This window comes from Mus musculus, chromosome 6 (assembly GCF_000001635.26).
Source record: "Mus musculus strain C57BL/6J chromosome 6, GRCm38.p6 C57BL/6J".
NCBI lineage: Eukaryota > Metazoa > Chordata > Mammalia > Rodentia > Muridae > Mus > Mus musculus.
In genome coordinates this window covers 129,662,116-129,734,204 of record NC_000072.6, presented here as the reverse complement: position 1 = coordinate 129,734,204, position 72,089 = coordinate 129,662,116, and the positions used below count along the sequence as shown (strand labels likewise).

At 38.1% G+C, this 72,089-nt stretch overlaps 3 protein-coding genes, 1 non-coding gene and 1 pseudogene across 10 annotated transcripts in view; 4 read left to right on the top strand and 1 right to left on the bottom strand.

Annotated features, from left to right (window-relative positions):
* Positions 1-5,164, top strand: part of Klri2 (killer cell lectin-like receptor family I member 2) — an 11,444-nt gene extending 6,280 nt beyond the window's left edge. The window contains exons 4-6 of the mRNA NM_177155.4: positions 427-581; positions 1,101-1,204; positions 1,953-5,164. Of these exons, the coding sequence (NP_796129.2) occupies positions 427-581; positions 1,101-1,204; positions 1,953-2,064 (371 nt within the window). The 3' untranslated portion in view covers positions 2,065-5,164. The remainder of the gene's footprint in view (positions 1-426; positions 582-1,100; positions 1,205-1,952) is intronic.
* Positions 5,165-13,594: 8,430 nt separating this feature from the next.
* On the top strand, positions 13,595-38,087 carry Klri1 (killer cell lectin-like receptor family I member 1). Of its 2 annotated transcripts, XM_006506363.2 has the most exons (7): positions 13,595-13,750; positions 17,028-17,299; positions 30,605-30,697; positions 30,825-30,890; positions 35,276-35,430; positions 35,941-36,044; positions 36,795-38,087. In XM_006506363.2, the coding sequence occupies exons 1-7, from the start codon at positions 13,722-13,724 to the stop codon at positions 36,904-36,906; spliced, it is 831 nt and encodes a 276-aa protein (XP_006506426.1). In that variant the 5' UTR covers positions 13,595-13,721; the 3' UTR covers positions 36,907-38,087. The 2 variants fall into 2 exon arrangements, with proteins under 2 accessions (XP_006506426.1, NP_001012538.2); NM_001012520.2 differs by lacking the exon at positions 13,595-13,750 and having other exon boundaries at positions 17,073-17,299; positions 36,795-36,987.
* A 4,474-nt stretch (positions 38,088-42,561) lies between these two features.
* On the bottom strand, positions 42,562-42,670 carry Mir680-1 (microRNA 680-1). Its single transcript, NR_030447.1, has one exon. It is a non-coding gene; the product is annotated as a microRNA 680-1 (primary transcript).
* Gm7309 (predicted gene 7309) lies at positions 43,951-44,590 on the top strand (annotated as a pseudogene).
* Positions 51,353-68,190, top strand: Klrc1 (killer cell lectin-like receptor subfamily C, member 1). 6 transcript variants are annotated; one of them, XM_011241236.1, is made up of 8 exons: positions 51,353-51,400; positions 55,256-55,481; positions 55,808-55,909; positions 56,390-56,440; positions 56,883-57,058; positions 58,805-58,905; positions 59,229-59,371; positions 67,030-68,190. In XM_011241236.1, the coding sequence occupies exons 2-7, from the start codon at positions 55,295-55,297 to the stop codon at positions 59,344-59,346; spliced, it is 735 nt and encodes a 244-aa protein (XP_011239538.1). In that variant the 5' UTR covers positions 51,353-51,400; positions 55,256-55,294; the 3' UTR covers positions 59,347-59,371; positions 67,030-68,190. The 6 variants fall into 6 exon arrangements, with proteins under 6 accessions (XP_011239538.1, XP_017176907.1, XP_011239539.1 ...); XM_017321418.1 differs by lacking the exon at positions 55,808-55,909; XM_011241237.1 differs by lacking the exon at positions 56,390-56,440.
* The last annotated feature ends 3,899 nt before the right edge of the window (positions 68,191-72,089 follow it).

Genomic DNA, 72,089 nt, shown 5'->3' with positions numbered 1-72,089 from the left:
GTACTGGTTAGTTTATATTGTTGTTTTATACATTTTTTGTTTTGTTTTGTTTTGTTTGTTTTGTTTTGTTTTGCTTTTTGAGACAGGGTTTCTCAGTATAGCCCTGGCTGTCCTGGAACTCACTTTGTAGACCAGGCTGACCTCGAACTCAGAAATCTGCCTGCCTCTGCCTCCTAAGTGCTGGGATTAAAGGCATGAGCCACTACCACCTGGCTGTTTTGTACCTTCTTAAGACTAGAGAATAGGTCATGGGCAGGAGACTGGTTGAGAATCCTTGCACCTTTCATCAACCTGGGCACCAGCAAAGGCACTTATGAAACTTTGCTCTCTATGTAGGAGTCATGAGTTTCACAAAAGCCTAGTAACCATGCTAATAAATAGTCATTACAGTGATGAGCACTCATTTCACACATATTCATTTTCTAGACTCCTCCTGTGATTTTTGTTCCAGTGACTGGATTGCTTTTGGAAACAATTTCTATTGTGTTTTTCGAGAAAACTCAAAAACCTGGGTAGAGAGTCAGTCTGCGTGTGAGGAGCTGAATTCTCATCTTGTGATCATAGACTCCAAAGCAGAGGTGGTAAGTCACACACTTATGCCTTTCTGTCTCTTTGTAACTGTTGGCACTGGGAACAAAGGCCATGAAGATCAGAATTTGACAGACTGAATGCTCTGGAGGTCATGTGACACTTGCTCATGTCCATTTACTATTATCCTTAGTGAGAACATAGGGAGGGCTCCCCAGCATTCCAAGGCTTGATGCTATAAGAACCCCAAAGCAGGAAATGACCTCCAGCTGGCATATTCTATGCAGGAGGACCCAGAGCTGCTCTTCAGTAAAGAAGAGACATTTCACCCAGCACAGTCACTACTCCCTGTAGCCCTAGCACTTGAGAGGCTGAAACAGGAGGACCACCATGAGCTTGAAGCCAGTTTGGATTACATAGTGAGACTCCAGCCAATTGTGGGGCAAAATTCTGTCTTAAATGTTAACGATATATATATCCAAAAAATTCAAATTTTGGGTAAGCAAAAGGAAAAGAAAAAGAATTAGGATTTGTGCCCTCTCTTATGGGTTGTGATTTTCTGTACTCAACAGGAAAATTTGTTATTGTTTGAAATGGATGGGTGGATTCTTCACAGAATGGATGGAACCAACAGTTCCAGGTTGTGGGGAAATGACATTAAAATACGGAACACCCTGTAAGTACAATGTTTGGATAAAATGGGCTTTGCTGAAGGTAGTGGGATTGCTGAACTTGTGTGCCCTGTCTCTATGCAACACAGGGGAAGCATTGAGAAGAAAGGGAAGCACTCTGTTATGGAAGGAGTACTCTGAGGGCCATGACAGAGAAAATGTTAGCCCTAAGGAATCTTACCATTAGAACATTTGTGTTTTTATTCTACTGGATTCCCAGGAGACATTTATGTATCATTTTAGGAAATTTGTAAGTCAAAAGCAGTGATTCTCCATCTGTGGGTTATGACCCCATTAAGTGTTGAATGATATTTTCACAGGGGTTCCATAGAAGATATTCTGCATATCAGATATGTACATCATAGTTCACAACAGTAGCAAATTTACAGTGATGAAGGTGCAACAAAGTAATTTTATGGGGTCACCACATCCTGAGGAACTGAACTAAAGGTTCCCAGCACTAAAGAGATAGAGAACCACTGCTCAAGCCTTGTACCATTTCCTAATCATTTGAATCCCAGTCTCACTTTTGCAGACAGTGTAGGATTAGATTGTGTGTGATGTTGTCTAGTAACTGTACTGTTTGGCTATTAAAGCTTATCGTCCACTCATAACTCTGTTTTCTTCCTGTAACAATATATTTTCATCTCTTTGAACTGTGCTAGTTTTAGCTAATTCTAACTCTAAAATTAAAAATGTGATCTCTAATTACTACCTTTTGATTTCTAATTTTTTTAAATTGTTTTTACACAGAATGAATGATTCAGAAAAGAAGAATCATAGCTGCCATTATCTGCGTGGAAACATATTCATGCCTGATGAATGTTCAGCTAAGAAAACATACATCTGTGAATTTAATATATGATGACACCAATTACACTAGTATAATTTTATTTAATTATGAAAATCAAAATGTCTGTAATTTGTTGAGTTTATAATTGTTACTCTGAATCTTAGTCAAAAGGCCAACAATGATGTTATTTTTTAAGTTTTAAAGATTTTTTTTTACTGAACTGAGAAGATGCTGTTTATTAGTTTTACCTTCCATATTGTATTGAGATTTATTAATATTCTTACCAGAGACCATCACTCTTAAATATTCAATACCATGTATGTCCAGTAACTGTACAAAACTCTTAAGGTAATGAAAGAATCCCATATCAATTAAGTGGTGTTTTCAAAACTTATCAAGGTCTGTGTACTTTTCATGTATAAGAAACAGGGACTCTACAGAGCATGTGGAGGTCAAAGGGCAACTTGGTGGAATTGGTTCTCTTCTACTCTTATGTGGATTTCAGGGAACAACCTCAGGTCTCCAGACTTGTATAAGGTTTGCTACCCACTGATCTGTGCTACTGGCCTGGATTTTTATTTTGGAGTATGCGTAGACTATGTCACTCAGCCTGGTCTGTATTCCCAGAGCTCAAACTAGTTTTGCATCTCAGCAGATCTAGTAGGTAGACCAGAGATACAGCCTCACCCAGTGTAATATTCCTACTGGGCAGCTATCTCTGGAGATTGTTCAAAAGACATATTGATGATTCTGCTTGAAATAGCAAGAACGGGTTTAGTGGAAAAACAATAAATAACAAATGCAGCTTAGGTTGAAATAGTTAAGAAGCTTAGAGCCTGGAGCTCAGTCCCAGCGAGGGCTTTGAGGTATAGAGTGCACTCGGCTCTGCAGAGGCTAGGGGTTCAATTCCCAGCACCCATTTGCCATCTCAAAAAGCAGCCTGTAACTCTAGTTCCTATAGATCTGACATCCTCTTCTCATCTTCCTGGGCTCCTACATGCACATGGTACACACAAAAACTCACAACTGCACTCACAGATCTATTGAAGTGACCACCACCATACAATATTCATACCATATTCTCCTGACTCTATTTTGTCCTTGCTTACCTTTCTACCCACCTACACCACCTACCCTAGAAACACAATTAAATTCCCATGTTCCAGATGTTTTAACCAGAATAACAAATATTTATACCAATTTAACATAACCTAAATAACTGGAGAAGGTATGACTCAAAAATTGTCATGCTGTGTCTAAAATTATTAGAATGTTCTGCCAAAAATTATTTTTTCAAGGTTACTTTGATCCCTGTCTAACCTTGATATAAATTATGGTCGTTGTAGATTTTGCCTTTAAAAATACTGTGCCCTTGAGTTTCAGCATCACAAATTGTTGAGATATGAACTGCTCTTGGTCAACAGCTAATAAAGGACTCATATATTTCCACTTAGCTTTTTTTTTACAGAAGGTTTATATTTTTCTTGTATGGATTATTACAATAAAAAATACCAAGTAAATCAACTTTTGAAAAAGAAACTCAGTCTGGCCACAATTGTAAGGCATTGCCTTTTCTGGAAAGCAGCTAATACTGTACTTTCAGCCATTTGAAGGTGACATGGTGATGAGAGAACAGATGAGAGAGCCAAGAAAGGAACAAAAACCATCATGGGAAAACACAATTCTTGTGCTAAAAAGTCCCAAACTGAACATTTAAAATTCTAATATTTCAAATCTTTGAAGAAGCAATGGTGAGCAGTTCTCCAAATGCGGTTCTAAAAATTATTATTTGGATTAAAATACAATAATCTATAAAACTATGAAGAGAAACTTCAGAGAGGAAAACCACAGCTATGAGCACCATTGTCATACTGCTGACATTTAGAGATGATGACTGTGGGGTTGGAGCAAATGCTCCATGACTGAGAGCACTGGCTGCTCTTCTAGAGGACTCAGATTTACTTTCCAGTGCATCAGAGTAGCTCATAATCATTTGTAACTCCAGTTCCACCGAATCCAATGTTCTCTATGTTTTCAGAGGGCACACACATGGTAAAGACACAGCCAACGGCCCATACACATAAAATAACAATGGTGATGCTGGTGATGACTATACAAGGGAAAACTAATAATGAAAATAAAGATGATGACTCTACATGTAATACATCCAAACATAACTGTTATGGTCAATAGAACAATATTATAGATATTTTATCAGAATTAGTAAATTTAAAAACCTCTTCAGACTTTTGATTTGAGCCAACAAACACTGGGTGCTTTGAAGCAAAGTAATATAGCAAACAAACAAAAGAGTCCATGACCATAATGGAGGACTGAAGTTCTTACACAGTGTCTTCTGGACATTGCATGGCTGTGGAACTCCTGAACTCACTGAAGCTGTGGTTATAAAGGCTCACTCCTGGTTTAATGTGTTTGTATATATGTGAAACACATGAATTTGGTTTTTCCTACTTATATAAGCAAGCATGGGATTATTTACTGGAATATAGGCAACTTCCCCATAGCCACACCACTGAAGAAACTGATACATCATACCCTAGCACACATTTATTACCCTAGTTTTTCAGTAAGATGTGAGGCTTCATGAGGGCATTGCCATTCAAGATGACAGGTCTAAGGAAGTCTCTCACCAGGGCTAACTAGAGATTCCAGCTGCTCTTAGGATTGGACCATGAGAATTATATTTTTTTCATTTGTCTTTACAAAGCATCCAGATTACAGTGTTCTGTTACACCATGTACTGGCTGGTTTGGAGTGTCAACTTGACACAGGCTGGAGTTATCACAGAGAAGGGAGCTTCATTTGGGGAGATGCCTCCACGAGATCCAGCTGTAAGGCATTTTCTCAATTAGTGACCAAGGGGGAAAGGCCATTGTGGCTGAAACTGAACTAAAGGTTCCCAGCATTAGGTAGATGGAGAACCAGGGCTCAAGCCTTGTACCATTTCCTCTTTATCTGAATCCCAGTCCCACTTGTGCAGACAGTGTAGGATTACATTGTGCCTGATGTTGTCCAGTGAGCTTACTGTTTTGCAATTAAATCCCGTTTCTGTTCATGGCTCTTTGTTTTCTTCCTGTAACAATATATTTTCTTCTCTTCAGCCTATGCTGGTTTTAGCTAATTCTACTTCTAAAATTAAAAATGTGATCTCTAATGACTACCTTATCATTTCTGATTTTTTTAAATTGTCTTTGCACAGAATTAATGATTCAGAAATGAAGACTCATAACTGACATTATCTGCATGGAAACCTATTCATTCCTGGTGACTGTTCATCTAAGAAAACATACACCTGTGAATTTAATGTACAACACCTATTTCACGAGCATAAATTTATTTAATGATGAAAATTAAAATTCCTGTTATTTGTTGAGTTTATAACTTTTACACTTTATCTTATTTAAAGGGGCAATAATGATGGTTTTTAAATTTTGAAGATTTTTTTTGATTGAACTGAGAAGATGCTGTTTATTTTTTGTCCTCCATATTGTATTGAGAGTTATTGATATTCTTACCAACAATCATCACTCTTGTCATAATTTATGTAGTTATTGATAAATTAAGTATTCAATACCATTTACATTCAGTAACTATTCAAAACTCTTAAAATAATAAAAAGATCCCATAAAAAGTTATTTCATGTAAAAGGAACAGGGATTCCACAGAGCATGTGGAGTTCACAGGACACCTTGATGGAATGGGTGCTCTTCTTCTAATTTTATGTGGATTCCAGGGATCAACCTCAGGTCCCCAGGCTTACATGAAGTTTGCTACCTCCTGAGCTGTGTTACTGGCCTGGTTTTTGGTTTTGGAGCACGCTTACACTATGTTGTTCAGCCTGGTCTGTATTCCCAGAGCTCAAACTAGTTTTGATTCTCAGCAGACCTAGTAGATAGACTAGAGATGCAGCCTAGCTCACCCAGTGTAATATTCCAAATGATCAGATATCTTTGGAGATTGTTCAAAAGACATATTAATGACTCTGCTTGAAACAGTGAGAACAGGTTTAACGGAAAAAGAATAAATAACAAGTGCAACTTCAGTTGAAATAGTTAAGAAGCTTAGAGTCTGAAGCTCAGTGTCAGTGAAGGCCCGGAGGTTAAGAATGCATACTGCTAGACCTGAGCACTTGCTCAGTGGTTAAGAATGCATACTGTTCCTGCAGAAGTTACAGGTTCAATTCCCAGTACCCACTTGGCATCTCAAAGCAGCCTGTAACTCTAGTTCTAGTAGATCTGATATGTTCCTCTTATCTTCCTTGGCTCCCACATTCACATGATATACATAAAATTCACATATGCACTCACAGATATACTGAAGTGACTACCATCACACCATCTTCTCCTTACTCCATTTTGTGCTTGCTTTCATTTCTACCCACCTACACCATCTACCCTAAAAAACACAATTGCATTCCCATGGTCCAGATGTATTAACCAGAATAATTAATGTTCATATCAATTGTCTTAGGGTTTTAGTGCCATGAACAGACACCATGGCCAAAGCAACACTTTTAATTGAGAATGGCTTACAGGTTCAGAAGTTGTGAACCCATTAAGGACTGAATGACACTTTCAGAGGGGTCCCATTGAAGATATCCTGCATATCAGATATTTACATTATAATTCACAACAGTAGCAAATTTACAGCTCTGAAGTAGCAACAAAATAATTTTATGGAGTCCCACTTCCTGAGGAACTGCACTAAAAGTCCCCAGCACTAGGTAGATGGAGAACCCCTGCTGAAGCCTTGTACCATTTCCTGGTTATTTGAATCCCAGTTCTGCTTTCACAGTGTGGGATTAGCTTGTGCCTGATGTCATCTATTAACATTACTATTTGTCAGTTAAAGCTTATCATCCACTTATTGCTCTTTGTTTTCTTCCTATAACAATACATGTTCATCTCTTTACCATGTGCGAGTTTTAGATAATTCTAACTCTAAAATTAAAAATGTGAACTCTAATGACTGCCTATGATTTCTGAATTTGTAAAACTGTTTTTACACACAATTAATGATTTACAAAATGAGAGACAAAGCTGTGATTATCTCCTTGGAAACCAATTCATTCTTGGTGAATGTTAATCTAAGCGACAATACACCTGGGAATTTAATACATGATGACACCTATTTCACTAATATAATTTTATTTAGTTATGAAAATCAAAATGTTATTTGTTGAGTTTTTGCACTCAATCTTAGTCAAAAGGCCAAGTAATGATGGTTTTTAAATTTTGAAGATTTTTAAAATTTTCTTTATTAGGTTTTTTTTTCATTTACATTTCCAGTGCTATCTGAAAAGACCCCCATACCCTCCCCGACCCCAACTCCCCTACCCACCCACTCCCACTTCTTGGCCCTGGCATTCCCCTATACTGAGGCATATAAAGTTTGCAAGACCAATGGGCCTCTCTTTCCACTGATGGCCGATTAGGCCATCTTCTGATACATATGCAGCTAGAGGCACGAGCTCGGGGGAGCGGGGGGGGGGGGGGGGGCGGGGTACTGGTTAGTTCATATTGTTGTTCCACCTATAGGGTTGCAGATCCCTTTAGCTCCTTGGGTACTTTCTCTAGCTCCTCCATAGGGCCTGTGATCCATCCAATAGCTGACTGTGAGCATCCACTTCTGTGTTTGCTAGGCCCCTGCATAGCCTTACAAGAGACCAGGATCTTTTCAGCAAAATTGTGCTGGTGTATGCAATGGTGTCAGCTTTTGAAGGCTGATTATGGGATGGATCCCTGTATATGGCAGTCTCTAAATGGTCCATCCTTTCGTCTCAGCTCCAAACTTTGTCTCTGTAACTCCTTCCATGGGTGTTTTATTCCCAATTCTAAGAAGGGGCAAAGTGTCCACACTTTGGTCTTTGTTCTTCTTGAATTTCATGAGTTTCACATTTTGACTGAACTGAGAAGATACAGATTTTTTTTTAACCTTCTACTTTGTTTTCTTACAGGTGATCATTACTCTATTATAATTTATGTTGTCAATGATAAATTAAATATAACATGCCTTTTTTATTCAGTAACTTTACAAAACTCTTAAATTAATATAAGGATTTCACACAATTGAGTGAGGTTTTTAAAGGTTATGTGTGTACTTTTCATGTATAAGGAACAGGGACTCCACAGAGCATGTGAAGGTCACAGGGCAACTTGATGGAATTGGTTCTCTTCTTCCACTTTTATGTGGATTCCAAGGCTGAACCTCAGGTCCCCAGGCTTATATGAAGTTTGCTACCCACTGAGCTGTGTTACTGGCCTGGTTTTTGGTTTTGGAGCACGCTTACACTATGTCTCTCAGCCTGGTCTGTATTCCCAGAGCTCAAACTAGTTTTGAGTCTCAGTAGATCTAGTAGGTAGACCAGAGATGCAGCCTACCTCACCCAGTTTAATATCCCAAATGATCAGATATCTTTGGAGATTGTTCAAGAGACATATTGATAATTCTACTTAAAACAGTGAGAACATATTTAATGGAAAAATAATAAACAACCTCTTTAATTGAAATATTTAAGAAACTTAGAGTCTGGAACTCATCCCCAGTAGTTTCTCTGAGGTGAAGTGTGCTTTTAGACTTTATAATTACTGTCCACCTGAGCTTCAGCATTGAGATGTTGAGGCATGAACTGGATCTTTGTCACCAGCTAATAAAGAACACACACACACACACACACACACACATATATATATAACTTCTGCTCCAATGAGTAGCCCCAATAAATTCCTTGGTTCATCAAATTGGAATTTGGTGATATCTGTACTTTGGTCTTTTATCACCGTCCTGTCTTGAGTTATTATATGCTTGTTCACATCTCCATGATGATTACACAACACCTGCATATTACAGGATTCCTGCACATGTCCAGATATGTTTAGGAACTCTTTATGAATATTAAAACCCCAGCTAGACAAAATAAACACAAAAAAAGAAAAACCAATCCCTAATATATTCAACTCCAGCAAACAATAAACACACCATAAATTCTCAATATGCACAGAGAAAGATGTTACACTCCATGTTTTACATCACTATGGGCTGTATTATGTAGGTGCTGTTCTTGAATAGGCTGTCTGCAGGAATCTTCCCTTAACCCATAGTGACTGGCCTCAAAAGCTTTCCTTTCAAATTTAGGTGGAAATCCCCACGATCCCACGGCTCTTTTATTCCTGCAGGCCTGCAAAACTAGCATCATATGTATGAATCCAAAGGCTGCTGCCAGCTCAAGCAATAGCCAGACACTGTTCTAAGTGTCCACATGTGCAGATACAAGGAAATAGAGCCTGGGTTAACCACTTGTAGACCCTGCATATGATCTGGGCATCCTGAAGATGCTGTTTCAATAAATTTGGTGTACTACTTGCAATATCCAAAATCTTAAAGAAGAAAGAGGGACTCTTAATAAATACCCTTAATTATAGAGGGATACACAGTCTTGTCTGTTTCTAAAACATGTTTATTTTTATTTTATGTGTATGGAGTGTTTTCTTTCTGCCCTCTCTGTGTGTATCTGTATTTCTCTGTCTGTGTACTTCATCAGTTCCTGATATTTAGAGAAGACAAAAAATGCTGTCTGATCTTTTGGAACTGAAGTTATTTATAGTTGAAAATTATCAGGTGGGTGTTGGGGACTGACTCCAGGTCCCCTGTAAGAGCAGCAGCCAGTGCTCTTATCCACTGAGCCATCTTCTCTACCCAACAGTGGACACAGTTCTCTTTTAAAAGAATGCAAGTATGGAATCATCCACACTGAAAGTTCTCTTTCTTCCCTACAAAAATCTCAAGCCTCCTGCACCTGGGCTTCTAGCATTCATTCACATGGAGAGATTGCTGCCTTCATTGTACCAGGAGAATTTGGTTCCATAAAAAGTAAATGCAAGATCAGTGGGGTAAACCCTTAAAGTGTTGAAAGGACAAATATCCATCAGACGGAAAAATCTCTATTCAATTAAATTATCATTCAAAGATAAAAGAGAATGAAAACCTTTCTTAGAAAACCATAAAAAGGAAAAATGCTAAAGACAGCTTCAACAGGTCAGGAACACTGAGGAGGGCTGAGTAGTCACAGATTATTCTCTTAGAAGATTTTTCACCAAGGGTATAAAACTTAAATCTCTGGACCAGCGAAAAAGGGAAGAATCAGACACACACATGCACACCCACATGCACAGGCATACACACAGGCATGCAGGCACTTGGTAGATGAAGCAAGGCTTCAACAACCTCCAACCAACTTTACTTTTCTCCCATAGCTTATACTACCTAGAAAACTCTCTCAAGCAGTACAAAAATTACAATGTGGTTACATTCAATTTTTCTTTAAATGAATAATTACAATGAGTAAAAAAATATATTGCTTAATACCTTTACATGATTAAACATTTTATATAATACAAGTAAAAGACAAATTATTCCCAAGAACCCACATTCAATTGTATCTAAGCAAGTTGTTATAGATTAACAAAGTATTAGCAAGCAAGATATTTTTTTCTCACCAAGTTTTTTTTACTGGCAGTCTGCAATTTGCAGTTACAAAGAGAGATCAATGGTAGAGAGCATAACAGATAGATATTATAAGAGATAATAATTAAATAAATGTCTATGGTTCCTGATAGAGAGCACAACAGATACATTGTATAACAGGATGGATGCTCTAAGCAGAGAGATTAACAATTAAAAACTATCTACTTCCTTTAGGCAGATATTAGTGGAAGTTTGAATTAATTGCTTTAAAGAGGAATAAAGATATATTTCTCTAATAATGCTTACAGGGTACTCATATTCTGTCTAACGTGGGCTCCACGGAAATTTTGGGTTTAAATTCTGGTTTGACAAGCTGTTTTTTATAAGCAGAAAGAAAAGGAAAGGAAAGGAAAGGAAAGGAAAGGAAAGGAAAGGAAAGGAAAGGAAAGGAAAGGAAAGGGAAGGGGAAGGGGAAGGGGAAGGGGAAGGGGAAGGGGAAGGGGAAGGGGAAGGGGAAGGGGAAGGGGAAGGGGAAGGGGAAGGGGAAGGGGAAGGGGAAGGGGAAGGGGAAGGAAAGGAAAGAGTTATATGGATCAGATTTGATAGAAGAAGACCTCCTGAAGAACTAGATTCCAGATAATCAAACAAAATGGTATCTTGACAATACTAAAATTGTGTTTTGAGATTTATATATTACAGAATATACAGACTTGATAAACTTCATCATCAGACATGCTGAACTGACCTGCCTGAACTCCTGATGTCTTGGTTTTTCATCCGGATCCAATCAGGACACAGACATCAGAGATGAATACAATCATTGGTGTGGCCTTCTTAAGGCCAACAAACTCCCCCATTTTCCCTACCCTTCCTCTTCCCTTCAAAATATCTCAACATTCATATTCAGCTTGAAGAAGTTATAAAGGTCGTTGTTCCAGTTCCCTAGGCTTTGGGACTGGGGGTGGTTATTATAGGTTGTCTTTGACATTAAAAATTTTGAAGTACAAGGCTTAGACCCAGTCCTTTTATTGCTGTTATTAGAAACAGATCTGAGATGTTTAAGCCTGAGAGTTAAAGGTCAAAATAGGAAATTCATGGTTCTGAGTTTATTGTAAGGGTGTTTTCAGTTATTTTTTTATCAGAAATGGCTAAGAGTAGGTAACAGAGAACAGTCCTGATTACTTCATGCAGATAATTGGTTTAAAAAAAAATGTCAGGAGTCCACATAATGTGATGTTAAATGTTATTTATTCACTTGTTGTTGAGACCAGTCTGCTCCTGTCAGATTTCCCTGTCTTGGATTCAGAGAAGATACTGAGCATCTTTGAGTTACTCCAGTTGTGGAGAAACAGCCATTAGGCAAGAATTGCCTCATTTCATCTACAGACATAATCCTGTCCAAAGAAAGGACACAATTACAGGTTAGGACAGCTTGATTCTGCCGAGACAGAGTAGGCTAGACCTTAATATTCCTGTTTACTTAGGTCTGTCAGATGACCCGGGCCAGTAGGCTAAAGACTGATGTTCCCAAGTGATGCAGATGAGGGGCAATGAGAGCTCACTAGCTCTCATGACCCCAGGTACAGCCTTTCAAACTGCTGGAAGAGGGAAAGGGCAAAGAGGGAAAAGGCATCACCCTGTTCCCATGCTACCTCATGACAGAGGAGTGGCAAGGCTCACCCATTCCCCTCCCACCTCCACCAGGGCCAGCTCTGCTGTGTTGCCCAGTCAAGGTGCAGAGTCTGCTCTCCTGAGTGCTACAGAGAGTGAGGGCCATCTCTCCATCTCTCATTCCTTCAGGGCCATTTCTCCCTATTACCACATGTAGTAAGGGGCAAAGGTTAGAGGGCATCCCCTCTAAACCCATGCCACTTTACAGCAAATGAGTGACAAGGTTAGCTCTTCCTTGGTCATACGCTCAGGGCTGACTCACCATGCCCTCATCACCAGTAACCAGGGCCAGCTCTGCTGTACTTACTGCTCTGGCTAGGTGCAGAGCCTGCTCTCCAGAGTGCTGCAGATGGAATCCTCACTCATGACCCTGGAACCAGTTCTCTTGACTGCCTGAGGTATCAAGGAGTAAGGGTCAAGGGGAGGACATCACTTCCCCAAAAGCTCCCTTCTTGTTTGGAGGGGTGGGGTTAGATCTTCCACACTCATACCCTTGAGGTCAGCTCGCCTGTGTCCCCACCACCAGGGCCAGTTCCACTGTGTTGCCCAGGCAAAGTGCAGGACCTACTCTCCTGAGTGCTGCTACAGGTGAGAGGTGGGGCCAGATCTCCATTTTGATGGCTGGAAAGTGCAACCATCATATCTGGCAAGAGTCTCTGTGCCTGTGTCACAATGTGAGTGAAGAAGCAGAGGGAGAAGAGGCAGGCAGTTGTATGTGTCTATCCATAAATATAGAACAATGACACTTTATATTTGAGCTAATATGATCTGAAAGCAAGGGCCTACCTCATGAAAAACAAACATAGATGAACTTCATCCCCAGCTCTCTTTCCTATTTAAAAAATTTGAGCTGTCTCAGTGAATTGCTCAGTCTGGTCTTGCATTCACTCAGTAACCCAGGCAAGCTTTGAACTTGCCATCCACGGGAACATAGCTTCCCAGATATGTGGGTTTTCGAGGCTTGTGACATTGAGCTTGGATTTATATACATTTTTATTTGCTCAAAGTCTTTACATTATGTTAAATTTTAAAATTATTGTATTATATCAGATCATAATACCATCACATTTTAATATAAAGCACAAAAGTCACAATGTAGTTTTCCACTGAAAAGTGGACATTGTTGCTTATTTAAAAGGGAATAAAAGTAATGTTCACTGTAATAACTACACATTATTTAATCTGTGGAACTTAATGTCCATGTAACCCCAACTTATGATTTTTTTCTTTGATATTCCTACTCAAGAGCTTTTACAGGTAACACTTCCTCAGACATTTTTAAAAGCAGTGAACTACAATGCATGAAACGTTTTTCAAAGTAAACTCAGTAGCGTGCTAAAGGCATGCATTCTCTTCCTGGGAGGTATCTGGTGGGGGCAGTGCTATAATAATAAATCAGCAGTGAAAGAACACTTCCTTTCTTCCTTCCCACGGGCTAATTCACAAATTAGCATTTAAAAGGAGTTGCAACTTAGAATTCTCCTGGATGCTTGGGACCACATCCCTTGTCCAATTTTATTCAGTGAATCAGTGAGGCATTGTTTAATTCTTAGATTCTTTGATAAAGTTATCAGATGGACTCCTCAAGGATGAATTATTCTGGGTGAGTACATTGCCTTAACTCATGCATTTCTTTCAAGTTGTGAGCATGTGCCAGTCTTGGATGGTAATTTACATTTCAACAAAACTACTGAAATATTAGCTCAGTATCAAAAGACAGTGTGTCTCCATTTTATAAGCAATAGTGTAGGGTGAATCTAGCTATCCTTTCTGTACGATTTTTTAGTTATAATTTTAATTTTTCCAGCTGCCTAGCCTCTCTCAAAGTGAATTAATATGTCTCTGTTTTTTCACTACCTTCAGGTGTTTGCTGAGCAGGTGGGCATGTCGTTTTGTCTTTTATGCTTACTGACAAATTCCTTTCCTGACAAGTAGATAAAATAGTTTATCGTCTGTGTGTGTCTGTGAGTGTGTGTGTGTGTGTGTGTGTGTGTGTGTGTGTGTGTGTGTGTGTGTGCGTCTGCGTGTTAGTCTGTGCCCATTGGTCTGACTTGTAACTTTGAATTTAGTTTTTAAGTATTTACTGGTTTGATAAAGGAAATGACATGTCATTGATTATTTGTTTGTATATCTATGACTAATGGTGAAAATCTTTCCATGTGAGTCTATGTAGTTACAGCTCCATCTACTTATCAAATATTTTCCTCATTTGTGTGTGTCTAAAAGCAACATTTTTTTGCTAGAATTAGTTTAGCATTTTTACTGTTCTTATTATATTCATTTACTGAGTTACATGTACAGTTCCCAGACATTCAATCATCTGATCTGAATGATAATATTCTTTTTTGTTTCTTTTATTGAAAGTAACTTTTTTCTAACATAATATCTTCAAATTACAGTTTCCCATCTCCTAACTACCTCCACTCCCATCTGAATCCACCCCCTTTCTGTTTCTCGAGGGGTGGGTTGGGAAAAAGGCTTCTTCACACTGTTCCTAAGCTTTCGCTATGGGAGTGTTTTGTCTATGTATCTAGTGGGACTGTGCACTTTAATTGGCTGTGAACCAGCGTCCTTAATACTCTACCATGTCTTTAAAATGACTGTTATATGTGTTGGTGGATACATGAACACAACCAATTTTTAGGAAAAAATAAAAACATGTAAAAATTCTCCATCTTAAAAATGTTTGCTTCAGTTTTTTTCTTTTTATAAAATGATTCCTAGGGAAAATCATCAATATCAAAAGTGCTTACACCTCAAGACATTTTCCACTATCCTAGAATATTCAAACTCCATCTTTAAGCAACTTTTTAAAGATGTGCTTTAATTCAAGTGAGGTAGAAACCTTTCGAAATTCCCACACAAACCTGCAGCCACAGCATACTGCAAGTACATGAGTTTTTATGCTTGGCAAGAATATCTGTAAGCATCAGTAAGCCACCTGGTAGGCTAGTGTCTCCGATACTGTAACTTACTCAACTCCTTACTCAGGATCTTTTATTTTATTTGTTTGTTTATTTATTCATTGTAAGTCCTGATTGCTGCTCCTCCTCCCAGTCCCCCCCCATATACTATCTCTCCTCCCATCCTCAATCCCCTTCCCCGCTGAGAGGTTGGGGGCCCCTAGGTATCATGGCACATTAAGTCTCTGCAGGGATAGGCACATTCTCTTCCCACTGAGGCCAAATAAGGCAGTTCAGTATAACCCAGCTTTAGGGACAGACCCCGTTCTAGTTTTGGGAGGATTCATATGAAGTCTGAGCTGTACATCTGCTACATATGTGCCCAGACCTCAGTCCAGCCCATGTATGCTCATTGATTGGTGGATCGGTCTGTGAGAGCCCCCAAAGTTCACATATATGACTAGCTGTGTTCCCCTGCTAGAACCTCTAAATAAACTCTCAATGTCCTTTTTTTATTACACTCACTATATTCTCATTCAGCTTCCCTCTATATTTATTAAGTAAAATGCAATGACAACAAAACCTTGTTTATATAACTTAAACTCATGTTTAACATTTCTGTAAGCTAAAATATTCTAATTGAAATTCAACAGTTGGCAGTTTGTTTAAGTAATATATGGATAAGCAACTTTATACAATTTTTATCACTTACTGGTTTAAAAATCATCAGTTGAACTGGGTATAGTGGCACACTGTTTCAATTCCAGCACTTGAGCAGAGGTATGGGGTTTGCTGTGAGTTAAGAGTTTAGCCTGGTTTGCTTAGTGACTACTGCAGTAGCCAGGGCTAAGTGAAGACTCCCTGTCTGCAGTTTACATAGTAAATGCTACGATAGATAGCCAAGGCTAAGTACAGAGACTGCATCTGCTGGTTCACATAAGTACCAGGATAGCCAGCCAGGGCAAGGCCGAGTGACCCTGTCTGCTGGTTTATATAGAAGGAACTAGAATAGATAGCCAAGGCTAAATAAAGAGCCCCTGTCCACTGGTTTATATAGTATGTACAGGATAGATAGCCAAGGCTAAATACAGAGACCCCATATGCTGGTTCACATAAGTACCAGGATAGTCAGGGCTAAGTAGAGAGATTCTATCTAAGAAAGAAACTATCATTTGATTAAAATATTTATTGTTCTAAGGGGTGTCCACTATTCCTTTAATTTTCATGAATTCATTTCTATTTGAAATTCTGGGTTTCTATTGGATTTTGTGAATGTGTCTTTATTTCTCTTTCTTGTTTGTGCTTCATGGGTCCTGTTTCATTAATTTAATGACCCAAATGTTTGGAAATTCTCTCTCTCTCTCTCTCTGTCTCTCTCTCTCTGTCTCTCTGTCTCTCTCTCTCCCCCTTTCTCTCTCTCGTGTGTGTGTGTGTGTGTGTGTGTGTGTAGGTGTGTAGTTGTGTATGTATGTATACGTCTGTGTAAATTATTGAAATAATTGTTAACTGCTCAGATAGAAGCTGATCTTATGAAAGGAGACTGACATGCTTCTACCCTAATGCAGAATTTGTTAAGTTTCTGGGCTAAATATACTTAACCAATATGAATATTTTACTCCACTAAGTAGTACTTTATTTCATTAATACATTTTATAGATACCTGATTTTAAATTGGCTTCAGTTCAAATTTCAAATTGTTCTTTAATAGAGTTATACATAGAATGCTGAGAAGCAATGTTGTATGAAATTACAGGTCCAAACCTTTAAAAATGGACACAGAGAGAAAAAGTAGGTTTGAGCTTTTTGAGGGATGATAGAATCACTCTTCTGAATCCGTAAATGTATCGAACTCAGAGAGGGATTTGTACTTTCATTTCCTCCATTTTCCCCAACAACTTCATAAGCAAACATTTCTAACAAGGGCTAAGGCTTAGAGATGGCTCAGCAATGAAATGTGCATGTGATTCTATGTGGCAGGAGGACTTCAGACCAAGAGCAGCAAGCTACCAAGACTGAAGTGAAACAGAACAAAATGCTTCACAGTAAACGCCGGGAATATACAGCAAACAATCAGGATGTTACATACACAGAGTTGAAGACATGTAAGTCTCCATGGAAGCACAGAATACCTACAGTCAAGCAGAGCCCTGTAGTGCTATGTGAAGAGCAGCTAAAATATGGAGAGCTGACATTCCACAGAACACCTCAGCCCCAGCCCAGAAAACAAGCTATGGGAAGAAAAAGACAAGGTACAGTATTGTGTCCTTTCTGCAACTGATCAATCTTGACAAGAGGATTAAGATTATGGCTCTCAATACCTGTCACAACTATTTTAGTTGTCACTATGACACAACACAGAATCCTCTGGGAAGACTCTTGCTAAGGGACTATTTAATCAGTTTGGCCTGTGAGCATGTCTGTGGAAGGTATCTCCATGCTCCAAAAGATGTGGCAAGATTGCCTGCAAATGGGAGGCACCATTCTGGGATTTTGGGCTCTGGGCTGTAGAAGAGCAGTAGAAGCTAAGTGAGCACTAAACATGAGGGTGTTCATTTCTCTCTGTTCTTGACTGTGCAAGTGATCAGCTATTTCTAGCTCCTGCTGTTGTCTCTGCTCTGATGAACTGGCAAAGGCAATTGTAAATTGAACAAACCCCTTTGATGCCTAAAGTGTCCTTTCAGGGTATTTTATCACAGCAATAGAAACAGAATGAATGGAAGAAAAATATAACTACTCTAAATTGATCACAATATGTTAATTATGTCTTAAGACACCGTCTCCATTTAGCTAGTCACAACCACAACACTGTAGTAGAATAAATTATCTTTTAATACATTTCTTTCAAGTGTCATAGAAGCAGTTTCTAACCGAACTGTATTGTGTTTAAGAACTACCTACACATTTGGATGCTGTTTTTAAAAATCCCAATTTATTTCTTTTTTCCCTTTGTTCTCATTTCTATGAAACATTGTTTTATAATATAGCCCAGATGGGTCTTGAACACAAAGCTTTCTTTAGTCTCTTGCTTTAGCCTTCTAAAATGGTTGTATTACAGGTGTGAGCCACCATGGCTAACTTAATTCCTTGCTGTTTTGAAAATAACTCAACTTTATTGAGTTCAATCTATTTTAGCCATAGTGGAAGTACTCCAAACATGCAGTGGACCAAAGAAATAGAGGAAAATAGCCACTGTGTTGAAAGAAATGTCATACCTCAGTGTCGTGGGAATGACAGGTTGTAGAAAAATAATTTTTATAATAGTTTAGAGGTAAAATCTTTGTCATATTTAACCAGATAGTAGAGTAAAATTAAGAAGTTAAATATAATTTAAAAATTATTTTATTTCTCTTTTTATTTTTATAGACATGTGACAGTGGAAAGGAAGAGAGAGAAAAAGACACTCACACACAGAGACCAAGAGAGACAGGGAGAGAGTGAGAGAGGGAGAAAGGGAGAGAGAAGGAGAGAGAGAGAGAATATATGCATACCGCTCAAGTCTGTTCTCTTCCACTTCACTTTGAAGCAGTTTCTTTTTAGTTTTTGCAGCCTTCCCACAGCTATCTTGACTGTGAAATTCCAGCTGCCAATCCTGTCTCTACTTGAGGGATAACAGGGACAGATGCATGTGAACATCACTGGGATAACAGGTATTGATGCAGGTATCAATACATATGCATAACACAGGCTTTATCCGTGGGTGCTGAGAATGGAACTCAGGTTATCAGGCTTGCACTGAAGGACATCCCCTGGATCCATTACAAAGTATTTTGATGTTCTACCAAGGGATTAGTCATTATTAACTGCTCTCACCTTTAGAAAGACATTCGTCACAGATGATTTACCCAGTAAAAGCTAGATGACACATACTATTTGAATGTGTCTTAGTAGTAGACAAGGAGGATCTGTCCTCAAAGAAACTGGAGTTAATAAACTGATGATTCCAAAGATGAGAGGTGAAAGAACACCAACCCAAATCATCATGGCCAAGTTAATTAAAGCATCTTCTTTTTTGTTAATGTACACAGGCTGCTGTACTCTAAGGTGGGGTTAAAGATGTCAACATTGGATGAGGAAAAAAAAAAACCAAGGTTTTTATAGCTCAGAGGTGGAGGAAATCCAAATGGAGGAGGATTTGGCATTCAAAATAAGCAGGGTAACAAGAGCAGAACCTAAGTCTACAAGTTATTCCTAATGTAATTCTCAAAGATAAACATGAATGCAAGGTGGACATAACAAACTAATCATAACAGCAGGGACTCAAAACAAAGTCATCGTATGTGGTCATATAACCTTTTGAAATACAGCTAGGGCTGCAGGATGTTTATAAACAAATCTTTAAAACAGATATATGATTGCCATTCCTAAAATAGACAATATAGAACCACTTGTAGTTAAGGTTACAGGTAGGGCATAGTGCAATCCTTGAAAAACAGAGGTTTAATCATAAACAGGAACAAATCTAGTTTGTCTTTACTGTAAAATAGCTTTTAAGACTAAGATGGAGGCAGGCCGGTTCTCCACTGCCCTCTTTCTGGTCTTATGTGCCCCTGTGAAATCTGTGACAAGGCCTTAGCAATCTTTATTTGGAGAAAAGTAAATTTTACAATGCAAAAGCTGTATTACTCATCTATAAATTATGCTTGTTTGGCTAGGATACATAGAACAAATATTTTAAATCAATATAATCTTGGAATGTCTATGGGTATTTTCAATACGGTTTCCTTGGACCTAATATTCCAGCCCTTTGTTGAGGATAAGAGCTGACAAATTTTCCTCTGCAAGTACTTCCTGATCAAATTAGAATTCTTTTGTGAGGACCCAGAAAGACTTGAATATTAGCCAAAAGCCAGGAGAGGATTACAGTAAATGGAGTCTTCGTAAGAAGCAATTGGTTTGCTAACCCAGCTGAAGAGACAGGGAGCAGTCACATCAACTGGACCAGTTTACCTCAACTTTAACAAGTCCAGGGATTTCCAGTTCTGTAGGACTGCTGGAGCTGGAACTGTGCAGATCACCTTTGGGACACTTTGTAGTCTGTAACTGATTTCTGCATAGTGTCTACCAGCTGAATGGAATTCTGCCAAAACAGATACAGACTAGGGTCAGAAGTTCTGGTTTCCAGCCTGGGCAGGTTTCAGAACCTGAAGGAGTATGTGTGGAAAAGGCAAAGGAAGACTTTGACCAAAGTCACACAATCTGGAAGAAACAAATCAGGCCACTTTTATTGATACATCTGCTTTTTCTCAGCTGGAGTGGTTTTACATTCATTTTCTCATTTACAACCTCTTTTAAGAACTTCCTACATTTAAAAATAACGTGCCCACTGTACTTTTCTCTTCCTTCTTCTGCTCCATCCCTGTGGTTTCCTGTTAACCCAAGAAGTGTAGCAAAAAAGAGGAAACATAGCTTAAGGAAGCAGTTAATATCTAATCCAGCACATTGATACATAACCAAGTGGCCATGGTTGGTAGCAATGCAGTTACAGTACAGACAAAAGGATAGACTACACATCCAGGCAATTCTGATTTCATTATTGGCACCTAGCATCTCCCCTTATCTTAATCAGGAGATGTAATTCCTTCAATGTCCAGAGCTCTCAGCAAATTAGTATCCTGAGTCAGTTCCACATCCTTGCTTGGCTCCCCTCTGAATATTCCCATTAAATCTTGGATCCAATGATCCAGCAATATCTTTATAACTTTATGATAACCAATGAACTGCTGTTTGGAACAGCTTGGTGGACAAATTGTTGTTGGAACTAAGTTCCCATAGGAAGAGAACGTCAGATGTTAGCTGATGCACCCAGACCAGGGCCTTGTGTTGACTCAACCTCATCACTATTATTAACAAGCAGAGGAGTTGTGGTCTATTATTCTGTTCCCATGATCCCCAGGGACAAACAGGAATGGATCATAGTCTGAGCTTTCTTTGACTGGTTCTGGAGAAACTTCTCTCATGGACAAAGTGAAGGTAAAAATTTCCACTAGCAAAGCCATGAATGCAAATGCATTCTCTCATGAAAGGCCAGGGGATTCTGCATGTGTATCCCCACAGGTCCTTGCTATGTGGGGATCCAACTCCTCAGACCTGGACATAAGGAAAGCAGAGTAAGTTACACTTATGCACCTTTCCCAGAAGAAGTTTGGTCACCACCACAGAAGTTAAAGTAAAAGAACTTAAATGAATCTTTTATATTTGGAACTTCCCCTTTCGAAATAAGCAGTAGGCAGGGAAGCTTGGTCTATTGATTGAAAGGAGTACTAATCTGGAGTCCATTTGACCTGTGAGAGGTTGATCTAAGTCCTACGGTATTTTTGACTCCATGAAGCTTACATTAACATTGTTTTTAAATCTATATTGAAGAAAAAACTGCCCTCGAGGTGTCTGTAAAACAGTTCAGGTAGACTCATGCCTTTGAGTCATAGCAAAAGCTATGGCTTTGGGTCCAAAGGTATGGAAAAATTTTCTTTGTCCAAAGGGCCGGACATATAGATGAAACAGTGATATTTTAGCATGCTTAGAAATATCTTTAAGTTTACATTTAGAAGACAGAGGAAATTTAAAATCTTGAGCTTGTAACTAAAAATAAGAGTTGGTGAATTATCAACTTATCTGAACTTCATTGATTAGTATTAAAACTTTGAATTTTGAAATTTTAGAATAGCAATGGCATAGGCTAATTGGTTTTTTTAGACTTAAAGTCATTTTCTGAGATTCTCACAAATTACTTAGACTTTTTATATGTTTCCATATTTATAATTAGGGGTTGGGGATTTAGCTCAGTGGTAGAGTGCTTGCCTAGTAAACACAAGGCCCTGGGTTCAGTCCTCAGTTCTGAAAATAAACAAAACAAACAAACAAAAAAACAAGGTAACAGATGTTTATAATTTAAACTAATTTTAGACCTTTGTAAATTATATAAACCTTAAACTCTTTTATTCAACTTCTTATCATTGGATATATGTAGGGGGTTGATTACTAAGAACAGTCTTTACAAAGCAAGTTCCTTATCCTTTAATGATGCCTGTTAGTAAGGTAAAGCTGTCTGTGAGTTTACTTTTTTTCATCAGGTAACCTAATATCTCTAGAAAATAAGGCCTGGTTTTTATATGTGAAACACATTGACTTGGCATCTGATGCTAAACTGATAAAGCCACTGACCTTATTTTCATGGAGCAGAATAGAACAATCAACCCAACAGTGTCCACTATCTGACAGCAGGCAAGCCATGAGCAGTTTAGCCCAGTAGTTAGTATTAACACAACTGGAGTCATTAAATTTCAACTTTCTGCTTTGAAAATCTCATGCTTGACTCTAGGGAGTGGTGATCTCTGTCTGTCTTAGAAAGCTTTTTTCATTAAATATTTTTAATGCCATATTTAGCAGATCTCAGAAATGTTTTGAGTGCTGTCCATTAATTATACTTGATTTCAAATAAAATTCCCTGTTTTTTTGTTACTTGTTCTAGGTTCTTGAAATATACAGGAGGCTAAGTAAAGCTAGCCCTTGTAAAGAAATTACATTTGTAAGGAATATGATAAGATGATATTTATAAGATGACTGTTCATCTGTATGCCTTCATTATCTTTAACAGCTTACAAGTTATGCAGATTAGTAGCTTTTACACGATTCATGTTCTATAGTTTTATTCTTATTAAGTTTAGCTTTTAAAATTATGGTTCTTGAATTGAAGCATTTTTGGTATCGAAATAAAACTTTAAATCATAAACACAGTCCATATGGATATAAAAAACTTTACTTTCCTAGACCTTTCATAGTGCACCATTACAGAATATCATATTTTCTTTCTTTACTTGTTGTTTTCTATTAACCTCTTTTTTATTTGATTTTATTTCTTACTTACTCATCTATTCTGCTCACTGTCCCCCACTCCAGGTCAGCCCCTCCCACCATATTTTCTCCATCATCCCTCCCCTTCTCCTATGAGCAAATCAGGAGCACCCTGGATATCTCCCCTCCAAGGCATTAAAGTTTTTACACGGCCAAGCACTTCCTGTCCCACTGAAGCTAGACAAGTCAGGCCAGCTAGAAGAATATATCCACATACAGGCAATAGGTTTGGGGACAACCCACACCCCCATTGTTCTGGACCCACATGAAGAGAAAGCTGATACATAGCTTTGGAGAGACCTCGGTCCAGCCTGTGTATGTTCTTTGGTTGGTGGCTCATTCTCTGAGAGTCCAAAAGGCTTCAAGGTTAGTTGATTCTGTTGGTCTTCCTGTGGTGTTCCTATCCCTTTAGGGGCTGCAATTCTTCCTTCTGTTCTTCCACAATAGTTTCCAAGCTCCACCCACTGTTTGGCTGTGGGTGTCTGAATCTGTCTACGTCAGCTGGTGAGTGGAGACTCTCAGAGGACAGCCATGCTATACTTCTGTCTACAGGCATAACAGAGTACCATTAATAGTGTCAGGGATTGGTGCCTTTTCATGGGATGTGTCTTAAGTTGAGTCCATTATTGGTTGGCTGTTCACTCAGTCTTTGCTCCATCCCATGTCTCTGCATTTTTTTTTTTTTGTAGACAGGAAAGATTGTGGCTTGAAAGTTTTGTGGATGGGTTGGTACCCCTATCGCTCCTCCCAGGGATCCTACTTATCCACCCTAGGTTCCATATCTCCAGGGCTGTGAGTTACAGCTAAGGTCTCCCCCGTTGATTCTTGGGTGCCTCTCCTTATCCCAGATCTCTGCCTCTTTCTGGAGATGCCTTCTACCTCTACCCACTTATCAGTTTCATATTTCCATTCATTCACATGGCCATTGGGTCACCTGCTTTGTCCTTTCTGAACACTGAACCCACCACTCCCCTCCCAATCCCCCCTCTCTCACCCAGTTTCCTCCCTCCATCTGACTTCCATGACCATTCCATTCCCCCTTCCAAGTGAGACTCCTTCCTGTTCTGTGGAATATAGTACAGACATCCTCTATTTTATGACTAATATCCACTTATAAGTGAATACATACTGTGCATGTCCTTGTGAGACTCAGTTACCTCACTCAAGATGAGATCCTCAAGTTGCATTCATTTGCCCGCAAAATTCATTATACCTTTGTTTATAATAGCTGAATAGTATTCCATTGTGTAGATTTACCACATTTTTATCCATTCTTCAGTTGAGAGGCATCTACGTTATTTCCAGTTTCTGACTATTACAAATACAGCTACTAGGAACATAGATGAGTAGGTGTCTTTGTGGGATGATAAAGCATCTTTTAGGTACATGCCCTGAAGTAATATAATTGGGTCTTGAGATAGAACTATTCCCAGTTTTCTGAAAAATGACCAAATTGATCTCCAAAGTGGTTGTACAGGGTTTTTTTTTTTTTCTTTTTTCTTTTTCCATTTTTTATTGGGTATTTAGCTCATTTACATTTCCAATGCTATACCAAAAGTCCCCCATACCCACCCACCCCCACTCCCCTTCCCACCCACTCCCCCTTTTTGGCCCTGGCGTTCCCCTGTACTGGGGCATATAAAGTTTGCAAGTCCAATGGGCCTCTCTTTGCAGTGATGGCCGACAGGGTTTTACTCCCACCAGCAGTGGTAGTGTTCCCTTTGCTGCCAGTCTTCTCTAGCACAACTATCACTCAAGTTCTTGATCTTAGAAATCCTGACAGATCTAAGAAGGAACCTCAGGGCTGTTTTGATTTCCATTTTACTGATGACTAAGGACTTTGAACATTTATTTAAGTGCTTCTCAGACATTCCATATTCCTCTGTTGGGAATTTTCTGCTTAGCTCTGTGCCCCACTTTTTAACTGGGTTGTCTGTGTTGTTGGTGTTTAACTTCTAGAGTTCTTTATAAATTTTGGATATCAGCCCTCTGTCAGATATAGAGTAGGTAAAGATCCTTTCCCAATCTGTATGCTGCCATTTTTTCTTACTGGCAGCATCCTTTGCCTTACAGAAGTGTTACAATTTCAGGAGGTCCTATTTACCAACTGTTGATCTTAGAGCCTGAACCATTTGTGTTCTGTTCAGAAAATTTCTACTACACCAATGTGTTCAAGGATATTTCCCACTTTCTTTTTTTAATTAGGTATTTTCTTCCTTTACATTTCCAATGGTATCCCAAAAGTCCCCCATACCCTCCAGCCGCTACTCCACCCACCCACCCACCCACTCCCACTTCTTGGCCCTGGCATTCCCCTGTACTGAGGCATATAAAGTTTGCAAGACCAATGGGCCTCTCTTTCCAATGATGGCCAACTAGGCCATCTACTGATACATATGCAGCTAGAGACATGAGCTCTGGGGGTACTGGTTAGTTCATATTGTTGTTCCACCTATAGGGTTGCAGATCCCTTTAGCTCCTTGGGTACTTTCTCTAGCTCTTCCATTGGGGGCATTGTGATCCATCCAATAGCTGACTGTGAACATCCACTTCTGCGTTTGCTAGGCCCCGGCATAGCCTCACAAGAGACAGCTATGTTTGGGCCTTTTCAGCTAAATCTTCCTAGTGTATGCAATGGTGTCAACGTTTGGAGGCTGATTATGGGATGGATCCCCGGATATGGCAGCCTCTAGATGGTCCATCCTTTTGTCTCAACTCCAAATGTTGTCTCTGTAACTCCTTCCATGGACGTTTTGTTCCCAATTATAAGAAGGGGCAAAGTGTCCACACTTTAGTCTTCGTTCTTGAGTTTCATGTGTTTTGCAAATTGTATCTTGTATCTTGGGAATTCCAAGTTTCTCGGCTAATATCTACTTATCAGTGAGTACATATCATGTGAGTTCTTTTGTGATTGGGTTACCTCACTCAGGATGATGCCCTCCAGGTTCATCCATTTGCCTAGGAATTTCATAAATTCATTCTTTTTAATAGCTGAATAGTACTCCATTGTGTAAATGTACCATATTTTCTGTATCCATTCCTCTGTTGAGGGGCATCTGGGTTCTTTACAGCTTCTGGCTATTGTAAATAAGGCTGCTATGAACATAGTAGAGCATGTATCCTTCTTACCGGTTGGGACATCTTCTGGATATATGCCCAGGAGAGGTATTGCGGGATCCTCTGGTAGTACTATGTCCAATTTTCTGAGGAACCGCGAGAATGATTTCCAGAGTGATTGTACAAGCTTGCAATCCCACCAACAATGGAGGAGTGTTCCTCCTTCTCTACATCCTTGCCAGCATCTGCTGTCACCTGAATTTTTGATCTTAGCCATTCTGACTGGTGTGAGGTGGAATCTCCGGGTTGTTTTGATTTGCATTTCCTGATGATTAAGGATGCTGAACATTTTTTCAGGTGCTTCTCAGCCATTTGGTATTCCTCAGGTGAGAATTCTTTGTTTAGCTCTGAGTCCCATATTTTAACGGGGTTATTTGATATTTCTGGAGTCCACCTTCTTAAGTTCTTTATATATATTGGATATTAGTACCCTATCTGATTTAGGACAGGTAAAGATCCTTTCCCAATCTGTTGGTGGCCTTTCTGTCTTATTGACGGTGTCTTTTGCCTTACAGAAGCTTTTCAATTTTATGAGGTCCCATTTGTCAATCCTCGATCTTAACAGCACAAGCCATTAATGTTCTATTCAGGAATTTTTCCCCTGTGTCCATATCTTCGAGGCTTTTCCCCACTTTCTCCTCTATAAGTTTCAGTGCCTCTGGTTTTATGTGGAGTTCCTTGATCCACTTAGATTTGACCTTAGTACAAGGAGATAAGAATGGATCAATTCACATTATTCTACATGATAACCGCCAGTTGTGCCAGCACCATTTGTTGAAAATGCTGTTTTTTTCCACTGGATGGTTTTATCTCCCTTGTCAAAGATCAAGTGACCATAGGTGTGTGGGTTCATTTCTGGATCTTCAATTCTATTCCATTGTTCTACTTGTCTGTCTCTAGCAAAGAGGCTAGACATTATTATTTTTTAAGATTTATTTACTTATTTTATGTATGTGAGTACATTGTTGCTGTCTTCAGACATACAAGAAGAGAGCATCAGATACCATTGTAGACAGTTGTGAGCCACCATGTGGTTGGCTGGAATTGAAATCAAAACCTTTGGAAGAGCAGTCAGTGAGCTTAACCACTGCGCCATCTCTCTAGCCTTAGATATACATTCTTTTTTTTTTTTTTACTATCTTACATTTCTTTTTTTTATTAGATATTTTCTTCATTTACATTTCAAATGTTATCCCAAAAGTCCCCTATACCCTCCCCTCACCCTGCTCCCTTACCCACTCACTCCCACTTCTTGGCCCTGGAATTCCCCTGTAGCGGGTCATATAAAGTCTGTTAGACCAAGGGGCCTCTATTCCCAATGATGGCCAACTAGACATACATTCTTAACCCAGCCTCTGATAGTCTGAATAGGCCTTAGTTAAGGAGACACATTCTATAGGCTCTTTGTCAAACTGCTTAGGTCATTGTCTTGCATCATCAAAAGATAGGAATATTCCAGTTTCTGGTGTTTAGTAATTGTGACCCTAACTTAGTTGGCCAGTGACTATGTTGGGTGTTTAGGCTTTCAATGTAGCCTTGACCCTTTCTCAGGGTGAGCCTTTAAGCATAAAAATCATGTTTAATGTTGACATTTTTCATGTAACAGAACAGTCAGTAGCAGAACTATGGTAGTTAAAGAGCAAATTTAACACTTTTGAATATTTACACAGAACTCTACGTATCAGTGGACTAGGTCTTTGTTTGAGATGGAAGGCTGAACCATCCAGAGACTGCCCCACCTGAGGATCCATCCCATAATCAGCCACCAAATGCAGACACTATTGCATATGCCAGCAAGATTTTGCTGAAAGGACCCTGATATAGCTGTCCCTTGTGAGGCTATGCCAGTGCCTGGCAAATACAAAAGTGGATACTCACAGTCATCTAATTGGATGGAACACAGGGCCCCCAATGGAGGAGCTAGAGAAAGTACCCAAGGAGCTGAAGGGGTCTGCATCCCTATAAGTGGAACAACAATATGAACTAACCAGTACCCTCAGAGTTCATGTCTCTAGCTGCATATGTAGCAGAAGATGGCCTAGTCAGCCATCATTGGGAAGAGAGGCCCATTGGTCTTGCAAACTTTATATGCCCCAGTACAGGGAAACACCAATGCCAAGAAGTAGGGGTGGGTGGGTAGGGAAGCAGGGAGTGGGGAGAGTATAGGGGACTCTCGTTATAGCATTTGAAATGTAAATGAAGAAAATATCTAATAAAAAATTGGAAAAAAGATTCCTTGTATAGCCTTGTAATTATTAACCCTGTGTTAAAAATTCAAGTCAACTTTTCCTATAGATGCTACAGATTTTTAACCATATCCAATAAACTCATAAATCCTGAGGTACAGAATGTTTATTTAGTAGTCTTATAAATCTTGAGAAAGATTTATATCTTAGCAAAAGTTTTAGACAGTGAAATGACACCAAGGTTCTAATTTTGTTAACTGTTCTGCCTTGCTCTTTTTCTGCCACAAAATGGAGTGGCTCTTCTGACTTATTTTTAAGGCATTTTTTTATTAGATATTTTCTTCTTTTACATTTCAAATGCTATCCCCAAAGCCCCCTCTACACTTCCCCCACCCTGCTCCCCAAACCAAGCTACCCACTCCTGCTTCCTGGTCCTGGTATTCCCCTGTACTGGGGCATATGATCTTCAGATTTGCCAACTCCAGAGCCAGCTTCTCAATATAGCAGAATAGTATAAAACAGTATTTGAATGTAACCCATCCCCAAAAGAAAGACACTTTAATCCTTGCTGAATCCAGTGAGCAGAAAGCTCAGAAATGAGGAATTCTGAGTGTTGGATGTCAAGGAAGCAATGGCAAGGCAATGGTGGATTTGGGTCTTGGACCAGCGAGTATACAAAGGGTGCACACAGGATAGCATCTTGGGGTATGTCCACATTGTCCCAGCTAGACAACATGAGAGCAGATGCAGCTAGAGCTTGGTCTATCTCTCACTTCCACCTGTACCTGGCTCAGAAACCCAAGAAATGGAGAGAGTGAAAATGAAACCAATACATAGAACTCACCCCAGGTGGAATGCACGCAGACAACCAAAACACAGGGCAATATAATAACAGAAACAATGAGAACAATCCTGGCCATTCTGAGGTTAACTGGTTTGACTACAGCAATTTTCTTAACAAATAGGAGGAGGTTTTCAGTTGCCTCCCTCTACAACTCACATGCCAGGTACCCACTAGAGGCTTCTTAACTGACAGGTTTCACTAATTCAGTTAGGCTGGGCCTTACTGAGGTCCATCGCTGCTCTAGGTATGCCTGACATCCTCCTGTGTTGGGCCTCTCCAAACCATGGGCTTGGCCCCAGTGTTATGGGATGTCATATGGTTCCTTGGCTCTGTTGTCCAGTCTAGGCATTGAAACTACCACTGGATACTCAGATGCCTGGTCCCTTCTATTTTCTGGGACCCCAGTATCACCAGGGAGTTGTTAGGGTCTCAAAGTCAGTCAGAAACAGAACTGCTAGCAGTGGCTGAATTCCCAATTAATCAGAAATACCCAGTGGGGCCTTGGACATCTCCCTGTTAAGCTTCATCAGACCCCCTATGACCCAAGATTTGGATCTCATGGAACCAAAACAGGACCAGAAACCAAATGTTACAGAAAAAATATTTAATACCTTGTGGAAGAAGGCAACAAGTGGAATGTAAATAAATAAAATAACGTTTTTAAAAATTAAAAGCTCCCATGATTTACCAAAGGAGGTCTCTGTAAAAGGGAAAGAAAGAATGCTGCTTTTTCTTCTTTTGGGGGCAGCCATTTGCTCAGGAAGTCTGATGAACTGAAAGTGTGCCTCTGTGTCTTGGAATATCTCCAAGGTGAATAACTCTTTTGGAGAAATATGGAGAAATTCTTCAGTCCTGGAGGGCAAGAGAGAAGGGTCTGGCCTCTGAATTTGGATTGAGGTCCTGATCTGGGGAACTGCTAATGCTAATTCTAAAGATGGAGGAAGACCACTAACCCAAATCCTCATGGCCAAATTAATTAAAGTAAGCAATTAATTAAAGCAAGCTTATTTATTCATGTAAGCAGGTTGCCTCCTCCTCAGTAAGGGTTTGAGAGATCAACATTAGATGTGAGGAAAAAATAAGGTTTTTATAGCTTAGGGGTAGAAGGCCTCTAAATGGGGGAAATTAGATGGGATTAAAGGAGCACAAGATAAGCATACACATTAGTCCAAAGCTCTCCTGAAACAAAGATATGGTTGCAGGGTGGACATAACAAGGTCATCATAACAATGGAGAGTCATAACACGGTAGCCATTGGTGGTCATATCACCTTTAGAAACAATGTTAGGGTTGCAAGATGGTTATAATCAACTTTTTAAAATAAAATCAGAATTGATATTCCTGGAACAGGCGGTACAGAATCATTTACAGTTAAGGTTACAGGTGAGCCATAGCCAAGTCCTGAGGAAACAGAAGTTTAATCATAAACAGGAATGAACCTAGTTTTTCTTCACTGTAGGATGGCTTTGTAACCTAAGTTGCAGACAGTCTGGTCCTTCACTACCTTCCTGGAAGTTAAAAACCCAGTCATTATTACTGTTTCTTTCTCTTTTCAGGCCCCAAATCAACAGTATGGAGAGTGGTAACTGGCATGCTTGGAGCCTTGTGTGTGGTGCTGATGACAACCACAGGGATCTTACTTCCAAAATGTACGCAATTATGCAACTACTTCATTGTGTAGCAGTTGTGCTTTCAGTAATGTGATAAGAGTTTTCACATGCATCCACGTGATCATAGCTCAAACATTACTAATTCCTGCCATGAATTATGCCCTAGTATTTTCTAGTCAAGAAGAGCAATGCAGAAAAACATCACTTCATCCTCTTCGGTGTCCAAAGGATGGTGAGTATTAACCCTAAGGATGTTTGTGAGTGTTAACTCTCAGGATGTAAGTAAGTGCTAATTCTGAGGATTTGGTGAGTGTGAACTCTGAGGATGTTACTGAGTGTGAACTCTGAGGATGTTACTGAGTGTTAACTCTCAGGATGTTAGTGAGTGTTAACTTTCAGGATGTGAGTGTTAATTCTGAGGATGTTGGGGATTGTTTATTCGGTAGAGTTCAATTCCAAGACTTTTCATTACTATGGCAAATGATCTTCCTATTTCCACAAACTTCAAGCAATCATGATAGCCAGAAACAGTATTGTTCATTCAGCCCCTTATGATATAAAAACTCACATGGCTTAAAACTAAGGAAAGAGAATCTGAAAAGTAAAATTCCCAGAGATTACAACTATATGTGTTTATCTGCATTGTTTTGTGCTTATTAGAAGAAAATGTGATTCAAATGTGTAGACTAGCAAATGTGAATTGCTCATGTTACTGTTGTTTGAAAATAAAGATCAGTGGGAAAAAAAGTAATCCTAGGAAATATATATTTATGTGTGCATATTTCCAGTACAGAGCATGATAAGCTTGTATACAGAAAGCAGTCCTGGTGTACATTCTCAGGAATCCTACAACTGCACATATGAACAAGGGGAAAGGAAACCATGGACACAAATGTCTGTATGAAGATATTTCTAAGCATTTAATCATAAAAGCTGTCACTGGGCTGATGATTGACTAGAGTGATGGCTGTCATTTTGACTTCATTTAGAGTTAACTAAAACCCAAGCAGCTAGCTATATATCTGAGGGGTTTTCTTAATTAAATCATTTGAATTAGGAGGACACAACTTTAATCCCGATATATTGAGGTGGGATTATCCACCTTTAATCTGGCCATGACTTCTGTTGGTAGCCTGAATCAAGGATATGGAAGAAGGTAACTTTTGCTCTTTGCATGTTGCTTGGACTCTCAATGGCAAGTCCATTCCTTCATTGGCATTAGAGCCCTCAGGTATTAATGTTTTCAAACACTGAAGAATCTAGTTCATCAGATTCTACCCCTTCTTATGAATTTTTAGATGAATGCCTTTTTCATTACATCTTTTGAGAATTTTATACGAGTACTGTATTTACATCCTTTTCATTCCTCCATTTCCTTCTTCTAACTTCTCAATGTCCTCCGACCACCCTCATATTCACATATCTTCTTTAACTGCTATTGTTATTTCATGCTACTTCTATGTAAACATGTTTAAGGCTGATCATTTGAATTTGAATAACCTATCAGGGGTTCAGCCTTAGTGAAGATTGATTTTCTCTCTCTCCCTCTCCGTCTCCCTCTCCCTCTCCCTTTCTCTCCAGCCATTGATTTCATCTAGCTCTTCATACAGGGATAGGACCTTGTAAAGTTCCACCCATCCATGTTGACATGTCGATTTTTATTGTCCTTAAGTGGGTCTTCTTTAGGTAACCAATTTGATGAGATTTCATGGGCACAACTTGTTTGTTATGGCTAGAAGACAATACATTGCACCAGATGTCCTGGTCTCTGTCTCTTACAATCTTTATGACCTCTCGTCTGCAAATTTCTCTGGGCCTTCAGTATAAGGAATGCATTGTAGATATATCAGAATTTTTTTGACACCACACAATTACTTGTGCTCTGCAATTTTATCAGTTATGGAACTTTAACAATCTCTATCTACTGCAAGAATGTGGGTAAGGATAAGCATATAGAACACAGCTTGAAATTTCATGGGGTTAAGAACATAGCAGTAGTAGGCTTTGCTCTAAGGTTCATGACCTCTCCATAGCCACAGGTAGCTTGCTAGCCTACTGACATAAATTTCTAAATTCCTTCCTACTGAGTTAGCCTCAAGTTTCATGAATGTGTTCTGGAAATTTGACTTTCTGCTTTCCTTTCTAGTTTTTTTTCATTCTTCTTCCTTTATTCTCTTCCTTTTGTTTTTCTTTTCTACTTCTTATTCCTTTACTATGATAGTTACATAGGAAACATTGAAATCAATGGATGCAAGCCAAGCTGATCTAACCTAGCAGAGCAGAGGCTGTTGTGATGACATGAGAGCCAAACCTGCTGCTGACCAGCCCCAGGTCAGACATCTCTGTATTTGAAAATGAAGATAAGCTTCTCTTTGTCTCAAATGTCTTGAAACTGACAAAATGTAAACCTGATCTTTGACCACTCCTTGAAGTAATTGAGCTGCAGACAATGAAAACTATGCAGACCTTCAGTTTAGTGAGACTAGCAGTCAAGTCGGTGAGGGAACTCAAGGACATATGGAGGAACTGGTTCAGTTCAGTCAACTTGAAACAAACCTAGACACACCAGTAAAGAGGGAATCATAACTGAGAATCTGCATCCATTAGATTGACCTGTTGGCCTGTCTGTGAGGCATCTTCTTAACTGTTAAATGGTTTAAGTATGCCTAGCTCCTCTAATGTAGTCATTCTTAAGATGGCGTAGCTGCATAAGGTAGCTATCTGTGTGCCTGAAAGCAAAACAGTTAGCAACTTTCCTCCATGGTCTCTGCTTCAGTTCCTGCCTCTAGGTTCCTGTCCTGAGCTCCTGTCTTGCCTTCCCTCACAATGGCATTTAACCTGTAAGCCAAATAAACTTTTTCCTACCCAAGTTGGTTTAGGTTATGGTGTCGATCACAGTAAGGAAAGTCAAACTAAGGCTAGTAGGACACAGAAGTAAAAATGTTGTGCTGGTTATTCACAAAGGGCAGCAAATATTGAGGATATTTAAAGGCCTTATGGAAAATGAATGCATGTGAGTAGTCCAGGGCTAAAAGGAAGAAATAGGGGGAAAACTGTTTGAAATGAAAATACATGTAAAGGATACAAATAAATCAGCCATAAAAGAGAAAGTCAAACTACAAATTCACATGGCAACATCTGGTGAACTAAGGTCCCCAGACCAAAATCAAACAAACAAACAAACAAACAAACAAACAAATGCATATGTATGTGAAACATTCTAAGAAGTAGAATAAAGTGTTTGAAACATTATGGTTCAGCAGAGTTAGAATGTTACAGATCCAGAACAAAATTATGTAGGGTTCTCTTTAGTTAATTTTACAGTCTTCATTGTCCATCTCTCTGTCTGACTTAAAATCCATTCAGCGACCATGTGAACCTTTAGAGGGTAGTAATATTTCCTAAAACTGCTTTTGCATTGACATGTAGTAGTAGATACCACCAGCATCCATGTTCTTGAGCCAATATCACTCACACCTGGAGTAGAATAAATTATTTCTTTTTCCTTTTGAGATATGAACTATGTTTTGCCTACAGAGTTTAAGTCCACTAGTAATTACACATGAATGTTTTTAATGATGTATTATCATTTCAAATCTGAAAGATTGACATGTGTCTAAAGAAGGAGCATTTTACATTGAAAAAAAAAGAAAAAAGAAAAAGAGAAATATGTACTTGGTCTAATTGGGATGCACACACTTAATCTATGATTCTATTAACATGTTCCCTTTCATACTTCAAAATATACATTCAGTAATTCTCAAAGATAAACTATTTGAGCCTAATAGGCTTTTTGCATAGTACTCATTAAAATAGTCAATATGTATTTTTATACATGACATAAATTTAAAATGAGAGATTTCTGTTTTATCTGTATGCTTCTTATATATTACCTATAAAATATTTTTGAATTGTAAGAATAATATTTCAAAAAATTAACAAAATTAAGATAAATAATTTATACTTTATTAGTACATACATGCCACTATTCACAAAAATCTGTGAAATGAGAGACATATAAGTACATGCACTCATTCTTATGAGAACAAATATAACTAACTTATCCTTGGATGATTAAAATGTTGCACAAGTAAAAATCTTAGCGTACATTTAGTAAATAGAATAATACTTAAATCTACTTATGTATTTTAATTTTGTATACTCAGAGCCATTATTTTAAAAGGTACCTGCATATTTAAAATCGTTTTAGTACCTATTTGTCTATTAGTGTAATTACATGTCATTTTGCAACTTACATATGTACACATCATTATGACAACTATAATATTTAATCTTGCTTTTCTCACAGGAAGTAATTTATATTGGTGTTTACATAGAAAATTTAAACCAATAATCGTAAATAACTAATTGCTGTCAAATAAAATTTTTGTAAAAATTACTTACCCGTTTTATACCTTCTTGGGACTGAAGAATAGGTCATGGGCAGGAGACTGGCTGGGCCTTCTTAAACCTAGCATCAACCTGGGCACCAGCAAAGGCACTTATGAAACTTTGCTCTCTATGTAGGAACCATGAGTCTCACAAAAGCCTAGTAATCATGCTAATAAATAGTCATTATAATGATGAACAGTCATTTCACACATGTTCATTTCCTAGACGCCTCCTGTGATCTTTGTTCCAGTGACTGGATTGCTTTTGGAAACAATTTCTATTGTGTTTTTAAAGAAAACACAAAAACCTGGGCAGAGAGTCAGTCTGCCTGTGAGGAGCTGAATTCTCATCTTGTGATCATAGACTCCAAAGCAGAGGTGGTAAGTCACACATTGCTGTTTCTCTTTCTCTTTGTAACTAGTGGCACTGGGAACACTGGACATGAAGATCAGAATTTGACAGACTGAATGTTCTGGAGGTCATGTGACACCTGCTCATGTCGATTTACTATTATCCTTAGTGAGAATATAGGGAGGGATCTTCAGCCTTCCAAGGCTGGATGCTACAAGACCTCCAGCTGGCATATCCTACGCAGTAGCACCCAGAGCTGATCTTCAGGAAGGAAGAGACATTTCACCCAGCACTGTAACGACTTCCTGTAGCCATAGCACTAGAGAGGTTGAAACAGGAGGACCACCATGAACTTGAGGCCAGTTTGGGGGTTACATAGTAAGTCTCCAGCCCAGCTTGGGTTATGGGGCAAAATTATGTCTTAAATGTTAAAGATATATACAACCCCCCCAAATTAAAATTTTTAGGAAGCCAAAGGAAAAGCAAAAGAATTGGGATTGTGCCCTCACTTGGGGGTTGTGATTTTCTGTAATCAACAGGAAAATTTGTTATTGTTTGAAATGGATGGGTGGATTCTTCACAAAATGGATGGAACCAACAGTTCCTGGTTGTGGAGAAATGACATTAAAATACAGAACACCCTGTAAGTACAATGTTTGGATAAAATGGGCTTCGCTGAAGGTAGTGGGATTGCTGAACTTGTGTGCCCTGTCTCTATGCAACACAGAGGAAGCATTGAGAAGAAAGGAAAGCACTCTGTTATGGAAGGAGTACTCTGTGGGCCATAACAGAGAAAATGTTAGCCCTAAGGAATCTTACCATTAGAACATTTGTGTTTTTATTATACTGGATTCCCAGGAGACATTTATGTATCATTTTAGGAAGCTTGTAACTCAAAAGCAATGATTCTCCATCTGTGGGTTGTGACCCCATTAAGTGCTGAATGACATTTTCACAGGGGTGCCATAGAAGATATCCTGCATATCAAATATGTACATCATAGTTCACAACAGTAGCAAATTTACAGTGATGAAGTAGCAACAAAGTAATTTTATGGGGTCACCACATCCTGAGGAACTGAACTAAAGGTTCCCAGCACTAAAGAGATAGAGAACCGCTGCTCAAGCCTTGTACCATTTCCTATTGATTTCAATCCCAGTCTCACTTTAGCAGACAGTGTAGGATTAGCTTGTGTGTGATGTTGTCTAGTATCGGTACTGTTTGGCGATTAAAGCTTATCATCCACTCATGACTCTTTGTTTCCTTCCTGTGTCAATACATTTTCATCTCTTTGCCCTGTGCTTGTTTTAGCTAATTCTAACTCTAAAATTAAAAATGATATCTCTAATTATTACCTTTTGATTTCTGATTTTTTAAAACTGTTTTTACACAGAACTAATGATTCAGAAAAGAAGAATCATAGCTGCCATTATCTGCGTGGAAACCTATTCATGCCTGATGAATGTTCAGCTAAGAAATCATACATCTGTGAATTTAATATATGATGACACCAATTTCACTAGTATAATTTTATTTAATTATGAAAATCAAAATGTCTGTCATTTGTTGAGTTTATAATTTTTACTCTCAATCTTAGTCAAAAGGCCAACAATGATGTTTTTTTAGTTTTGAAGATTCTTTTACTGAACTGAGAAGATGCTGATTATTAGTTTTATCTTCCATATTATATTGAGATTTATTAATATTCTTACCAGAGATCATCACTCTTAAATATTCAATACCATTTATGTCGAGTAACTTTACAACACTCTTAAAGTAATGAAAGAATCCCATGTCAATTAAGTGGTATTTTAAAAAGTTATTTGTGTACTATTCATGTATAAGAAACAGGGACTCTACAGAGCATGTGGGGGTCAAAAGGCAACTTGGTGGAATTGATTCTTTTCTACTTTTATGTGGTAGACCAGAGATGCAGCCTCACCCAGTGTAATATTACTAATGAGCAGATATATCTGAAGATTGTTCAAAAGACATATTGATGATTCTGCTTGAAATAGCAAGAACTGGTTTAGTGGAAAAACAATAAATAACAAATGCAACTTAGGTTGAAATAGTTAAGAAGCTTAGACTCTGGAGCTCAGTCCCAGCGAGGGCTTTGAGGTATAGAGTGCACTCGGCTCTGCAGAGGCTACGGGTTCAATTCCCAGCACCCATTTGCCATCTCAAAAAGCAGCCTGAAACTCTAGTTCCTATAGATCTGACATCCTCTTCTCATCTTCCTGGGCTCCTACATGCTCATGATACATGCAAAAACTCACAACTGCACTCACAGATCTATTGAAGTGACCACCAACATACAATATTCATACCATATTCTCCTGACTCCATTTTGTCCTTGCTTACACCACCTACCCTAGAAACACAATTAAATTCCCATGTTCCAGATGTTTTAACCAGAATAACAAATATTTATACCAATTTAACATAAGCTAAATAACTGGAGAAGGTATGACTCAAAATTGTCACTCTGTGTGTAAAATTATTCGAATGTTCTGCCAAAAATTATTGTTTCAAGGTTACTTTGATCCCTGTCTAACCTTGATATAAATTAAGGTCCTTGTAGATTTTGCCTTTAAAAATACTGTGCCCTTGAGTTTCAGCATCAAAAATTGTTGAGATATGAACTGCTCTTGGTCAACAGCTAATAAAGGACTCATATATTTCCACTTAGCTTTTTTTTTTTTTACAGAAGGTTTATATCTTTCTTGTATGGATTATTACAATAAAAAATACCAAGTACATCAATTTTTGAAAAAGAAACTCTGTCTGGCCACAATTGTAAGGCATTGCCTTTTCTGGAAAGCAGCTAATACAGCACTTTCAGCCATTTGAAAGGTGACATGGTGATGAGAAAACAGATGAGAGAGCCAAGAAAGGAATAAAAACCATCATGGGAAAACATAATTCTTGTGCTAAAAAGTCCCAAACTGAACATTTAAATTTCTTATATTTCAAATCTTTGAAGAAACAATGGTGAACAGACAGTTCTCCAAATGCGGTTCTAAAAATTATTATTTGGATTAAAATACAATAATCTGTAAAACTATGAAGAGGAACTTCAGAGAGGAAAACCACAGCTATGAGCACCATTGTCATACTGCTGACATTTAGAGATGATGACTGTGGGGTTGGAGCAAAGGCTCCATGACTGAGAGCACTGGCTGCTCTTCTAGAGGACTCAGATTTACTTTCCAGTGCATCAGAGTAGCTCATAATCATTTGTAACTCCAGTTCCAGGGAATCCGATGTTCTCTATGTTTTCAGAGGGCACACACATGGTAAAGACACAGCCAACGGCCCAAACACATAAAATAACAATGGTGATGCTGGTGATGACTATATAAGGAAAAAACTAATAATAAAAATAAAGATGATGACTCTACATGTAATACATCCTAACATAACTGTTATGGTCAATAGAACAATAATATAGATATTTTATCAGAATTAGTAAATTTAAAACCCTCTTCAGACTTTTGATTTGAGCCAACAAACACTGGGTGCTTTGAAGCAAAGTAATATAGCAAACAAACAAAAGAGTCCATGACCATAATGGAGAACTGTTCTTACACAGTGTCTTCTGGACATTGCATGGCTGTGGAACTCTTGAACTCACTGAAGCTGTGGTTATCAGGGCTCACTCCTGGTTTAATGTGTTTGTATATATGTGAAACACATGAGTTTGGTTTTTCCTACTTATATAAGCAAGCATGGGGTTATTTACTGGAATATAGGCAACTTCTCCATAGCCACACCACGGAAGAAACTGATACATCATACCCTAGCACACATTTATTACCCTACTTTTTCACTGAGCTGTGAGGCCTCATGAGTGCATTGCCATTCATGATGACAGGTCTAAGGAAGTTTCTCACTAGGGCCAACTAGAGATTCCAGCTGCTCTTAAGATTGGACCATGAGAATTTTTTTCATTTGTCTTTACAAAGCATCCAGATTACAGTGTTCTGTTACACCATGTACTGGCTGGTTTTGGGTGTCAACTTGACACAGGCTGGAGTTATCACAGAGAAAGGAGCTTCAGTTGGGGAGATGCCTCCATGAGATCCAGCTGTAAGGCATTTTCTCAATTACTGATCAAGGGGGAAAGGTCCCTTGTGGGTGAGACCATCTCTGGGCTGGTAGTCTTGGGTTCTATAAGAGAGCAGGCTTAGCAAGCCAGAATAGGCAAGCCAGTAAAGAACATTGCTCCATGGTCTCTGCATCAGCTCCTGCTTCCTGACCTGATTGAGTTCCAGTCCTGACTTCCTTGGTAATGAACAGCAGTGTGGAAATGTAAGCTGAATAAACCCTTTCCTCCCCAACTTGCTTCTTTGTCCTAATGTTTGTGCAGGAATAGAAACCCTGACTAAGACACACCAAGCAGAGTAAAGCAATGCACTGTCAAAACGAACAATAACTGAAGCTTGACACAGAGCTGATACCACCAAGAATGAGAGTGAAATCTCAAGGGTCTCAATGGCTCCCTCATGTGCACAGGTTCTGCAGTGAAATCTGGAAAAGAAATTCCATGGTTCTTCTAAAAAGGAATCTTTGCAACCTTGATAATCTCTCGCCCCTCTTTCTCCCTATTTTCTACTTTCTTTATCCTCTTCTTTCTCTTCCCCTCTTTTCTCCATTCTTTCCTTCATTTCTTCTTTCTTTTCTCCTACAGCTACCATCTCTATTTCCATCCATCTCTAGCACCTTTCCTGTTATTGTGTAACAATGTCTTCTGGGATTGAAACATCCATTTTGCTGGGAAACTCATTAATATAGGAAGGAAACAAATCAAAATAGCTTCAGGAAGTCCCTGAAACTAACACACAATCTATCTTCCCTGCAATAGTATATAAGTAGTGAGGAGTGCTGAGAATCATTATCAGACCAAATGAGTCACCTGGAAAGGGCACTCTTCAGGCTGTTGAACTTCCTTCAGGCTTTTCAGTGTGCTTCTGTTTTCTGACTTATGTGCACTGTCACCCACGCTGAGGCAATCTTTGGTGATCCAGCTTTGAGTAATTTCTGTTCCAACAAGTAACCCAAATAAACTCATTCACCAAATTGGAATTTAGTGATATCTGTACTTTGATCCTTTATCACCTTACTATCTGGAGTGAGCATATACTTTTTCACATCTCCTTAGTTATAGTGCCACACAACACCTATGTATGCCCAGGCTTTTGCATATGTCCAGATGTATTTAGTAACTCTTTATGGAAATCAAAATTCCTAATGTAGAAGTTGGGCCTGGTTCTTCCTCTCAGCCCCATGCTTCTAGAAACAAGACTCAAACTCAAAATATATTTATAAATACTTTGGTTGTATAGCTGGACTCTTCTCTTACTAGACCGTAATTTAAATTAACCCATTTATTCTAATCTACAGTCTGCCATATGGCTTGTTACTTATGTCCAGGTACCCTGATGCATCTGTCTTGTCACATATTCCTGGGTGAATCTCCTGCCTAGAACTATTCCAGAATTCATTCGGCCTCTTGAATGTTCCATGCCTAAGCTATAGGTCATCATTTTTTTATTGGCAGGTGCCATATCTATAAATATGTAAGATATTCTCTTTGCACCCAATGTAGACAAAATAAACACAAAAAGAAAACCAATCTCTAGCACATTTAAGTCCAGAAAACAATAAACACATCATAACTTCTTCACTCACCACGAATAGACAATACATTAAAGACTACATGTCTTACATCACTATGAGCTGACTTATGACTTAGGTGTTGTATTGGAATAGGACATCTGCAGGGATCTTCCCTCAATGCATAGTGGATAGCCTCAAAAGCCTTCTTTTGAAAATATAGGTGGAAATTCCCATGACCCCACATCTCTCTCATTTCTGCATTCAGAAAAGAATAGAAAAAAAATTATAAGAAAATTCACACAAGTCAGGCTAATTCCATCTGCTTAGGTGCAGATCAAACCAGTCCAAAGGACAGGTAAGTGAGCCCCTGCTACTCCCTAGACTACGTTTCCCAATACCCATTCTAAGGACTCATTTTACCCTACCACCTGCCTTGTAGGAGGGCCCTTGCCTCCAATTTTGGCAAACCTCAGTGACTCAGCTACCAGAAGCCAAGCCCCCAATCTGGTTAGAGACTTCCTAGTAAATCTAAAATCAAGCAGGCTGCCAGAATCCAGGCCACAAAGCCAAGAATACCAAAAAGGAATCATAAACCAAGGAACAAAAATACCCATCTAACAAACACAATCTCAGAAATCAGCACCTAGAACACTAATCATTATAATCACCCCAAACCCATATAATTAACTGCCAGTGTAAGAACACGATCAACAACAGCTGTGGCAATATGGCATCACCAAAGACCAGCAAGACTAAAGACCAGAGATGCAGCAAGGTGGAGAAGAATCCCAGCTCAAGATCCCAGGAAACATGTTTACCCATCAGAGACCAGCTCCAACAGCAAGTTTCAGGGCTTGAGATGGGAAAGGGACATTCATGAAAAGTGATGACACTGACCACCTGTTGACCTTCAAACCAATGGCCCCAAAGAGCTCACCTTTATTTATACTATTTCAATCCTGCTCAACTGAGTGTGGCATCATTGGCTATTTTATTAAAAGAAATCATAACATCAGCATTTAAAAAGCTCCACCATTATAAAAGTCCTCAAGAGTTTCCCTTCCTCCTTCCTCCTTCCTCCTTCCTCCTTCCTCCTTCCTCCTTCCTCCTTCCTCCTTCTTCCTTCCTCCTTCCTCCTTTCCCCTCCTGCTGAGTCGATCACCACCCCTAACCTTATTTTGCACTACAAAGCACAATTTCAGCAAGCCAAAAATAAATGTCTAGCCAGGCATGACCTGTACACATGAGCATATACCCAGCTGCTAGAAAATATGGTTACATACTTATGAAAGGTGAGAGATACATTAAATATTTGTGGGTATAAATCCAATCATCAAATAGTACTCTGTCAGAGACCATCCCGTGAGAAAGTGAGCCCTTCACAATCTCCCTAACAGGCCAAATGGCCTTGTGCTAAGAGCTGGTTATCACCCCCTTCCTCCCTATTCCCTTCCTGGCACCTGAGGCTGTAAAAGCTGAATTCCCTATCTCTTCCTGAGTTCCCATGACATCCGAGGACATGAGTCACAAGTGAGCCCAGCCTGACACCCAAGGCTGTCAAGAGGATCGATGTTCCGGAGATAAGATGCAAAGTGCCCGCTTCCTGGCGCCTGACTTCGGCCCCCATGTCAGCAGATGCCCACTTCTTAGTTCTTTGTATAATTCTCCCTTGACCCCTCCCATATTCCCCGCGATGTATGCTTTAAAAAGAAGGCACCTCAGCCTAATAAACGAGACCTCAATAGGTACCCTTCCTGGTCTCCTATTTCTCTTTTTCTTCCTCCCATCTCCTTACAGGTTTGTGGTCCCCCTCGCACCCACGAATAACTGAATCCCATGGGACGGGATAGTACTCCTCTGTCATAATAATTTTAAATTTCAGACAGAGACATGTTCATTGTACTAAGCAACCTTCCCTGGTCGATTCCTGATACAGTCTTTCTCAGAACCATTTTTAAGTCAGACATAGCTTTCCTATTTACTAAGGCTCTGTTGATCAAACATAGCCTTTCCCATTTTAAGTCTCTGACATAGAGCTAATATCCAAAATATATAGACAACTCAAGAAACTAGACATCAACAAGTTTAAGTAATCCAATTTAAAAAAATGGATACAGAGCAGAGGATTCTCAACAGAGGAATCTCAAATTACCAAAAAGTACTTAAAGAAATGTTCAACATCTTTAGACATCAGAGAAGTACAAATCTAAACAGCTTTAAGACTTTGCTTACACCTGGAAGAATGGCTAAAACCAAAAACACAAGTGGCAGCTCATGGCTCCTGCTGGCTAAGATGTGAAGCAAGGGAAATGCTCCTCCACTGCTAGTTGGAGTGCAAACTTATTGGTCCACTTTGGAGATCAATACGCTAATTACTCAGAAACTTGGGAATTGATTAACCTCAAGACTCGTCTATAGCATTCCTGAACTTATTTATACCCAAAGGATGCCCCATCCTATCACAAGGACACTTGCTCAACCATGATCATAGCAGCTTTATTCATAATAGCTGGGAACTGGAAATAACCTAGATGTCCCTCAACAGAAGAAGGGATAAAGAAGAAGTTGAACATTTACACAATGGAGTATTACTCAGCTATTAAAAATAATGAAATCCATAGGAAGACTAGCAGTCTCAACTTATGCATACCCCAGGGAGCTCCCAGAGACTGAGCCACCAACCATGAGCATACAGGAGCCAGTCCAAGGCCCTGGCAGAAATATAGCAGAGGTCTTTCTGGTCAGACCTTAGTGGGAGAAGATACTCTTAATACTCAAGAAACTTGAAGCCCCAGGGAAGGGGGAGGGACCTGGAGAGGGGAACACATTCTTAGAGACAAGAGGAATGTGATGAGGATCTGTGGGAAGGGGGAACTGAGAAGGGGGTAATGACCAGAAGGTAAATAAATAAAATAATAAAGGGTGCAGGTTCTCACCTATAAGATCTGGAAGCCCCCTGGCCCAGCACACTTGAAATTGCAGAATGAAAGACAGGCTGCTATGGTTCTTCAACTGGAGTATACTGGGCATGTGTGCTGCACTCAAGCTGCTGCAGATCTATGTGTCGCTGGCACAGCATGTAGGGCTCAGACTCCCTAGTTTACTTTTGGAACTGGCAGGGTTCCTGGTCTTCCACTGTTACCAGTATTACTATGGGAACCCACTGCACACCTACCTGGGATACCCCATTCTCATCACAGAAGACATTGTCCTTCTGATCTTCATCTTTCATTTCAACCGGAATTTGAAGCAAGCCTTGTCCTACATGACCATATTCGTGTCTTCTTGGTTCATGCTCAGCCTACAGAAATGGATTGGTGACTTGGCCATGAACTTATGCACAGTCATTAGTACAGCCAATAAGACTGCTCAGCTCCAGAATTTGTGGAAGGCATAAGATTTTGCAGCTGTAAGCACACTGACCTGAGGCCTCTCTACCTACGTGCAATAATAATAATAATAATAATAATAATAATAATAATAACAACAATTTTAATGAACACCAGTGACTTTACAATTCTTATGCATTTTGTGATCATGTTGGTTTTAAATATATGGGTAACACCATTGAAAGCTCAGTTTCTTCTTCTATATGAATGTCATTATTCTGGTATCCTGCATGAAAGTAAATTATATTTATTGGAAAATGTTTAGTTTTCTACATTAATAAACTTTACTTTGTTGAACCCCAATAATAATAATAATAATAATAATAATAATAATAATAATAATAATTGATAAAAAATAATAACATCATGGAATTTGTAGCCAAATGGACATATACACATTCACACATGGAACTAGAAAAAAAATCATTCTGAGTGAAGTAACCCAGATTCAGAAAGATAAGCACAGTATATACTCACTTATAAGTGGATATTTATAATAATTATTATAAAAGATAATCATGGTACAATCCACTGATCCACAGAGACTAAGTAACAAGGAGTTGGGGGAATGGGAACATGAGGATCTCCTGGGGAAGGTGAAATAGATTTCTCAAGTGGACTGCAGAGAGTGGGGTTGGGAATAGGAGGGATTATTTGGAGAAGGGAGGGAGAAAATACTGAGAGAAATTCCTGGAATTAGGAAGCATTTGGGAGCCAAGGTGGAAACACAGTGCAATGGAGAACACAATGGAGTCTGTAAGGGTGGCCCTGGTGGGGACTCATAGTGGTAGAGGATGCAGTGCCTATGCTGGCCATCTTCTGTTGTTAGGCAGGGCCTCAAGTGGAGCAGTTGGGACAGCAACCCAGCCACAGGGCCTTCTACCTGCACATTGTCCTGCCTGAAGAGTGTGCTGGGACCAGAGCCTTAAGCAGAATCATCATCAAATAGAAAAGAAAGACTTCATCCAGTAACTCATGGGAACAGATGCAGAGTCCCACCGGCAAACATTGGGTGGAACTCAAGAAGTTCTGCTGAGGAGGAGGAGGGAGGATGGAAAGAACCAGAGGGATCAAGGTCATACCATGAGAACACAGCCCACAGAGTCAACTAACCCGGAATCATGTGAACTTGAACAGATCAGGGATAGTGTAGGGGTTTGACCTAGGTCCTCTGCATATATTTTATGGGTGAGCAGGTTAGTGTTCTTGTGGAAATCAGAACAGTGGGAGTAGCGGCTTACTCTTTGGTCTATGTATGGGACCCTGACACCCAACTGGGTTTCATTGTCCACTTCCTTGATGTGATGCTATGTACCTACCTAGTCTTATTGTACCTTCTTATGCCATGTCAGGTTGATGTCCCCAGGAGGCCTTCTCTTCTCTTGGGGGATGAAAGAGTGGTTCTGGAGGAGAGGAAAGGCATGGAAAAGGAAGTTGGGGATATGAAAGGAAGATGAAACTGCTGTCAAGGTTTAATATATGAAAGAAGAATATTTTTAATTAAAATATTTCACAACAGTTTATGCAAAGCAGGGAGTGAGTAAGGCATAGTTTCTAGATGGAGTAATGCCATTAAAAAATAAGAATTTTGCATATAAACAATAGGAAAGGTCCTTGAGCGCAGCTGGATCCTACCCATCATAAGCTCAAAGCTATAAAGGTAGTGCCTCATTTGAAAGACCCCTTTGAGAGGAGAGTTCCAGCATGTCTGCCTTGTGATGAGCTCTTTAGCAAAATCCTTGTCTAAGTAAAGTAATCCACACACATAGACCTCAGTGTACCTGTAGTCCTAGTGGGACTATCTATTGTTTGAACTGTCACTGTGGCTTGTTATCATATAGTGATGCTGGTTTGACAACTGTACAGAATGAAACAGTTACAGGGTCATGGAGGCTTTCAACTAAGTTTCAAAGTACTATCAGACAAAGTACAAGAAGGTCAAGATTTACACAGGCATCCCACAAGAGACTGAAGAATGAAGATGTGAGAGTGAAGCTGAACACACAGTGGAGACTCCAAGAAGTTAGAAATGCCACGAATGTGGAACATTTGCTGAGTAGATGAGTAGATCCACCCAACAGTAGATGGCACCATCAATGGATGAGGCTACCAAGTCAAGTGAGTTCCATATCATAAGACCAAAGGCCAGATGTTGAATGTGGAAATATGAGATATGTTTTTTCCACTGAGTTCTGATCTTGCTTTATTCTGTTCCTTTCTTATTTTTCTTCTCTTTATTTCCTTGGGTTTGTTTACTCTACACCATTTTCCTTTAAACTTACACAAATTGTACTTGCTTTCACAATGCCTTATACCTACATTTATATTTGATTAAACAGAGTTTGTATTTGTGCTTTCAAAGATTTTTCTGAGGGGTAGTTCATAATGTGATGACTTTTGGAGATGAACTGGCACATGACATTAACATGTGATTTAAGGAAACTTTGACAAAAGTACTATTAAAGTTTATGAAATGTCTGGGAAATGACTAAATGTGCCCAGTCAATGGTATAACACATCATACCAAGACATAACAATATCTCCAATTTCCTATGACTCAGACCAACATGTAAAGGGCATGAGGCAATACTGCTAGTCTTACTTTCAACATATAAGGCTACTGGAGTTGATATTTTGAATCAAGTTTTCCCTCTGAATCTATGATCTTACTATGAAATATAAAGTTGATGTTTTGTGAGACTGAGCAGTAAAATTAAAGAAATCAAATATTGCATGATAGACCAAGTATATAATATATAACATATGAATATGGACTAGACAGAAGGAAGTGTTCCAAAATTCTAATTCACTTCCCAATGTACATTATCTAATAGATATAGTTAGGAAAATCAACTGACAGACATTATTATTGCTGAGGTTTCCAGTCTTTGGCTTATTATTTTACTCCTTTAGAATTTGACTTTTCCTATCACTGTAAACTCTGTTCTTGTGGATATCTTCCATCTCTTAATCTTTCTTGGAAATCATTTGAGATTATGCTCACCACTACAATATGTTACTCATCTGGGTGTCCAAAAAGTCAAACCTAACATTGTTCAATCATCACACCATTCATAGTATTATTACCTGATAGTACAATCAATACCACAAAAGCATCAAGGCATGCTAAATTTACATCACCTTATCAGACCTTCCTAATCATTTATCTGGTTGCCTATGTAATGACCTTAAAAATCTCAATAAGCTCATCAAGATCACATCTAAGATGGAAGGTTTTATATTCTTGACCAGAAACAATAGTAACGATATCTTTACTGCACCTGGATAACATTAATTATAACTATGTAACTTCTCCTTCATGTTATCCAACTATGACCAGATTTTAGCTCCACATCACTAGCACCAATGCATCAGATTTCAATGAAAACATGATTGTATATTCATGAAATAAAAATTCCTGCGTGAACTCCCTATACTCCAACCTAAAATACTCCCAAGGTCACTGCCCCTAAACATTCTAATGTCTTCTTAAAACAAGAAGCTATTTTAATACCCCTGCTAAATATTACCCATTGATTTAGTAACAAATAAGCCATCTGTGTCTCAGTCTTCTCTTTGATCTTGTTTTGCATTGCCATCTGCATCACTCACTTGCCTACAACATTTTTGGCTGTTCTTACAAGCATGCTAATTCTTTGTCTTTCTTTGTTGCAACAAAACACCATCACCAAGGCAACTTATAAGGATAAAGTTTTATTTGGGGCTCACGTTTCTAAGAGACTAGAATCTCTGACCATCTTGTCAAGAACCATGGCAGCAGGCAGGCAGGCATAATGCTGGAGCAGTTGTTGAGAGCTTACATCTGATCCACAAGCATTAGGCAGAAAGCTAACTAGGAATAACATGGCCTTTAGATATTCCAAAGCCAACCCCCAATGACAGATCTTATCTAACAAGGTTACACCTCCTAATCCTTCCCAAACAGTTCCACTAAACAGAGACCAAGCATTCAAACATCTGAATTCAAGGGAATCATTCTCATTCAAAACCACTACACTCTTCTCACACCAGCATTTTACACTAGATGTTTTATTTTCTTCTAGATTCTGTTTAAGTTCATAAGCTCACTTAGATGATGAGTCATGTGTTTCAAGTTATAGTATAAATATTACTGCTCTTACATTTCCTGTTTAAAACAGTGAAATCACAAACCTGTTCTACTTCATTCTACTGTAAGGAGCTTCATGAAGCCCATATAATTATGTTCTTTAATCTAGGCAGTGTATTGCCTCCTTAGCTCATCTGGCTTGGCTTGTTTACCATCATCTGACTATCATCTTCACTGTGAAAGTGAGAAATATTTGTGTATTTTACTAGCTGATACAAATTCAGTGCATAGCACCATGTACAGAAAAAAAAAAGTCAGAACTGAACATACACAATTACATAGCTCTTTGCCCTCAAAATGTCCATAAAGTACTTAGGTCTGCACACACAGAGAAGAATTGTGTCACTTTCTGGATCTGTTTCTTGAAATTCATTGATTATTACTGTGGACATTTGTTATCTAAATGGATTCCCTAAAGAGATTGCTAAAGTTGTATAGGGTTGTGCACCAAATAATGTTATAAATGTATCAATGACTGGGATAGAGATTGTAACACATTTCTATGCCAGGAACAAAACCGTAAATACTCTTTCCAACACCCCATAATTATCACATCAGAAATCCAGAATTGTTAAATACTTTATTGGACACAGATCTTTTTGTTTGTTTGTTTTTTAATTCTAAAGTAATGCCATGAAGAGACCTAGAAACATCCCTTAGTGTGGCTTTAGATGCAGCTCTTATTTTATTATATTTTTCTTCATTCTTGGAATCTCACATGTCAAAAGAAACATTTTATTTTGTGTTACTGTAACAAAATACCTGACACTGCATAATGGTTAAACAAATAAAGTTTGTTTTACTTCAGATTAGCTGAACTATCCAGACATCATGGTGTGGGCAGAACTTCCCTAGCAACATCACAGCATCATAGAGAAGAGAGCAAAACACTACTGAGTAAGTAGACTATGGTTTTTGTTTTTTATGCCAGATATCTTCAATTACATGTTATATGCTATATTTGCATTTGTTTTCTGCATTTAAAGTTTGAAGAATTTTTCTTTAAGATTAGGATAGGTTCATACAAGATTTGTTTGATATTCCTGAAGAAGGAACTCATGGTAATTTCTAATGTGCAAACATAAAATTATCTGTAAGAAATAGCAATGTCTTCTAAGAGGAGAGGGGAAAAGTAGCAACCAGGGCTGGGTATATAACTCAATTGCTAGAGACATTTCTTAGCACATATGATACCTGAGCTTCCACCAGGAACTGAGAGTGTGGCAGCCCATGTGTGCTGGTTAGTTTTATGTTGACTTAACAGAAGCTAAGATCATCAGAGAGGGAGTCTCAATTGAGAGGTCACCTCCATAAAATCTGACTGTTGGCAAGCCTGTAAGGCATTTTCTTAATTAGTGATTCATGGGGAATACCCAACCCACTATGGATGGGGCCACACCCTAAGCTGGTGGTCCTGGGTTCTGTAAGAAATCAGACTGAGCAAGCCAGTAATCAACACCCCTTTTTGCCCTCTCAATCAGCTCCTGCCTCCAGGTTTCTGCCCTGCTTGGGTTCCTTTCCTGACTTCTATTAATGATAGATGACAATGTAGAAGCATAAGACAAATAAACCATTCTTCCCCCAGTTGCTTTTGGTCATAGCATAAGCATAGCATTTCATCACAACCATAGAAACCCTAACTATAACATCATGCCATGCCTGTTGTCCCAGTACTTGTGAGGTAGAGGCAGGAGTGGGGGATCAAAAGTTTAAGGCCATCTTTAATTTTATATGAGGTTTGAGGCCAACTTAGGCTAGGTACTGTCTCAAGAAGAAAAATAAATAAATAAAAGAACATAAGGAACACATCTATGTGTGTAAAGCAATGACAAAAATATAACTCCTTCAGTTCAATCTATTGTTGTGGATAAGGAAAAAAACAGGCCTCCCCTTGCATCCCTCACATCCCAACTGCTGCAGTAGTTGATTTTTGATCCTTCCATAGGAGAATTCAGGCTCGGGAAAAAGTAGAGAATGTTATCAAGGTTTATTCCAGCAGATAAGATCACAAAGACAAGAAGTCAGTAAAGTGTCAACAGGTAACAGAGATAGACCAAGTCAAACAGTGGTAAGGGCCAGACTCTACTATCTACAGTTAGAAGGCGTGGCCTACCACTTCTCTTCCCTTTGTTCACCCCTGGAGCAGTCTGTGGTACTCCCTTTCATAGAATAAGCAGAGGTCGGTTGAGAAACGATTTACCCACAGTTCAGTTTGTTATAGTTAGATGGACTAGATGCAGGAATGTGTATAATGGTTTAACTACCAATCTTATTTTCATTTCTGTTGTTGTGATAAAATACCCCGACAAAATCTATTTAAAGGAGAAGGGCCTATTGGTTCATAATGCCAGGTTACAATTCATCATTGCAAATTCAACACAGAAGGAAATTGAAGTGCCTAATCACATTATTTCACACTCAAGAAAAGAAGCAATGAATTAATGCACACATAATGGTGGTCAGTAGTTTTCCTCTTTTCATTCAATCCAAGACCCACCCCCCTCACACTCACTTTCTATCCCAATTAGCCCAATTAACAAAATCCCTTACTAGTAGGTGTTGGGGCACAGTGTGCAAAGGTGTGTCTTCTGTATATTCATTTGTTAATTCTGTACCAGCAGAGAGTTAATGGCTCATCGCCATTCTCATATTTTATAAATATTTGCTCCTTCTTTACTTGACTAAGGAATTCTCTGATTTACTTTAATAAAGAGCTGACAGTCAATCTCTGGGGAGGAAGTAGAAGGTGGAACTTTTGCCTAAAGAGAAAGGGAAGCTAGGAGAAGATTGATTTGTCAGATTTGTGAGAGATTTGTCAGAGGACTTGGAGATGGAACAACATTCAGAGAGGAGAAAGAGGTAAAAATTATCAAGGGGCAGGACATAGACCAGAATTGGTTGGTATAGAATAGTTGGGAGAATGCCTAACTAAGACCTAAGGATAAGTCTTAATTAGACTTATTAATATTATTAAGACTGTATCATCATTTGTGTTTCTGGAAAGCCTGTGAAAGTCTGTTAATCTGGTGCCCAACGTGAAGCAAAAATCCAAGTTAAGAACACTAGATTCAGGAATTAGATTGGCTCACAGACAAACCTATTATAGACAATTCCTTATTGAGAGTCCCTTTAAGGCTATTCTACTTTTGTCACTTTAACAATTAAGACTTCCCTTTACCCTACTAAGTTTACTAGAGAGAAGAAGTGTTTACTAGAGAGAAGAGCAGTAGTGTTTGTTTGTTTGTTTGTTTGTTTGTTTATGTGTCTGGGTGGTTTGGCTGCATGTTCTGTATACTATATGTGTAAATGCCTTTGGAGGCTGGAAGAATCAGATTCCACCCCAGACCCCAGCTTCCAACTGGAGTTACTGATGGTTCTGACTTGTCATGTAAGTGTTGAACACATGTCCTCTGAAAAAGCAGCCAGGGCTGTTAACTGCTGATTCTTACCCCTTCAAAATGTGAGAATGTTCCTTGAATTGGGTAGGGGCTTCATAGAGCCTGGCTTGGTTTTTTTTTTTTTTTTTTTTTTTTTTTTTGGTTTTGTTTGTTTTGCTTTTTTTGTTGTTGTTGTTGTTGTTGTCTCTGTTTTTGTTTGCTTGCTTGCTTGCTTACTTGCTTGTTTTGACAGAACTGTGCTGCTTCTTGCCAGTGTACCTATTGCACATCCAGCCACAAACCCTCTAACTTTTCTGTATTCCCAACCTCTTCATTTTAACCAATAAAACTGTGTTACCTACTCCTTCTTTATGATGTTATTTTTAAAGGCACTTTTTTCAGTTTCTGACTTCTAAATTAAAATGCTACTGAGTTTTTATTCAATCCCTAAATTTTAAAAACTGAATTTGCTTATTTCCTTCTAAGTGTTTTGTTACTGTGTTTAGGCTTCCATGCCAAGATTATGTAATGTCAAAAATAGGTGATTTAATTTAAATCCTCCTGATAGTGACAGTTTTGTCAGAGAATCCTATAAATTACTATTTTAATTATGAAATAAAACATAAGGGTGTTGGGAACATATCTTAATTGTTAAGAGCACACTCTGATCATCCAGAGGTTTCATGTTCAATCCCCAGGACCCACATGGTGGTATACATTCTTCTATAGCTCCAGTTTAAGGAGATCCAATGCCATTTTCTGCCCTCCAAGAACACTAAGCATAGACATGGTACAGAGACATACATGAAGAAACTTCTATACACAATGAAACACCTTCACACATAAAATTAAATAAATGATTAATTATAAGATCTCAAACATAAACATAGGAGTTTGAAAACATGAGTGTGCAGTGGTGTCTTCTGTGCCAGCCATAAGAGTTTGAAAATATGCTCACTTCTCAGGAATATCAGTAACAAATAGCACTATACATGTATGTATTTATAATATTCCTATGATTTTAAAATTTTTCCATCATGGTATAGTTAAAATTTAAGATATAGTATCTATCTATCTCTCTAAATAAATATGTCTCTGTGTGTATTATAATGTTGGATATAGATATAGATTGTGTGTGTGTGTGTGTGTGTTATAATGTTATATTCACTTGACACAAGAAGTCTAAGGCTGAAGCTCTTGTAAAATTAGGAAAGAAGAGAGAGAGGATGGGGATGAAGGGAACAGAAAACAAACCAGTATACTAGTGTAAAATCAAGGCTTACAAATCTTAAGTTTCTCTTCTATCAGGATAATTATTATGATTGCGGTAGAAGACAATTAATTTCATGTATGGCCACTTTTCTAGCCCCAATGGCTTTATCTTATACATATACAATTTTAGGGAAACAGTTGGAAAAGACCACACTGTGCAAAACACTGAGAGACACTTTGTACCTTCCACAAGAACCCAAAGCATTCTCTGCTGTAAAGGTGTGTGATGAAAAAACTGATTTCAAAATCAGCTTCTCTGAGTATGAGAATTTCCTGTTCAACCTTCAATGACACATTAGTGAGAAATCTCCTTCTCCACACTTGACTCACTCTGAGGCTCATGGGGCAACCTTCAAAGTTCACAGTCACTGCTGCCCTAGATTTCTGCCACAGACAAACCCTTTGGTGCTTGGCTCTCACAGACTGCCTGTGACAACCACACCTCACTGCAGGAAGCCTGGCTTTCTGCCAATACAGGGAGCTTATCACTGCTTCCTTCTCTCCACCTGCCCAGTCAGTTAAGGGAACACTGCAAATGCTACATGTGGAGCAACTGAGGCACCGTTCAGATGCAGAGGAACAAACTGGAACATAGATGCCTTTAAACAGCTCAGATAAAGCCAAGTGCATGGAACACACAGGGGACCGTCTCAAAGTGCTTGTCATCGTCTATGGAGAGTTAGCCATCATCTGGAACACACTGGGGACCATCTCATAGTTCTGTCCTTGTTGTCTATGGAGAGTTAGTCACCCTCTTGCATTTCTGTTCCTTTATGAATATAATTAAACCTACTACTACGGAGGACCTGATGATGAAGTGTGAATTCTACGTGTTGAAATCTATGTGCTGTGGCTCTTTGGATGAAACCATATCAATTTATCCCAGAGGGTGCAGATTCTTAAAAGGATTCTCTCACTGAGTGGTGAAGAACAATAGTGAAAGTGGAAACTAAAATATTGATTTAAATAGGTAGTATTTATTGAGAGCTCTGCATGCCAGAGGGGAGTACTAATTGCCTTACATGATTTTTTTTTCATTTTAGATTAATGCACAGGGCTATTACTAACTTCTCAAGAGTCACACAAGTTTTAAAACCAGAATTAATTCTAGATCTCACTTATTCCAGGGCTAACTGATTGAATTGTTAAATTATATTGGGTTATTACAATTGTATTTTATGTGACTAAAATGACACTCAATTTGGCAGCCTTGGACTCTTTGGGAAATTTTGAATCATCATTCTACTATGAATCATTTTTTCATGTTATAGTTTCACTTGTTGGCTAATTTTTTTAAATAAAATGGAATTAAAATGGTCTTTGAAATATTTTGAATATCATTTGTTTTAAGCATGATTTTTTTGACATAGCATTTTCAAGAATGTACAATATCCTTTAAGTTTTAGTCATTTCTCTGAACTCAATTATTCCAAATAAAATAAATTTTACATCAAACATATTTTAATAAATACATTAGCTATTAAAATCATATGCATGTTTTATACACATATATATGTATCAACCTTCCTAGGTTACCTATCTAGAGAAGTCAGATTTTCTCATTATTGGATTTTAATTTATTACTAAAGTTTAGCTGATTGCTGTGTGTGCATGCACAGATAAAAATATAGCAATGATAATTAAAGAGGAGATCATGAATTTCAGAGAGGGAGGAAGGAATGAAACAGGTTGGAAGGGAAGAGAGGGGGATAGAAATTATGTGAAATTCTGAAAATAATTTTAAAAAGTAATTTGAAATGAATTCAACATTCATTTCTATTAGTGTTGGGATCTTTGGTGTAAGCATTACCTATTTCATGGTGTTAGTCCTATGAAAACTAAATTTAATTTATAAAACAATTCTTTGGTTTGTCAGCATCTTTGTTCCCCATTAAGTTGTTGCCTTATCAAAAATATTTTGCCAAAAGTTGTTGTTGCTGTTGTTGTTGTTGTTACCACAGCACTCGTATTCATTGTCCAAGGGAAGAAAAATAGATTAGGTTTAAATTTCCAACTGCAAAATGAGTGCCATTGTTCCAAACTCCTCCTCCTTTGGCCTCATCAGATTGTGTACCTTTGCCTCAGCACATCACTAGCTGCAGACATGAGTAATGAACGCGTCACCTATGCAGAACTGAAGGTGGCAAAGAACTCAAGGAACCAGCACAGGAAACCAAGGGGTCCTCGCAGCTCCATTTCAGTCATCGAGCAGGAAATCATCTATTCGGACTTCAGCTTTCAAAATCCTTCTCAGGAGCATCCCTGGATCTGCAGGAATTGCCCCTGCAAAGGTGAGCCACTGGGTGGACCCTGCACTGCGATGCCAGGGCCATGAAGAGGTGTGGGCAGAGGTAGAAATGGTCTTTTTTGGGAGGGCCGTAGTTCTCACTTGACCTATGCTTTTGTAAATTGGGAGCGTAGATTTCACTCTGTTGTAAGACTTTCTGGATCGCTCTGTTCACCAAAAGTAAAACAGTACTGCCTACAAACAGATCACTGCATGGAGAAGAGCCGGGGATCAGAGGTTATCTGTTTGTCTCAATGTGTATGTAGGTTTTTTGTGTTCATAAACCTTGTGAACAGCCACCTTCATAAACCCTTGCATTTCTCTCTGAAGGTTTTCCATCTCCTCCAGAGAAACTCATTGCTGGTACCCTGGGCCTCATCTGTTTTGTCTTAATTGTCGCTGTGGTTGTAATTACTACAGTTGCCACACCATGTAAGCATGCTTTTTTTAAGACTATAAAGGAACTTTCCACTTTAATGACTGGAAGTGCCTTTCAAAACTTCCTATCAAGGACAGTTTAGTTTAAAGTATGTATTTGTATTAAATGTGGAATGGTTGTTATGATATTCAGAATATTATGACTATCAGAGGAATTGTATAAATGTTTGCTTTTGATTTTTCAATGATTCCCTAACTTAAACACATAGTTCAGAGCCTTGGAGATTCTTTACTGAGATGTGAAAACTGTTTGGAAAGTGGTTTTGTCATAGGTTACACAGTAAAAGATGTTGAAATTTGGGCTTTCATTGAAGTAATTTTCTCCAAAGTTTTTCACATGGGTGGGGGGGGGGCAATTAAAATTGTACTTCACAGTGTCCTAATTCAAAATGGTACAACAGACTCAGATTAAGAAACTAAAATTGTTACAATTATTTTGGGTGTTAATTTAATAAGAATATTTTAACTCTTCAGATACCGAAGCAAAGGCACAGATCAATTCCTCAATGACTAGAACCCACAGAGGTACATTTTGCTTGTCAAAGTTCTGATATTTGTTCTGATATTTGTACATTGTATATTTTTCGTCTTATTATGCAAAGATATTAGGTTTTTAGGAAGAAAACAACCTGGAAATATGAATGCTGCATGTTCATAAATAAACATTAAGAACAAACTCTAATAAGACAAAAATGAATTTCACTGTTCTAGAATAAAACTTTTTATCCATGACTTTGAAAAAATCTGTAGGATAAATACTTATTTCTTGCTTCAGATAGACACATAAACACAGGGCCAGAGGGCAACTCTTTTCTTTGCTTGTGTACTTGAGTATTTTGAGTATTGAGTACTTGTATATTTTGTTTTATAATGACTAGCCTCTTGGCTGCATTGATATATATTCTACATGAATGTTGAAACCTATAAATACATATTAATTTCATTATTACGTTCATGTTGCCTCTAGATATAAACTACACTCTATCTTCAGCACAGCCTTGTCCTCATTGTCCAAAGGAGTGGATATCATATTCTCACAATTGTTATTTCATTGGTATGGAGAGAAAATCTTGGAATGACAGTTTGGTGTCCTGCATTTCCAAAAACTGTAGTCTGCTTTACATAGATAGTGAAGAGGAGCAGGTAAGAGCTGACATGTGTCAATCATTGCTTACCCTTTCTTCCTGTCAACATTTGTACAACCAGCTCATATTCTTATGCATGTTTCATTTACAACATTATATAATATTTCATTGTTTTATTTTACAATGATTTACTTGAATTTTGTGCTGGTAATAAATATTTATTTGCAAGTGGTTTATTTTATTTTATTTTATGAAAGCCATTCTTGTACATGTATTCTGAAATTAATTTTACAATTTGAATTTACCATGTAAAAATCAATACATGTACCATAGTTAATATTGAGCTGAAAGTGACTAGGTAGAGTCAGATTACTCTGCGGACATTTCGATTTCTTCCATGTCTCTTCACTCTGCATTCTATCATCATGTCTTCCTGCCCAAAACCATTTTTCCGACTTTTGCTATAATTAGCTGCATATACTTTTGAGTTTTATGAGACAGGGTTCAGAAAGATATATGTACTATTACATAGACATCAAATACCTCAGCAGTTTTCAACCTGTAGATTACAACCCTTAGTGGAGTAGAATGACCCCTTTGCAGAGGCCACCTAAAAACATAAAAAAATACCAGATGTGTACATTATGATTTTTTCTAATAGAAAATTGCAGTTATAAAGCATAAAAATTAATTTTATGATTGGGGATAACTTCAACATGAGGAACTGTATTAAAGCATTAGGAAGGTTGAGAACACTGCTATAACTCTTTCATGGTTTTAAAGCAAATCAATGATCCACTTTACTGCATTGACCTGCAGTTTGTTAATTTTCACTGCTGTGTGATATAAGCAAAACATTCTAAAACCCACTCCACCCAATGAATCTGGATGGGAACAGTGTGTCCACACCTTCAAGGACAGATGCATCTTACATGGTTTTTGTACTCATGGAATCCCCTGCTCCAGCTCCCATCCTGATGTCTTTCAGCAGGTGGAAGAAGCACTTCATGTGACCAATTACCCCATTGAGTGTTTTCAGCCTTCCCCAATGCTCCTGGCAGATCTCTCTTACACTAGAACAAGAAAGGTCTCACAGCACCCAGTTGCTGTTCTTGGATCCTAGAAGGGAGCATGGAAGGTTGTTTCCTTCCATCGGATGAGGGACACAGGATGTCTTGCAGTTCTGCAATGCCTCATCTTCAGGAGAAAAGCCCTTTCAGCTTTTTGTTTCAGGCCTTCAGAACTACTTAGTTTTGTCTTTTATTAATACTTTCCGAGTTTTCCCTTGTAAGTATTACAGCTGCCAAGAGAAACATTAATGCTATCTCATCCTTGTTGGTAATCCACCACTACAGTGATAGACAACAGCAGGGATCAACTAGATAAGAAAACAATCTTTATCTGTCATATCAATCACTTCTTCAGTAGCAAACCATGAACTTCCTTCTAAAACTGAACTTTGAGCACAATATCCAGAAAATTCCATTTATTCTGTCTGGAAATTTGTTTGAAATCCTGTTATGTTTGTGTGTTGCTAGCATGATTATCTATTAAGTTACATAAATCAATCACCAAATTCCTAAATAATATAAGAAAAATAAAACATATAACTATAAACACTTAAAAGTTAATTCTAGATCAAAATTACACGCATATGTGAATGTTTTGGCAATGTAAGAAGTGTTCTCTCTTTAATAAGTTGATTTGTATTCAATAATAACCATATTATGACAGAATACACTAACACATTTTAAAAATAGTGAAAGTCTTCATACTGATTAAAATTCCCTTGGTTCTCTGGTAGGATTTTCTGCAATCTCTTTCACTGATCTCATGGACTGGAATCCTTCGGAAGGGCAGAGGTCAGCCCTGGGTCTGGAAAGAAGACTCAATTTTCAAACCAAAGTAAGTTTTTAAGAATGGTACAATAAGCAAGAAAAATACATAAAGAAACCCTTAAAAGAATGTTGTCAATAAGTAAAGCTGAATTATAGTGTGACAGAATGATGCAGACCTTCATGGTCTGCTCATGTGACTCTGAAGAATGGACTGGTTGGCTTTCATAACAGTTACCTCTTACCACATTTTTAGTGAGGATGCTATTGCTGACTTTCATGACTGTCGTTAGGACTCTTCTTTTTGCAATGACTTTAGGAGTCACTCCTTTGGTAGATTAGCTAAATTTATGCATACATATATAAATGAATTTTGTATTTGCACCATTGTAGGATAGCAGAGATTCTCCATGATGAATGTAACTGTGCCATGATGTCAGCTTCTGGTCTCACAGCAGACAACTGTACAACTTTACATCCATATCTTTGTAAGTGTAAATTCCCCATCTGAAACACCTGCACTGGAAGTCTGCCAGGTAATGTTACGTTTCATAACCTGAAAATAGAGTTGTGACTGTGTACACCTAAAAATGGATTATATTATTTGTTCTAATTACACATTTCTTTTAAAAACAATCATTAGAGTATAGTAATCACACAAAAAGTAGCAAATACTACATTTGTATCTGAGTCTTTTTGCTCAAGATACTCCTTATAATATTAATTTTTAATATATATCCCAGCAGGCTTTATGCAGAAGCACTGTTACATTTCAAACTTATGATTTAATGCACTTTCATAGGACTTTGTAGAATTGCCAGTTGTATATTGCAACTTCAGCTTCTGTAGTACATTTGGGTCACCCACTTTTAGTCAATAAGTAATATTATATATAAATAATTAATGTAAAATATTTAATATAAAATAATTAATATAAAAAATTATATTTTTGTATCTATACATAAACATATACAACTACTTCTGTGAATATGTATGTGTGTATACATGAAAATGTGTTCTAAGACTTTTTATCCACTAGATACACTGAGAAGTTTTATTAACATAGTTTCAGTATCTAAGGTCTGTAAAACTTATAAAACTTTTTAAAATATAGACATCAAATATTTACACCTTAATACTTTTTCAGGGGCCTTTGTTCAGGTGCGTGGGTGTATTGTTTCTTCTGGGTTTTTTCACTCTCTTTCACACATCATTTACTTATATCTTTTTGTTTTAATGTGTGTGTGTGTGTGTGTGTGTGTGTGTGTGTGTGTGTGTGTGTGCGCGCGTGCGCATAAATGCTTCCATGGAGCCTGTACAAAGTTGAGGACAACTTACAGAAGGTGGCTCCCTCCTAACATTCAGGGATCAAACTGAGATTAGTATGTGTGATAGCAAACAGTGTTACCTGATGAACAATCTCCAAACCCTTTGTTTTGTTTTGCTTTGGTTTGTTTGAGATGAGCTCTCTCTATGCAGCACAGAATGACATCAAACTGTCAGCAGTTATTTTGTCTCTTGGAGCAGAGGCTTACAAGCCTTTGTTGCCAATGGAGGCCTTCTTCTCTCTTTTCAATTAAAGGGACTTTGGTCTTTATTGAACTTTTCTGTTGGAATATTTTTCTTGATTATAATTTTGTGTAGTTTATTGCTTTCTGCTTTTTGCTTCATTTGTTGTGAACTTCAATTATTTAGCCTTCCTGATTTTAATTTCTTTTAATACATGTTCATATCAAAATATCTTTTCATTTTTTCTTTTTTAATTAATTAATTAATTTTTTTACACTCCATATTTTATCGCTCCCCTGATCCACCCTCAGATTGGTCCACATCCCATACATCCTCTCTACCCACCTGTCTCCACGTGTATGTCCCCACCGCCACTCCACCTGACCCATAAACTCCCTGGGGCCTCCAGTCTCTTGAGGGTTAAGTGCATCATCTCTGAATGAACACAGACCCTGCAATCATATACTGTGTGTGTGTTGAAGGCCTCATATCAGCCGATGAATGCTGCCTGTTTGGTGGTCCAATCTTTTACAGATCTTGGAGGTCCAGATTAGTTGAGTTTGCTGGTCCTACAGGATTGCCCTTCTCCTCAGCTTCTTTCAGCTTTCGCTAATTCAACAACAGGTGTCAGATGCTTCTGTCCATTGGTTGGGTACAAATATCTGCATCTGACTCTTTCAGATGCTTGTTGGGTCTTTCGGAGGGCAGTCATGCTAGGTCCCTTTTTGTGAGCACTCCATAGCCTCAGTAACAGTGCCAGGCCTTGGGTCCTCCCCTTGAGATGGATCCCACTTCAGGCCTGTCAGTGGACCTTCTTTTCCTCAGGTTTCTTTCCATTTCCATCCCTGTAATTTCAAAGAGGAACGATTAAGGCTCAGAGTTGTGACTGTAGGATGGCATATTAAAAATATCTCTTTTTCTGTAATAATACCTTTGAAGAAATCAATTATTCGTGAGGGAAATTTTGCTATGTTTTCCTTATAATTTTTAATTGTGAGGATATTTAATGATAATATGTTTGTCCTATTATTATTTAAAAATATGCTACAGAATTAGATGATACATACTTCAAAATGTTGGCCATTTATTGTTTGTTCTTTTTTTTTGATAAACCAAAAGGAATTTTTAGTGATGCTTCCATGTAACTGTGAATATGGCTACTAAGACTGAAAAGTTTACTTTGCAACTTATTTTATAGTTTATTTTCCTTTTAATTAAGTTTACACATGAATAGCTACAATTTGAACATCTTATGTAAGCATGGCCATGGCTATTCTATGGATAGATCAGTTTAAATACTTTCTAATTATATGCCGAGAAATATTTGCATATTTCTGTGTTAATTTCCCATGTGTATCTAAGAACCTAAGCCTTCTGTGCTCACAGAAGTGAGTATGTAAGTGGGAGCCAGTGTTAACTCTCCAGCTTAAATGTTTTCATAACCTCACAAATTCATCTGCTGGCAGAGGTGTGGTGAGATATATCTAGGTCCCATTCAGGATTAAACTCTTGTCTTCCAATTCTATGTTTTGTTTTGTTTTATTATTTCTTTACTTTTATGTATATAAAAGCTGATGAAATATTATTACTGGTTTGAATGACAATCTTATTATTCAACATTCTTCTTTATCTCCAATAATGATTTCTGTCATCATATGAGAGTACACTATTGGTTCATTTTTATTTTGTTACTTTCATCTTTCCTTATGCCTATGTTGAGAGGTTTATATTCATATGCAAACAAGACAAGACCATGTTATTTAAGTTAAATATTATTTAGCTCATATTTAATGTATTATTAGATTATTGTAAGATGTTATTTCTAAGTTGCTTGCATATATAATTAATTCTAATCTTCACTTAATTTTGAACACTTCTATCCCATAAACTCTACTTTTTCTTCTTCCTTATCTTCTCACAATATTTTTGGTGATCACATTCCATTACATAAATTTATTATTTTAACTTCAATTTGTTTTTTTTTCTTTCTTTCCATTTTTTATTAGGTATTTAGCTCATTTACATTTCCAATGCAATACCAAAAGTCCCCCATACCCACCCACCCCCACTCCCCTACCCGCCCACTCCCCATTTTTGGCCCTGGTGTTCCCCTGTTCTGGGGCATATAAAGTTTGCGTGTCCAATGGGCCTCTCTTTCCAGTGATGGCCGACTAGGCCATCTTTTGATACATATGCAGCTAGAGTCAAGAGCTCCGGGGTACTGGTTAGTTCATAATGTTGATCCACCGATAGGGTTGCAGATCCCTTTAGCTCCTTGGGTACTTTCTCTAGCTCCTCCATTGGGAGCCCTGTGATCCATCCTTTAGCTGACTGTGAGCATCCACTTCTGTGTTTGCTAGGCCCCGGCATAGTCTCACAAGAGACAGCTACATCTGGGTCCTTTCGATAAAATCTTGCTATTGTATGCAATGGTGTCAGCGTTTGGATGCTGATTATGGGGTGGATCCCTGGATATGGCAGTCTCTACATGGTCCATCCTTTCATCTCAGCTCCAAACTTTGTCTCTGTAACTCCTTCCAAGGGTGTTTTGTTCCCACTTCTAAGGAGGGGCATAGTGTCCACACTTCAGTCTTCATTTTTCTTGAGTTTCATGTGTTTAGGAAATTGTATCTTATATCTTGGGTATCCTAGGTTTTGGGCTAATATCCACTTATCAGTGAGTACATATTGTGTGAGTTCCTTTGTGAATGTGTTACCTCACTCAGGATGATGCCCTCCAGGTCCATCCATTTGGCTAGGAATTTCATAAATTCGTTCTTTTTAATAGCTGAGTAGTACTCCATTGTGTAGATGTACCACATTTTCTGTATCCATTCCTCTGTTGAGGGCCATCTGGGTTCTTTCCAGCTTCTGGCTATTATAAATAAGGCTTCTATGAACATAGTGGAGCATGTGTCCTTCTTACCTGTTGGGGCATCTTAACTTCAATTTGTTAATTTAACTTTAAGTATTCATGTCTCACATCTTAGACTATAATTCTTTACTCCTTAAAATTCAATAAATCAGTAATTTCACTCTTTTTCAAACAAACAAAAGTTCCATCAATCTTCAACTTTTACTCACTATCCATTCAAGTTTTTATTCTGAAATGCTATGATGTAATTCCTGGATACTAAAGTACATTTCAGTTTGATAATTCACATCAATATTGCACTCATTCAATATCTATTTAAGAAAATTTGAATAATTCCTTCTGCTCTTCTTTTTGCATAGAATTCTCTCATTTAAAAGAAGCATTAATCATTAAATGTTAAAGTGTTTCCTGTAGTCTTAGTCACTAATTTTGCTACTTCTTGGAAAATGAACTAATTTTACTATCATAGTAAAAAATAAATAAATAAATAAGACCAATATACTTCCTTTTCACTTCCAATTATTCATCTTTAAGTGTCAATATTCCTTCAATAAGAGCCAAAAAGTTAAATTCACAGTAGTGTCCTTAGAGATGACTAATTTGGAAAAATTAAACTACCCTTTTCAAAAGTTAGTTTTATATACATTTAATAAAGTACAAATTCTAACTATTCCTATTATATTAAATCCCTTCACTTTGTTTTTCAATTTTTGTTGTATTATTGTCTGAATGAAGATTTAATAGCATTAAATGCCCAAAGAGTGAAATCCCACAATGTTATATATAATAAAATTATGTTCTGTATAACAGATAAAGGATTATGTAATTTAAAACTGTAAGTCAATGTCTATACTGGGAATAAATATAATTACATCAAATAAGAAAAAGAAACGTTAATGAATAGATCATGGTTTACCTTATTTGCAAGCTAAATCTTGAAGTGCACTAATACGTTTGTTTAACAAAATAAATTTAGTTGTAATAAATTGAATATACATAAAGTCCATATATGGAACACTTAAAATAAGATCTAATTTATAAAAATAAAATATAATGAATAGACATGTAGGTGGACTTATTGTACAAGGCATGTAAGTCCACACACTCACAGATAAGCAGTAGGAGAGTTATAAATTAAACACAGCATTGTCTCTTCAAACAGCGAGATGTATAACCTGTTGTTTACCCAGAAAGCTGGGAATGGAGGTGGTTAACAAGCTGTTGGCTTTTGCACCGTATGACTGAAGCCATACGATATCTTACTCCAGATCCTCGACCTGAGCTTACTTTCTTAGATAAGCTGCAGAATCTGTTTTCATTGGAAGATGTCACTTGTACTTTAGAAAGAGTTTCTATGTAGTCACGTCTTAACCCTTGTTGTGTACATGGTGTTAATTTTCATTGGGAAACTTTTTTTTCCAAATTGCATTGTGCTTACATATGCCTGAAATGACCAATTGCAGTCAGACTCTTGAAGTTTGAATCAACCCCAGCTACTGAGTCATATTGAGCCAAATTTCCATTGTTTCCCTCTGATCATTACCCTCCAGGCTATGGTGGTTCCAGTGAACTCAGCAATTCATGATTCAGTTAATGACAGTGACATTCTGAGACATGCATCATGACACAGACCCATGTGATGAGGCAACCTGTAATAGGACAACTGTAGAAGCTGCAGTGTCTTCAGCTACGTAATATTGTGGGACCACTGTTACACACGATTCATTGTTGACCAGAATATTTTCATCGCATTAGTTTGTTTGTGTTGCTGGAAATGCTCCCATTTGCTAGGCAAGTGCTGTGTGCCACTGAGGTGCATCCTTAGCCACAGAATGCCTTTAAGTAGCCCATGACTAAACAAGTCATACTGATGGTTCCAGGGATGGAAATTCCATTTCTGTAGACTTTAGGAAATAAAAACTTGAGTTAGTTTGAGTTTAGTCTTCCAGATGTTCCATGGCCATGACTATCCCTGAAGTGATGGGTAGCAGAGTCCCCTTTGCTTGACATTAATATTGTCTATTCTGTGGGTGAGTCTAATGTCATATAACACTTTCAAACACAAAACATTAGTTCTTTTTCTTTAAATGTAAAGACATCTCCGAACTATTGAGCCAGTCAAAATAAAGGATAACATTTCCTTTTAAAGACTAATGGTAATTGATAAAAGCATTATAAAGCATTATAGTGAGATAATGACTATACAAGTGAAAAAAATACTATCCATGCACCCCCAAAGCATCCAGTCCTTGACCATTATCACACATCAAAAATTTCAAAATAACCTAAATCATTATTTTAAAAAGTATAAAATGAATATACCTATATTAGTCTTTCAGCTCAATTATATTATAGGCATTCAAAAAAACATTCATGTGAAGTCTTGCTTCCTATTACTGATATTTTTATTTATGACTATTTTTATTTATGAGTATTTTTATTTGCATGACAGACAAGGAATTTACTCTAGACTACTCCTTCACATTTTTGTTTTAGGGACAAATGTTGCATAGTTTTGTTCCTGGAACCAACATAGATTTCTATAGACAAGGCTGTCATTGAGTTTGAGACACTACTGCCTCAGCTTCCCAAGTAACTTGGATTACCACCCTAAGCCACCATGCCAGGTATTCTGGTTACTTTTTCGTAGTAAACTTGACACAAACAGGAAAGAAGGAGTATCAATTGAGAAAGTGCCTCCATCAAATGGGCCTTGTGGTCACTACTGTGGCAGGCTCTCCTGAGAAATGACTGAGGTGGAATGGACCTTCCTTTTGTCAGTGGCAACATTTCTAGCCACATAACCCTATGAAAGAAGGCTTGAAGTGGAATCATTGATCAGTGTTCCTTCCTGCTATCTTCTTCTGTCCCTGGTTTCCCTCAGTCATGGAAGTGAGCAGGAATTATATGTTGAAATAAATCCTTTCCTTTCTGAGTTTCTTTTGGTCAAAATATTATTATCATAGCAACAAAAAAGCCAATCAGAACACCACGCTTTCATGTCTTCCTTTAATTTTTGCCAATCTATTGTGGTTTATGGTCCCAACTATGAAGTTATGTTGAAGCCAGAAGCCTGTTGAAACATTCTTATTTTTACAGTTAGGTACAGTTCAAGGTTTGAGGGTATTTGAATAAAATTTTTGGATCCAGCTGCAACATAAAGAGTGCCCTTCCCACATCTCACCCAGTCGGATGGTCCTAGGTTTGCCGTCCTATATAAGCTTATGGAAGACTTACTACATTTATCTCTTGAAGACATTTAACTAAAGAATAATTCCTGACGTCTCCTGCTGCACCTCAGTCAAGTGACTACACAAAAAGTAGCCTGTCTCAAATTACACCCTGTGGTCCCAGAACCTTGAAGGAAATGGAAAGAATTACCATGATTCACAAAACACATATTCCTGTTTCTTTGTAACTGTTAGAGGATGTGCACTCAAAAGTTGAAGTTAAAAACCAGTTCATTATAATTCACTTTACATGTAATAGCCCAACCTCCAAACTGGGTATGGTAAATATATATGCATATATATGTATATATATATATATATATATATATATATATATATACACACACACACACATAACTTCATATATGTATTCATATACACATGAATATATTATTGCTGTGTTGCTAAAATCTCTAGGTCTTTACAAAGCACACATTTACTAAAAATGCAAAAGTCCATTCTAAAAAGAAAATTAGAATTGTAGATGTGGTATATTGTCCGAGTTTTTCTATTCTATTCTGTATGCATGTTAACGCCACTGCTCCTAATTTGTTCTCACTGCTTCCTTTTCTCCATGCAGATCTCTGGCTCCCTTTAGATGAATTTGCAACTAGAATCCAAAGGATCATCAGCTTTCTCTAACTGTCCTGTTCGACGGTAACAAACACAGTTATTGTTACCTATAAGAATGCCTTTTGAAAGATTATGGGGAATTTTTCATTCAGAAGGATGGAAGTCTCTGTACATTCTTCTCTGAACAAAATCATCAGAGAACACATTTAATATATTCCTATTTATGTAATTTTGTTAAAAATCTTTCCAATGTTTATTCTTAATTTTGTCAAAAGTACAATAACAAAATTATTGCAAAGTGGTTTTTAGTCTATATGCTGTGATTTTGTAACTCAATGTCATGCTGGAAATATTTCTTAAGATGCTAATTAGTATTTATAAGTGGTTATAATAATTATTGTGAAATTTGGTCTGTTTTAGTTGTGAGCCTAGCCTTTAACAGCTGAGTCATCTATCCAGTCCAAATTTTGGTCAGTTTTGAATCTTTTTCCACATAAAATAGTTTTATTAAATACTTTAATATTTTAATATAAAATAAATTTCAAACTAAGAAATTAACATTTGATTTTCAGGAATATTAATTGTTTAAGATCTCCTTTATCTTTTTCTAGCTATTTTAACTAAGGAGCAGAACATTAAACCCTAATAAACCCCAAAAAGGTACACAATAATTTTCAAAGTTCCAGTGTTTGCACAGGTTTAACTTTGTCTTGATCTCAGCCTAGGCAAAAGTGATTGTGACTTTCAAAGGAAATGAACCAAAGAATCAGTCAATGAATCTTCACAAATATTTTACAAAAACATGTATTCTTGTACAATATTCAAAGAACATGCTTAAGGTCAAACTGTCCATTGGTATCAATCACCTCAAAATTTGCTACTGTTGTTATAAGACAAGATTTAAATACTTTTTCCTGTTTCACAGAATGACTTCTGTGCAGAGACTATTTAGAACATGTATAGGATGAGATTTTGCTTGTTTTCTTCATATGCACATAGATTTGGGGATGAGTGCCTGACTTTTTCTATGTATATATTTATTAGTGTGTGGGCTGTTTTATTTGTAACAGGCTACAAGAATGCATGTCTATAATTTGTATGTGCCTGATTATACCTGTGCAAAGATACGAAGTCATTATTAAATACCAATGCTGCTTCTGAGACAAAATTTCTAATCTTTCTTATTTCATTGTCATTGCAGTAGAAAAGGAGTGGTTAACAATTGACAATAGCTGTTACCACATTTGTGTAGAAGGAAAACTTGAATCGGGAGTTTGGTTTCCTATCCCAATAAGAAATCTGCTTTATGTGTTTGGGGAACAGCTTAATGGCTAGCATACTTGGTGTGCAAGGTTGAGGACCAGCATTTGGCTCTCCAGCATCCATATAGATGCCTGACAGGTCTTGTTGTGTTTTATAAAAAAGATGTGTTTTATAAAGCAAGGTATGTGAGGTGGCAGGGGTTGCCTCTGAGGGCCCATGCTGAGGCATTCCTTCCCCTTGAGGTACCAGCAATACCATGGATATAGTATGAAATAGAGTTTGTTTATGGCATGGGAAGGGGAGTTGAGAAGGAAGTAGAGAGAGAGAAAGGCAGAAAAACAGACAGCGAGAAAGACAGGCACACAGAGAGAGGACAGAGAGAGAGAGAGAAAGAGAGAGAGAGAGAGAGAGAGAGAGAGAGAGAGAATTGCCAGGAACATGTGGAAAGAGAGTGAGAGGGGATGGAGAAAGAGGGAGAAGAGAGAGATAAGAGAGAAAGAGAATAAGAGGAAAAGAGAGTGAAGAGGGGGCAAACAGCCACTTTTATAGTGAGTCAGGCATACCTGGTTGTTGCCAGGTAACTGTGAGGCAGAGCCTAGAAGGAATGCTAACAGATGTGGTCACAAACAGGTAATCCTCCATGTAGGAGGCAGAGATTAGAGATCACTAGAGTAAGCTGGGCAGCTAGAGCAGTCAAGTCTGTGAGATCAGCTAGAGAACTTGCCTCAATGTAAAAGACGTATAGCGATTGAGTTTCTCACATTATGTGATGCAAAAAAGTTGTGGGCATAGGAAGTCCTTTATTCATGAACAGAAAATATTCAAATTGGTCTCAGTAATATAAAAATATAAATGAAACATTATGAAGACCAAAAGGAAATATGTATTTCACAGATTCATAAACAAGTAAGGTAAAATGTACAAGATTATGGAAAAGTTTTAGGGATGTGATATTAGCAGATAGGGGATATACATTCTTCTCAGGGACAGGTAAAACATCCAAATAGGATCATAACAAAGGCCACAAAGCAAACCTTAAAATATTGAGATAATTCTTCTGTATGATATAGGAGAAAATTTTAATTTATTTACTGCATAGTTATATTTGCATTTTTGTTATCTAAAACTTAATATTGGCATTAAAATATACACAACTACAATTAAGGATAAACAACTAAATAATATGAGTCTTTATATAATATCCTAATTTCTTTCAAACTGACAGAGTGCAATATTGATAATATTTAATACTCTTTCACCCACAGAACAATTTTATTTTTACTAAATCAATTTTTAAAGATTTAGCTTTGAAAGTGAAATAAGATGTAAGTGCTTCAAGAATTTTAAGAAAAATATGATATGAGAGGAGGTGCCCTGCCTTCTACCACAGGACAAAGGTAGGCACTGACTCGGCTGCAAGAGTGACTTGGCTACAAGATATGCTGGTGCAGTAGTGGCACAAAGCTTGTGCAAGGAACCAACTGATGATTGGAAATAAGGTCCACTCCACGAGATGGAGCCCTTATCCAACACGGCTTGGTGGCCAAGGACATGAAGCTAGATAGACAGGGAACATAGGGGGAAACCAAACACTAGTGTTCTGTCAAAGGAATAGCGCAATAAAAAGACTCATAAATGCCATTGTGTTATAGTCATAGTGTCTCAATCAGCCACCTTCAGATCATCTTCTCTCTGCAGCAGATGGGAACAAAAAGAGACAACTAGACAATAGGCAGAGTGTGAGAGATCGTAGAACATGTACCTTAAAATGGATGTCTCCATGAAATCCCTCCCCTCTGGGCTCAGGGAACACTGAGGAAAAGCAGACAGAAAGAGTGTAAGAGCCAGAAAGAAATGGAGGACATCAGTAATCAAGGCCTTGGAAACAAAACAGGGCTTGAGTACATTTGGACTTAGACTGTGGTGACATGGCTGGGCCTGCACAGATCTGACACAGATGGAGTCCTAGACCTAGAGGATGAAGTAAGGACATGTCTCCATTTCTAACCCAGAGGTTGTCTCCAGATTTATTTGCCCCTGGCAAATAAAAACATTTTCTCCAAGGGAGTCATACTGAGGGAAAAAAGAAAAACACTATAAACCAGAGACACTGAAACTTAGAGAGGAGAAAGTGGAGGAAAGCCTTGAAGATATGGGCACAGGAGAAAAAATCCTGAATAGAACAGCAATGGCTTATGCTGTAAGATCGAGAGTTGACAAACGGGACCTCATAAAATTGCAAAGCTTCTATAAGGCAACAGACACTGTCAATAAGACAAAAAGGCCACCAACAAATTGGGAAAGGATCTTTACCAATCCTAAATCAGATAGGGGACTAATATCCAATATAAATAAAGAACTCAAGAAGATGGACTCCAGAAAACCAAATAACCCCATTAAAAAATGGGGCACAGAGCTAAACAAAGAATTCTCAGCTGAGGAATATTGAATGGCTGAGAAGCACCTGAAAAAATGTTCAGCATCCTTAATCAGGGAAATGCAGATCAAAACAACCCTGAGATTCCACCTCACACCAGTCAGAATGGCTAAGATCAAAAACTCAGGTGACAGCAGATGCTGGCCAGGATGTGAAGAAAGAGGAACATACCTCCATTGCTTGTGGGATTGCAAGCTTGTACAACCAATCTGGAAATCAGTCTGGCGGTTCCTCAGAAAATTGGACATAGTACTACTGGAGGATCCAGCAATACATTTCTTGGGCATATATCCAGAAGATGTTCCAACTGGTAATAAGAACATATGCTCTACTATGTTCATAGCAGCCTAATTTACAATAGCCAGAAGCTGGAAAGGACCCAGATGTTTCTCAACAGAGGAATGGATACAGAAAATGTGGTACATTTACACAATGGAGTACTACTCAGCTATTAAAAACAATGACTTTATGAAATTCCTAGTCAAATGGATGGATCTGGAGGGTATTATCCCAAGTGAGGTAACCCAATCACAGAAGAACTCACATGATATGCACTCACTGATGAGTGGATATTAGCCCAGAAACTTAGAATACCTAAGATACAATTTGTAAAACACATGAAACTCAAGAAGAAGGAAGAGCAAAACGTGGACACTTCGCCCCTTCTTAGAATTGGGAACAAAACACCCATGGAAGGAGTTACAGAGACAAATTTTGGAGCTGGGACAAAAGGATGGACCATCCAGAGACTGCCCCATCCTGGGGTCCATCCCATAATCAGCCACCAAATGTAGACACTATTGCATATGCCAGCAAGTTTTTGCTGAAAGGATTCTGATATAGCTGCCTCTTGTGAGGCTATGCCAGTGCCTGGCAAACACAGAAGTGGATGCTCACAGTCAGCTACTGGATGAAACACAGGGCCCCCAATGGAGGAGCTAGAGAAAGTACCCAAGGAGCTGAAGGGGTCTGCAACCCTATAGGTGGAACAATAATATGAACTAACCAGTACCCCCAGAGCTCCTGTCTCTAACAGCATATATAGCAGATGATTGGGAAGAGAGGCCCCTTGGTCTTGCAAAATGTATATGCCCCAGTACACAGGAAACACCAGGGCCAAGAATTGGAAGTGGGTGGGTAGGGGATCAGAGTGTGGTGGGGAGGGTATAAGGGACTTTCGGGATAGCATTTGAAATATAAATGAAGTAAATACAAAATAAAAATCGGGGAAAAATAGGTTCTATGCAGAACTATCAATGGCCAACACAAAATTAACTCAGGGGCACTTTTGGAAATTTGTTACCTCAAATGTTGTCAGGTTTTCTTTTTGGTTTTGGTTTTGTCCTTTCTAATGATTATTATGGCTT

What these genes read in the sequence shown, in the direction of transcription:
- Klri1 (XM_006506363.2), top strand. Translation starts at nt 13,722, where the DNA reads ATGGACTCCTCAAGGATGAATTATTCTGG. An exon ending in TCAAGGATGAATTATTCTGG is followed by an intron (nt 13,751 to 17,027) that starts GTGAGTACATTG and finishes TCTATGTGGCAG; the next exon opens with GAGGACTTCAGACCAAGAGC. An exon ending in ATTAAAATACAGAACACCCT is followed by an intron (nt 36,045 to 36,794) that starts GTAAGTACAATG and finishes GTTTTTACACAG; the next exon opens with AACTAATGATTCAGAAAAGA.
- Klrc1 (XM_011241236.1), top strand. Translation starts at nt 55,295, where the DNA reads ATGAGTAATGAACGCGTCACCTATGCAGAACTGAAGGTGGCAAAGAAC. An exon ending in CAGGAATTGCCCCTGCAAAG is followed by an intron (nt 55,482 to 55,807) that starts GTGAGCCACTGG and finishes TTCTCTCTGAAG; the next exon opens with GTTTTCCATCTCCTCCAGAG. An exon ending in TACTACAGTTGCCACACCAT is followed by an intron (nt 55,910 to 56,389) that starts GTAAGCATGCTT and finishes TTAACTCTTCAG; the next exon opens with ATACCGAAGCAAAGGCACAG.